The 72,089-nt window shown below is 48.2% G+C and overlaps 1 protein-coding gene across 2 annotated transcripts; it reads right to left on the reverse strand.

Annotated features, from left to right (window-relative positions):
- Positions 1-34,060: 34,060 nt before the first annotated feature.
- LOC147123731 (N-acetyllactosaminide beta-1,3-N-acetylglucosaminyltransferase 4-like) lies at positions 34,061-58,924 on the reverse strand. Of its 2 annotated transcripts, XM_085975556.1 has the most exons (3): positions 57,482-58,924; positions 55,182-55,223; positions 34,061-41,885 (listed from the first exon to the last, which is right to left on the reverse strand). In XM_085975556.1, exons 2-3 carry the CDS (start codon positions 55,201-55,203, stop codon positions 40,741-40,743), a joined length of 1,167 nt encoding a protein of 388 aa, XP_085831682.1. In that variant the 5' UTR covers positions 55,204-55,223; positions 57,482-58,924; the 3' UTR covers positions 34,061-40,740. The 2 variants fall into 2 exon arrangements, with proteins under 2 accessions (XP_085831682.1, XP_085831679.1); XM_085975553.1 differs by lacking the exon at positions 57,482-58,924 and having other exon boundaries at positions 55,182-56,103.
- Positions 58,925-72,089: the final 13,165 nt, after the last annotated feature.

Genomic DNA, 72,089 nt, shown 5'->3' on the forward strand with positions numbered 1-72,089 from the left:
GGGGATTCAGTGATGGTAACGCTGTTGAATGTCAAGGGGAGGTGGTTAGACTCTCACTTGTTGGAGATAAGTTGCCTGCCACTTATCAGCCCAAGCCTGAACATCATCCAGGTCTTGTTGCATGCAGGCATGGACTGCTTCATTATCTGAGGAGTTGCGAATGGCACTGAACACTGTGCAGTCATCAGCGAACATCCCCATTTCTGACCTTATGTTGGAGGGAAGGTCATTGATGAAGCAGCTGAAGATGGTTGGGCCTAGGACACTGCCCTGAGGAACTCCTGCAGCGATGTCCTGGGGCTGAGATGATTGACCTTCACCTACGGCCAGGGCTGTTTCCGGCTCATGTGTGTGACAGCTGCCACAAAGCTGAAGGGTGTAAGTGATTTCTTTGGCACTGATGAAAATAGTCTTCAGTCGACACTTTGACAAATGCCTCCAAGAGGTGGTTTTGCCATGTTCCATGTTTGACTTTCGAGAGGCATTGGAAAGAAAAGATTCATTTTGCCAAAGTCAGCAAGCAGTATAAATTAGATAGCCGGACGGTAAGATCTTACGTAGTGAGTGATACGTTTACTCACAGGGCGAGAAGTAGAAAGTTCAGTCTAACTTTAGGCAAATTAACTTTAATGCAAAACGGATGCTTTTGGGAGTATTAGGGAAATAGGAATCAATAGGCAATGGACAGCAGGCCATGGCAGAAGAGATTAGATGATGTGACTAAAAGATTGAAAAGACGAGTGTTGAGAAGGTTTCCAAAGAGAAGACGGAAGGCAGAGGAAGTCCAGAGGATACGGCTGAGGCACCCGAAGGCTCTGCCACCAATGGTAGGGCAAGGGGGTGTCCATGCAGTGATGCATCACGGATGATCATTGCAGTATAATGGTTAAAAACTCATTAAAGTTGAACTGCAAGTCTGCTGGGTATCATGTGATCAAGCTTGCCATGTATGGACGCAATGCACCACAAGTACAACCCTTGACCTTTCCTATCTCCTGACACGTTCAACTCAGAATGCAAACAAGATCAAACTGAGTGCAACAGCAATGATAACAAATACAACAACTTGTATTTATATAGCGCCTTTAACGTCCCAGGGCGCTTCACAGGATTACTATGAGAAAAAAATTTGACACCGATCCACATAAGGAGTTTTTAACCATTATACTGCAACGATCATCCGTGATGCATCACTGCATGGACACCCCCTTGCCCCACCATTGGTGGCAGAGCCTTCGGGTGCCTCAGCCGTATCCTCTGGACTTCCTCTGCCTTCCGTCTTCTCTTTGGAAACCTTCTCAACACTCGTCTTTTCAATCTTTTAGTCACATCATCTAATCTCTTCCGCCATGGCCTGCTGTCCATTGCCTATTGATTCCTATTTCCCTAATACTCCCAAAAGCATCTGTTTTTGCATTAAAGTTAATTTGCCTAAAGTTAGACTGAACTTTCTACTTCTCGCCCTGTGAGTAAACGTATCACTCACTACGTAAGATCTTACCGTCCGGCTATCTAATTTATACTGCTTGCTGACTTTGGCGAAATGAATCTTTTCTTTCCAATGCCTCTCGAAAGTCAAACATGGAACATGGAACATGGCAAAACCACCTCTTGGAGGCATTTGTCAAAGTGTCGACTGAAGACTATTTTCATCAGTGCCAAAGAAATCACTTACACCCTTCAGCTTTGTGGCAGCTGTCACACACATGAGCCGGAAACAGCCCTGGCCGTAGGTGAAGTGGCCTACTGGTTGCTGTTGGCGCCAAGGCCCAAAGGTCGTGCGGGGCGGGGGAAGGCAGCATCTAAAATACATTCTTCTTTCATCGAAATGCTGACCGGACATCTGCCGACCCTCTGGTCTGCGGAGGGTCCTGTCACAAGACCCACCGTCGGGGGATTTTGGGTCCTTTGAGCTCCCCCGTGGTTGCAGAGGAAAATGAGGTAAGAGGGTCGGAATGCCCCCCTCTCACCTAATTTACATTGTTACACCGAGCCTGCACCTACAGGCCCAGTTACATCACCTTGAGAAAGCCATGGAGCAGTGTCGTGGGGGTGGGGGCCTAACATAATGTGTCGCCATTTCCCCTTTCCACAATGAAGAGGAAGATCCAGCCAGTAAAGTTTGTGATCATTTGGCTGGACGTCCTGAATATACCTCTTGACAAAGCTTTTGCTTCCGCCCAGAGAAGTAGGGTGAAGGAGCGTCGGACTAATAATTTAAGTTGTCTACTCCAGTGCCTGCAGAACTTGTTGCTTCTTCAAACACCAACGTGGGATGATATTTTCCTGATCCCTGCACCTGCTCTCGTGGAAACATTGTGCATTTCCATGTTTGAGCAGTTAACTGAAAAAAATTCTCCATGTGACTCTGAGCAAACTCTAGGACAACAATAACACCGGCAAGTATTGCACCTGCGACAAGAGTTTAGCAGAAACAGAAACACCATCACTCGGGCAACAGTTTTAGATGACAGTAAAAGGCTCCTGTTTCATAGTCACCTACCTCTGGAGGCCATTCGGCCCACCGTGCCTCTGCCGGCTCTTTGAAAGAGCGATCCAATTAGCCCCACTTTCCTCCCATCGCCCTGCAATATTTTTCCCCTTCAAGTATTTATCCAAATCCCTTTTTGAAAGTTACTATTGAATCTTTTCCACCGCCCTTTCAGGCAGTGCGTTCCAGGTCATAACAATAGTAACGCTAATCTTAGCATCCCGGAGAGTTGCCTCTACTGCCACCATGAATTGCTGCAAGTAGGGCCCAGCTGCAGTGCCCATTAAGATGACGAGGCACTCCATTGTTAACAGCAGAGGAGTTGACGCCATGCACCAGAACTCCACCTACAAGTTGATCGAGGGCTCCCCCACCATTCAAACAGGCGGCTGTAGCTCCCTGCTGGGCTATCCAGCACATTGAAGCACTGTAGGATTTACTTGTGGCTTCCACACCTCCCACATTAAGTATCAGAGTGGGGTTTGTAGACCTGAATCCACCTTAACAGAAGTCACGCACAGATACACTATCTCTCACAGAGATCTTTCATTTAACCACTAACAGATTAAGTAAGAACCCACCTTACCTGTCCTGGAGTCTTCAAGAGCCCGGTGGCCAAACCGGTGATCACTTCAATCTGTTGAAATCTTTAGACATCTTCTTCCCGTTAGACCAGGACATGTTTGTCCTGGCTGACTGCAGTTAAAAACTAGGTATTATGTGCGTTCTTCTATTTTTTGTGTTCAGACTCCTCTCCTGGCTCTCTCATGCACATCCCAATGATTGGTTCCTTCAAGCATGGCTTTTCCCCTTGTTGTCCATGGTTGGTTCAAAGTTTAGTGGGGTTACTTCATCATGTGTGTCACTTGTTGCAGTTTAATGAGGGTTTTATCTCGAGACAGTGCTGGTCCCATAGCAACGCCAGATTTGTCCTTGGTTACAACTGGTTTTGTCTGAATAATGTCTGTTAAAAATGTTCCGCCATATTCCTGTTCTCAACTTGCATTTTAATATGGTTTAGCCATCATTAAAGGTCTTACTCCATGGACTTGAGCACAAAAATCTAGGCTGACACTCCAGTGCAGTGCCGAGGGAGTGCTGCACTGTCGGAGTGTGCTGTCTTTCAGATGAAACGTTAAACCGAGGCCCCGTCTGCTCCCTCAGGTGGAAGTAAAAGATCCCATGGCACTATTTGAAAGAAGAGCGGGGGGGGGGGGCGGTTATCCCCGGTGTCCTGGCCAATATTTATCCCTCAGTCAACATCACTAAAAACAGATTATCTGGTCATTATCACATTGCTGTTTGTGGGAGCTTGCTGTGCGCAAATTGGCTGCCGCGTTTCCTACATTGCAACAGTGATGACACTTTAAAAAGTACTTCAGTGACTGTAAAGCGCTTTGGGACGTTCGGTAGTTGTGAAAGGCGCTATATAAATGCAAATCTTTCTTTCTTTTGTATTAAAGTTCTTCCTGTTGTTAGGGATGTTTAAAACAGATATTCCTTCAGCACCAATGATCTTCAGGCAAGGGTATAGCAAACGGCTTGAGATACTGGGACTATTTCCTCTGGAGCAGAGAAGGCTGAGAGGAGAATTAACGGAGGTTTTTTAAAAAATTATGAGTGATTTTTAGAAAGTGATTGGGAAAAGACGGGTTGGGGGGGTCAGTGACAGAAAGGTCATCCATTTAAAACTTTCACCAAGAGAGTGAGGTAAGCGGTTGCTTCAACCAGGAGCAGTAGAATAGAGGAGAATTGAACAAATAATTTAAGCAGCTGCAGAACTGAGAAGTCACTTCATCAATGCCTTTGTGTTCACGTCTTCTGGTATTTTTGGTTCGACAAGGGTATCAAGTTGTTCTGGAACCAAGGCGGTTGATGGAGATTAGATGCAGATCAGCCATGATCTAATTGAATGACGGAACCATCTCGAGGGGCTGAATGGCCTCCTCCTGTTCAAATGACATCCTAATTGACTGTGACAAAGGTAATCCATCCCATCTCATCCTTCTGGACCTGTCTGCAGCCTTTGACATGGTTGACCACAAAATTCTGCTCCAACGCCTCTCTGCCGTCATCCAGCTGGATGGGACTGCACTCGCCTGGTTTCATTCCTATCTTTCCAGTCGTAACCATAGAATCACCTGCAATGGGGAGTGGGCCTTTGGCGTAGCGGTGAGCATCCCCGCCACTGGGCCAGAAGGTGTAGGGTTTCGAACCGCGCTCCAGACAGTCCCGGCAAGTAGAGTCGGAGCTCCGGCTCTAAATTCTGGGTTGACATCCAGCGGGATACTTGCGTCCGTGGGTGTGGGTGGCCCCCCCCCCGCTCGTATGGGTTGTGGGAGCCTGTAAAACCCTCCCGCCATAGGACTAACCACCCTAATGGCTGGTATGAAGATGGTTACGGTCACGGAAGGAGCGTTTAACGCGGCCAGAAATCCTTCCACTACTTCATACTGTTCCCCAAAGGGAACAGTGTGTAGACACGATAAGAAGAAGACCTGCAATGGCCTCTCTTCCCAATCCCGCACTGTCACCCCTTGGCGTCCCCAAAGGATCTATCCCTGGCCCACTCTTATTTCTCACCTACCTGCTGCCCCTCGGTGACATCATCCGGCAACACAGCGTGAGTTTTCACATGTACACTGATGACACCCAGCTCTACCTCTCCTCCACTGTCTCTGTACTATCAGACAGCTTGTCCAACATCGAGCACTGGATGAGTAGAAATTTCCTCCAATGAAATATCGGGAAGATCAAAGCCAGTGGCTGGAATTTTCTGTACCTGGGCGGGTTGGGAGCGGGCAGTCGGCGTGGCGGGTTGCGACCCCGTTGTTGCTTCCATCCCGCTGCAGAAATCAACTTTGCGCTAATGGGGCCTATTAAGCCCATCCTGCGCGTTACCCGGCCCTATTAAATGGTGCAGGTCTGATGACGTCATCGATGTATCGCTGGTATATTTAAAGGAGCCATGGCCACATTGCATTTGCAGGTTCATCTAGGAGTGTGCAGGCAGCACACTGGAGGTTTTCATTGCTCCAAACAGTTGGAGAGATGGGCGCACAGAGGCAGAGGGCTGCACCCAGGTTCTCCAATGACTCCCTCCATATTCTTATGGAGGGAGTCAGAGCACGCAGGGAGGGCCTGTTCCCTTCCAATGGGTGGAAGAGACCTCCCCAGGAGACAAAAAGAGCCTGGCTCCCAATTGCAGGGGAGGTCAATAGCAGGGATGTGTTCAGGAGGACCTGGGTGCAATGCCGCAAACGTCTCCTTAGATCAGGAAAGGTGAGTACAAAGCCACACTCAACTTCATCCTGCTGTGCCTCTCATCACATCCCCATCACTCTGCCTTCCCAACCCTCCTCCTGCACATCACTACTCACACCAACATAACTTGCACATCCACCCATCCCTCGCTTTCTATCTACATTATCATATCCCCATCTGACTAGCTGCCCCTTACACTCACCCTCATCCTAATGCAATCATACCAACTAACAACACACGATGAGACCACTTGGTATTAGCACCCCAATCCATCATAGTCTCCCTCTAAAGATGTAACCCATCCATTCGTTACACTCATTCCATCAATCTCACTCAACCTTCTCTACTTTTCCTCCTTGCAGGAGAAGAGAGCGCACAATAAGAGGGAGAAGGAGAGAACTGGAGGTGGCCCTCCATCATTTGCCACCCTCACAACAGCAGAGGAGACTCCATTGGAAGTCTCGGGAGTGGTCGAGCTGCTGGAGGTAGGAGACAGAGAGAGGGGGTACATCTCAGCAATCTGGTGGCAGAATTACATCTCATACAGCTACATGGCATATATCAGTCACTCATATGGGGACTGATGTCATCAGCCACTGAATGGTCATCATGTGCATAATGATATGTGTACCCATTCTTGATATGACATATCTAACTCATCTCTTTACTCTCCCACAGGCCCATCAAGAGCTGCCCCCCCCTCTAATGTCCAAGAGGAAGAGCGTGACAACTCCTCAGAGGAGCCTCCAGCCTCTGAGGGCACAGCGTCACCAGACATGAGCGCACCCAGCACCAGTGCAGAGACGCACCCCTTGGTGGGTCCTACGTGAGATACAGTAGTGTTGTCACCTGGGGTCTCACAAGTCACAAGTGAGCATGAGCAGATGGTGTTGACAGGGACAGCAGTGGAGACTCCTCGTCAGAGGGCGCAGGATGCTCCAAGCTATGCTCAGCTGCATGCAGAAGCTGAGCCTCGGTAGCCATCCAGAAAGAGGGCAGTCCTGGAGGTGCAGGAACAAGTGCAGGAGGCTCTGACAGGTTTTGCAAGCACAATGTCTGCAAATGTTCAGAGAATGGAGGAGTCCATCCCCAACTTGAGCACCACCGTGTCGCAAGTGATGGCGACTGTATGTTCTTCCATGGAAAGGATGGCCACCTGCATGGAGCAGCTAATGCGCCACTCACAGGAGCACATGGCCTCTATGGAGAATAGATGGCAGTGGCTCATATACCTCCTCTCTAGGAGGGATGTCAGCATAGACGTGGGTCCTCATGGCCCCACTGATGTGCAGCAAGGTGCTCTCCGGCTCCTTGCTAGCAGGGAAGTGTGGGAGGCCCATGAGAGGGATGTCAGTAAGAGTGGAGAGGACAGTGAGGACAGCGGTTACACTCCTCCTCCATTGCCACCCCTCAGTCAGAGCCCCGGGTGCCTCCTCAGATTGCGATGGCCGAGTCTGCCCCTGCACAGTCGCAGGAGGGGCAGGCTTTGGCGGGGCCATCAGAGGCTCCAAAACCCAGAGGACGTCCGCCAAGAGTGTCTAAGCAGTCGCAGCAGGGAAGTGAGCAGGCTGCCTCTACCCCTGCTGAAGCCACGGGGGTAGCACCTCGTAGAAGCATGCAGAAGAGAAAGGTGACACACAAGTAGATTCACAAGGGTAGCCACATGTTTTAGTCAATGTTAATGGCAAGTTTCCATTAATGTATTGTCAACCATTAAAATCTTTATTTTCAACACTTTCCTGTCTTGGACACATTTGTGTGCACCTTTGGAAGCAGGTTAATGAGTTGCAGTGAATGGTGAGACATAACGGAACCTCCAGAAATGGTGGTCAGTGTGAAAGGAATGGCTTGGTTATTGCAGGGATCCTTTATGGTGTTGGTATGGGGTGGTGCCATCCTGGGTGTACTGCGTAAAGTTAAGTAAATCTGGACATGTTAAGGCCATCCCTGGCCTCCCAGGCAGCAATGTGCTCGGGTGCTGATGCCCTCTGTCCTGTGCAGCATCAGGTGTTTGCGGAGAAGGTTGCTGGTGTTGTTGGTGCTATTGGTGTGCCTGGTGCTGCTGGTGTTGGGGCTCATCGTGGTTATATTCTGAGGACCAAGGTGAGACAGTATAAACGGAACCCATGCTGACGGAATAGATGGCAGGTCAAGTGGAGTTGACTGAAGCAATCTGTCAATGGTGAAGGATAGCAAACTGAGAAAAACCTTGACAATGTACAGACTTAGTGAACATAGCCTGGCGATCGAAAAAGGTAGACACAGGCAGACCCGGCTACCAAGAGAGGACAGGATATGCTCTCACTGCAGTCAGGGAGTGGTGGAGACAGAGATGCACTTCCTCACAGCTTGTAGAAAATATCAGGGCATAAGGGAGAATTTCTACCCAAAATTCACAAAAATATGCCCAGAATTCAGAAATTTGAATGACAACCAAAAACTCCCATACCTACTAGGGGAAGAGAGAAATTGTGTAACCTTAGCGGCACACTATGTTACAGCTTGCCATAAACAGAGGGACAACCTCTAAATATAAGAAAAGGGTATATACAAATTATATGAATGTATATTTATACACTCAGGGATATATCTGTTTATACACTGTATGGATAGATCTGTATTTATGTGTTCAACCATGAATGTTTTTCGATGCTTTGGCAACATAAGATGTACCTTGTCATGCCAATAAAGCGATTTGAATTGAATTGAATTGAATTGAGAGAGGTTCTTCCAATGAGGTGACACTGAATGGAGACTTTGCTGGAAACACTTGTAGCCTGCAGAAAGTTAAATCTGTGCTGGCAATGTAGTCAGCAACAGCTTCTGTCTGAGGAAAGTGATCAGCTGTGAGGTCGGAGCTTTTATAGTACATTTGATGCTGTCAAATAATCAGCTAAATTAATGGCCGCTCAACTCCCGCCTCAGATTGACAGACTTGGTTCCTGAGCTGCGTGAATCCCGTGGCCTTGCAGGGAAATTTTGAAAGGAAGGGGGAGAAAGGCTCTTAAGTGTCTGACAATAAGCTGTTAATGATTTCAGTTAGGTCGCCCGCCTCTGCCGGTCAGGTCGCAGCCGCACCGACAAACGCGCCCGAGGGAAAGGCGTGTGGGGGCGAGATGACGGCGGGTTCCCGACCCACTCCGACTTTTTTCAAACTTCCCACCCGAGCCGCCTCCGATCGCGCCTGCACGGACCCCAGAAAATTCCAGCTTTTGTCTGGTTCACGTCACAAACTCCGTTCCCTTTCCACTGATTCGATTTCTCTCCCCGGCAACTGTCAAAGGCTGGCCAAGTCTGTTCGCAACCTTGGTGTCATGTTTCATCACGAATTGAGCTTCCTACCTCAGATCCATTCTATCACTAAGACCACCCATTTCCACCTTCGTAATATCGCCCGTCTCCACCCTTACCTCAACTTATCTGCTGCCGAAACCCTCATCCATGCCTTTATCACCTCTAGACTTGACTATTCCAACGCACTCCTGACTGGCCTCCCTAGTTCTACCCACCATAAGCTTGAGGTCATCCAAAACTCTTCCCACCCATGTGCTAACTTGTACCAAGTCCCGCTCACCCATCTCCCCTGTGCTCGCTGACCTACATTGGTTCACGATTAAGCAATGATTCGATTTCAAAATTCTCATCCTTGTTTTCAAATCCTTCCATGGCCTCGCCCCCCCCCCTTCCCTATCCTTGTAATCTCCTCCAGCCCTACAATCCCTCTAGACCTCTGCGCTCCGCCTATTCTGGCCTTTTGAACATCCCCGATTTTAAATGCTCCACCATTGGCGGCCGTGCCTTCAGCTACCTAGCTCCTAAGCTCTGGAATTCCATCCCTAAATCTCTCTGCCTCTCTACTTCTCTTTCCTCTTTTAAGATACTCCTTAAAACATACCACTTCGTCCAAGCTTTTGGTCACCTGCCCTAACTTCTCCTTATATGGCTCGGTGTCAAATTTTAATTTTTTGACAACACTCCTGTGAAGCGCCTTGGGATGTTTCATGATGTTGAAAGCGCTGTATAAATATAAGTTGTTGTTGTTCCTATGTAACCACCTTTCAAAGCAAGTGTCTGTTTCTCAAAGGGTTTATGAGTAGGAACAAACAGTGCATTTTATGTGCTGGCAGTTGATTTTTGTCACGGTGCCAAGTAGGGACAAGTCACATTCTGTTGACTCATTACACTATTCAAAAAGGGGGGTAGGGAAAAAGCAGGTAATTACAGACCTGTAAGCCTTACATCAGTTGTGGGCAAAATGCTGGAGTCCATCATTAAGGATGAAATAGCGGAGCACTTAGCAAATGGGGACAGGATAGGACAGAGTCAACATGGATTTACAAAGGGTAAATCGTGCTTGACTAATCTATTGGAATTTTTTGAGGGAGTAACTGGTAGAATAGATGGGGGAGAGCCAGTAGATGTGGTGTACCTGGACTTCCAAAAGGCCTTCGATAAGGTCCCACATAAAAGATTAGCATGGAAAATTGAGGCTCATGGGATAAAGGGGAAAGTTTTGGCGTGGATAGGGAACTGGCTGTCAGATAGAAAACAGAGAGTTGGAATAAACGGCTCATTTTCTGAATGGCAGGCAGTAACAAGTGGGGTACCACAGGGATCTGTCCTGGGCCCCCAGCTGTTCACAATTTACATTAATGACCTGGATCAGGGAGTCGGATGCAGCATTTCCAAATTTGCAGACGACACTAAACTAGGAGGGGGGGTGGGCTCAGAGGAAGAGACCAGGAAGCTCCAGAGCGATTTGGACAGACTGGGCGATTGGGCGGATAAATGGCAGATGCACTATAATGTGGACAAGTGCGAAGTTATCCACCTTGGGTGCAGGAACGGGAGGGCAAATTATTATTTAAATGGCAATAGATTGGGAGAGGGGGAAGTACAGAGAGACCTGGGTGTTCTTGTACACCAGTCACTGAAGGCGAGCATGCAGGTGCAACAGGCGGTCAAGAAGGCAAACGGTATGCTGGCCTTCATAGCAAAAGGGTTAGAATACAGGAACAGGGATACCTTGCTGCAGCTGTACAGGGCACTGGTGAGACCACACCTCGAGTACTGTGTACAGTTTTGGTCGCCTCATCTGAGGAAGGATGTTCTTGCCATGGAGGGGGTGCAGCGGCGATTCACCAGGCTGATACCAGGAATGGCGGGAATGACCTATGAGGAGAGACTATGTAGTTTAGGGATGTACACACTGGAGTTTAGAAGATTGAGAGGGGACCTCATAGAAGTGTATAAAATTCTGACAGGTCTAGACAGACTGGATGCAGAAGGAATGTTTCCCTTGGCGGGTGAGAACAGAACTAGAGGACATAATTTAAGGATAAGGGCTAAACCATTTAGGACAGAGATGAGGGGGAATTTCTTCACTCAGAGAGTGGTGAACCTGTGGAACTCATTGCCACAGAGGGCAGTGTACGCCAGCTCATTAAATATATTTAAGAGGGAATTAGATATATTTCTACGGGCAAAAGGGGTTAAGGGTTACGGAGAGAAGGCGGGGACGGGATACTGAATTAAAGGATCAGCCATGATCTCATCGAATGGCGGAGCAGGCACGAAGGGCCGAATGGCCTACTCCTGCTCCTATCTTCTATGTATCTATGTATCTATGTATAATATTTGCAGAATGTAAAGATTTCTATTTCCTTAGAAAATTGCTTTATCAGGTTCCCCAAGTAGCATTCAAAAGATCTCAGCTGGCTAGTTTGTTTGATTACCCCCTTGGGACTCACTGCAGACTGCTGTACTGTGCAGATCATTATTTTATCATAGTGCTTGCCCCTGTAAATAACTCTGCTCATTTTCCAGACTGCTTGTCCGATATCCAGCCTTGATGAGCCGTAACTTCCCTCAGCTAAACATCAGCAAGACCGAAACCTTTGTCTTCAGCCCTCATCATAAACTCTGTACCCTTACCATCGATTCCATCCTCACTCACTGCACTCACTGTCTCAGGTTGAACCAGACTGTTCGCAAATTGGTGTCCTATTTGACCCCAAGTTCAGCTTCCAATTCCATATCCTCTCCAGCACAGAGCACAGAGACCTTCGCGGGGAGGGGGGGGGATTTTGGCCGAATACTTCAGGCGCTAAAGAGGTGGGCAAGATGGGGTCTTAAGCTGCAACACCGGTTTAGCCTGCGTTTAGCGCAATACGCCATCTTGGTAAAGGAATTGAAGCCAGCGCTAGGGACGGCCACCCGGAGGATCGTTAAGAGTCTGATTGACATTTAAATTGCCTGCCAGCGCTCATTAAGGAGGCTGCATGCCATTTTGGTGGACAATGCTTCACTTAATGACCTCTCCTGACCAGCTGACAGTGACCAGCTGAACAGGAGTAAACAAGTTATTGCTGAGAACTTCGAACGCTACTTAAAGCCATGCTCAGCTTCCAATGTTCACTTGCTGATTGAGAACTACTGACTACACGGAGTCATAGAGTCATAGAGTAATACAGCACGGATAGAGGCCCTTCGGCCCATCGTGTCCGCGCCGGCCATCAAGCCCTGTCTAATCTAATCCCATATTCCAGCATTTGGTCCGTAGCCTTGTATGCTATGGCATTTCAAGTGCTCATCCAAATGCTTCTTAAATGTTGTGAGGGTTTCTGCCTCCACAACCCTTTCAGGCAGTGAGTTCCAGACTCCAACCACCCTCTGGGTGAAAAAGTTCTTTCTCAAATCCCCTCTAAACCTCCCGCCCTTTACCTTGAATCTATGCCCCCTAGTTATTGACCCCTCTACTAAGGGAAAAAGCTCCTCAGCATCCATCCTATCTATGCCCCTCATAATTTTGTACACCTCAATCATGTCCCCCCTCAGCCTCCTCTGCTCCAAGGAAAACAAACCCAATCTGCCCAGTCTCTCTTCATAGCTGAAGCGCTCCAGCCCTGGTAACATCCTGGTGAACCTCCTCTGCACCCTCTCTAACGCGATCACATCCTTCCTGTAGTGTGGCGACCAGAACTGCACACAGTATTCCAGCTGTGGCCTAACCAGTGTTTTATACAGCTCCATCATAACCTCCTTGCTCTTATATTCAATGCCTCGGCTAATGAAGGCAGTTTGAAGAGGACTTTTCAGATACATGGGGGAGGCTTTCTGGGAAAGTTTGTCAAGACTTCAACTTTTTCCCGGATATTCTCTCAGGACTTCACCTAAAAAGAGAGAGTGCTGTGCTACTCTACCTTATTGGGCACCTTACAGGAGTCAGCGGGAGAAAGGGAGTGCTTGGTCATGGTCATGGGCATCTTGCTAGGGGTCGCCCTTGCACTGCATGATGAATTGGAGGAGACGAGGCTAGGAAGAGCAGCACCAGCTGCTGCAGGAGAGAGGGACAGGAGGGTGAGGAGGGCTCTCAGCGGGAGACTCGATCCAGCCAGGGTGTGTGGAGAGCAGTATTCCTTCATTCAGGTGACCCAAGACCAGTGCATGAGGAGGGTGCGCTTTACCAAGGAGGTCATTACAGAAGTCTGAAGCCTTGTGGAAGGAAGGCTCTGACATCGCAGCACAGCCAGGACTGCATTGCCTGTGGCAGTCAAGGTCATGGTAGCACTTAATTTTTATGCTACTAGAACCGTCCAGGCTGCAACAGGTGATATAAGTCACATCTCACAACCCTCTGTGCACTTCTGCATAAGGGAGGTGTTATAAATCTCATCATTCATCAAGTAACTACTCGTGAAATAACACTGGACGGCCAGCTGGTGGCGCCGTCCAAGGATTATAAATACTCGGGCATCGGCCCCAGCTTTTGTCTTTGGTTCACGTCACAAACTCCGTTCCCCTTCCACTGATTCGATTTCTCTCCCCAGCAACTGTCAAAGGCTGTCCAAGTCTGTTCGCAACCTTGGTGTCATGTTTCATCACGAATTGAGCTTCCTATCTTAGATCCATTCTATCACTAAGACCACCCATTTCCACCTTCGTAATATCGACCGTCTCTGCCCTTACCTCAACTTATCTGCTGCCGAAACCCTCATCTGCTGCCGAATGCCTTTATCATCTTTAGACTTGACTATTCCAACGCACTCCTGGCTGGCCTCCCTAGTTCTACCCACCATAAGCTTGAGGTCATCCAAAACTCTTCCCACCCATGTGCTAACTTGTACCAAGTCCCGCTCACCCATCTCCTCTGTGCTCGCTGACCTACATTGGTTCATGATTAAGCAACGCCTCGATTTCAAAATTCTCATCCTTGTTTTCAAATTCCTCCATGGTCTTGCCCCCCTCCCTATCCCTGTAATCTCCTCCAGCCCTACAATCCCCCTAGGTCACTTTGCTCCACCTATTCTGGCCTTTTGAACATCCCCGATTTTAAATGCTCCACCATTGGCAGTCGTGCCTTCAGCTACCTAGCTCCTAACTAAGCTCTGGAATTCCATCCCTGAATCTCTCTGCCTCTCTACTTCTCTTTCCTCCTTTATCTCATTGAAACTTATAAAATTCTAACAGGACTGGACAGACTGGATGCAGGAAGGATGTTCCCGATGGCCGGAGGGTCCAGAACCAGGGGTCACAGTCTAAGGATAAGGGGTAAGACATTTAGAACAGAGATGAGGAGGAATTTCTTCACCCAGAGAGTGGTGAACCTGTGGAATTCTCTACCACAGAAGACAGTTGAGGCCAATTCATTAAATATATTCAAGAAGGAGTTGGATATATTTCTTCAGGCTAAAGGGATCAAGGGATATGGGGAGAAGGCAGGGACAGGGTACTGAATTTGGATGATCAGCCATGATCTCATTGAATGGCGGAGCAGGCTCGAGGGGCTGAATGGCCTACTCCTGCTCCTATCTTCTATGTTTAAGATACTCCTTAAAACCTACCACTTCATCCAAGCTTTTGGTCACCTGCCCTAACTCCTCCTTATATGGCTCGGTGTCAAACACTCCTGTGAAGTGCCTTGGGATGTTTCCTGATGTTGAAAGCGCTGTATCAATATAAGTTGTTGTTCCTATGTAACCACCTTTCAAAGCAAGTGTCTGTTTCTCAAAGGGTTTATGAGTAGGAACAAACTGTGCATTTTATGTGCTGGCAGTTGACCTTTGTCACGGTGACACGTAGGGACAAGTCACATTCTGTTGACTCATCACATAATATTTGCAAAGACTGTAAAGATTTCTGTAGTGTATGTACCTTGAAGAAGGAACTATATTCTGCAGCCCCTGTATACTGCAGTACCAGTAGTGACCACCCCTGTATATAAGCCTGTGAAGTAACTTTGTATAGTAGTTCCAGTTTTGTCTCCATTCAGTAAACAACTGTTATAACCAACTCCTGCAGTCCGTGTCTCAATTACACACGGACGTTACACTGGCGACGAACAGATCCGAACTTACCTGCAGTTCTGCACCACCTCACGGGGATGCATCCCTGAAGCGACGTTGTTAGAGTTCGAAGCCAGAAGGAAGAAATCCAAAAAGAAAAAAAAAAAAAAAGAAACAGGCATCGACCATGGGCAACTGCCCTCTGATTCATCGAATTCGAAGATTTGCAGGAGAGGCTGTCGAGAGCTGGGCTTGGTTATCCAGTCTATGGTGTTACAGCTAATCGGGCTGGTGGCAGGTAGTACACTGATCCTTCCTGGGCTGCGGCGGGCTAGAGCTCGATCGGGTGGCTTTTCAACGGGGCCGAGCAGCGTTGTCAGGAAGAGGAGAGAAAGAGGGTGGAGCACACAGGGCGCGGCCGGTGCTACGAAGCCGGGCAGCGTACAGACCCGAGAAGAGGGAGGGAAGTGTCCCATAGGGTCTGCTCTGATGACGGGAACAGTAACTAAAATAAAAGAAAAAGAAATTAGAAGCGCAGAAAGCCGCGAGGAGCTGCAGTTTGCCACTGGGACCGTGGAGAGCGGCGTTGGCAGCAGCGCGGGGGGAAGCGCACAAAGACCATAGGGCGTCACCATCAAGGCATAAAAACGCCAGCAACAGCGCTGGCAGCAGCGGAAAAGACAGAAAGCGCGGGAGGCGCCATCTTAATCCAGCGAGGAAGAAGGCAAAGCGCGGGAGGCGCCATTTTGTTCAATCGGGGAAGAAGGCAAAGTGCGGGAGGCGCCATCTTAGATCTCCAAGATGCCGAAGACTGGCAATATCACTGCCTTCGATAATGCAATAGAAGACTGGACCACGTATGTGGAAAGAGTCAAAGTATATTGCAAGGCAAATGAAGTAGCCGATGAGAAAAAGGCATCGGTACTACTAAACTTAATGGGCGCAAGAACGTACGGCCTACTGCGGAACCTGATCACTCCAGTCAAACCAATGGAGAAGAGTTTTAACGAAATTGTTCATATCCTACAGGAACACCTAAATCCTACACCGCCGCTGATAGCAGAAAGATTTAAATTCCACAAGAGAAATCAGCATAAAGATGAGAGCAATGCTGATTACCTTACGGAACTACGCAAGCTATCAAAGCACTGCCAGTTCGGAGCAGGACTGGCAGATACCCTACGGGACAAATTTGTCTGTGGACTCCTGAGTGAAGGAACCCAGAAGAAGTTACTCTCAGAGAAAGAGCTGACGCTAGATAAGGCTTTCAGCGTGGCAGTATCGTACGAAGCAGCAGCAAGGGGAGCTGCGGAAATACAGCAAAAGACACAGGAATACGGCACCCATGAAATGACACGGGGATTTGAAAAATGTTATCGCTGCGGCAGAACAACCCATGACCAGAAGGACTGCTGGTCTAAGGACAAAACATGCAGGCAATGCGGAAAGATGGGACACATTGCACGAGTTTGCAGGTCCGGGAAGAAGACTAACGACAACAAAAAGACTACTAAAGAAAAGTACAGGAAAGTACAAAAGATGACGGACAGTAGTTCCGAAGACCAGAAGAGCGATAGTGAATCCGGGAACAAGAGACTAAGCTGTCTCAAACTACACAACGTAATCACAAAAGAGGATCACCGAACCATTTGGGTCACCCTCACGATAGCAGGGTCCCAAGTCAAAATGGAATTGGATACAGGATCAGCCCTGACCGTCATGAATCGACGAGACTATGAGCGGCTATTCTCACACATACCCTTGAAAGACACATCCATTGCCTTGAAGACATATACGGGGCAGAAAGTATACCCCAGAGGGAAAATAAGGGTGCCTGTCGAATGCAACGGTAAGGAAATACAGAAATTGTATCTGTACATACTGCAAGATGGTGGACCACCATTATTGGGACGTGAATGGATCAGAAAGATAAGTTTAGACTGGCACTCCATTCAGGCACTGACTGTGGCTGGTAAAAAGGATGACGACGTCACACCTGGTCGATTGTCAAAAATCTTGGCTAACGCTAAAGAGGTATTTCAACAAGAACTAGGAACTCTTAAAGGCGTAACCGCCGCGATAAAAATAGAAGAGAATGCAATTCCCAAGTTTTTCAAAGCAAGGCCAGTACCGTATGCAATTTGCCCAGCCGTCGAGGCAGATTGAGAATCTGGAGAATGCAGGCGTGTTAACTAAGGTAGACTGGAGCGAGTGGGCGACACCCATCATTCCTGTCATGAAGAAAACGTTAAACAATAAGTCTGAGGAGCCGAGGATGGTTCGCATCTGTGGGGACTTCAAGGTGACTGTGAACCCAGTCCTTCACACAGTACAGTATCCTCTTCGGAGGATAGAAGATATTTTCGCCTCACTATCTGGAGGGAAACGTTTTACAAAAATTGACCTAGCGCAAGCATATTTGCAGATGGAGGTTGAAGAATCCTCTAGGAAATATCTCACGATAAACACTCACAAAGGTCTTTACCAGTATAATCGACTGGTATTGGAGTTGCATCAGCTCCGGCTATATGGCAAAGAGCGATGGAACAAGTCCTGCAAGGGATTCCGGGGACTCAGTGTTACTTGGACGACATCCTAGTTACAGGTGAAAATGAAAGTGAACACCTTGCCAACCTAGAGCAGGTGCTCACTAGACTAAGAGAACATGGGCTACGAGCCAATAGCCCCAAGTGTGAGTTTTTTAAGAAACAAATATCATATTGTGGCCATGTGGTAAACCACTGTTGTTAGTATTGTTGTTCACTGTTGTTCACTCTTGCACATTGTTGTACTTGTCTGTGCATGCCTCAGCTGACTCCGCCCCTGGCTCCACCCTCATGGCTGGGTATAAAGGTGACTGCTCGGCAGCCCCCTGCCCTTTTGGATACCAGGCAACCACGAGAGGCATGCTCTGTTCTTTGGTAATAAAAGCCTGTTTGTTACACTCTCAACTTCCAGTCTTTTGTAGTAATTGATAGCGCATCAATTTTATTACCAAAGTTAAATGTTGGCTCCGAATGCTGATCAACCGATGGCGCAAAACGCTGAGCAGCAGGCGCTGCTGCGAGCCCTCAGACCAACATGCCTGGACCTAGACCCCCAAGAAGCGAGTTCATCGACTAAATTCGCACAATGGCTGCATTGCTTTGAGGCGTATCTGGAAGCCTCAACCGTGACTCTCGATGAAAATAAACTGAAAATCCTGGCCTCGAAGGTGAGCCACCAAGTCTATACTTTAATCCAAGATGCGACGACCTACGCGACGGCTATCGACCTACTGAAAGGGCAGTATGCACGCCCGGTTAACATGGTCTATGCCAGGCACCTTTTAAGATCTCGCAGACAGCAGCCCGGGGAATCGGTGGAGGCCTTCCTACGGGCACTGCGGGTACTCGGATGCGGCTGCGACTGCAAGGAAGTATCGGCCGCGGCACATGCGGAGGGACTGATACGAGACGCTTTCGTTGCGGGTCTAAGGTCCGACTACTCCCGGCAGAGGTTGCTGGAGAAGGGTGAAATAGACCTGACAAAGGCAGTGTCCCTCGTGCTCTCGCTCGACGCGGCCCACAGAAATATGGACGCTTTCTCCCCTAATCGCCCCGCGCCGTGGACGCCGCAATCTTGGGCCATGTGACCACCACCTCCGACTGCTGCAGCGATGTCCAAGGCACAAAAATGCTATTTTTGTGGCCAAGCTAAACACCCTACAGCACGCTGCCCCGCGAAGAATGCTACCTGCTCCGGCTGCGGGAAGAAAGGTCACTACATTAGCGCCTGCAAAGGGAAGACCGCTAACGCCAGCAGCGCCGCGTGCGAACCGTGGGCGCAGCCATCTTGTCCGCCATCTTGGGCTCCCCCAGCCGCGTGGGGATCGGGACCGTGGGCGCCGCCATTTTGTACGCCTCCGACTTCGGTTACGGGGGACCCAGACTCCACCACCGCCTCATCGGACGACCGCATCGACGCGCTTGAACATACGCTGGCTTCCGTGACGCTGGATCAATCTCTCCCGCATCAACTGTCCAGGTCCATGATGGACATTACGGTAAACGGCCACGCCACTACCTGCCTTTTTGACAGCGGGAGCACGGAGAGTTTTATACACCCCGACACGGTGCGCAGTTACTCTCTCCCGGTCCTGCCGACGCGTCATCGCATCTCTATGGCTTCCAAAGCCCAGTCAGCGGACGTCGGTGGCTACTGTATGGTGACTCTTTCAGTGCGGGGTACTGAATACAAAAATTTTAAACTTCTGGTCCTGCCCCATCTCTGCGCTGCCGTCCTACTGGGGTTGGATTTTCAGTGCCACCTTAAGAGTGTCACTTTAGCGTACGGTGGACCCCTCCCCCCTCTCACAGTCTGCAGCCAGCAGTTTTTAAATCGCCCGCCGCACGCCATTTGCAGCCTCTCCACCCTTAAAGTCTCCCCCCCCCTCCTTGTTCGCTAACCTCACCCGCGACTGTAAGCCCATCGCTACCAAAAGTAGGCGTTACAGTGCCGGGGATAGGGGTTTCATTAAATCCGAGGTGGCGAGACTCCTGAAGGAAGGGATTATCGAGAGCAGCAATAGCCCATGGCAAGCACAAGTGGTGGTGGTGAAGGCTGGCGGCAAACAGCGCCTAGTTATTGACTACAGCCAGACGATCAACCGCTACACCCAGCTGGATGCATATCCACTCCCCCGCATATCTGACATGGTCAATCAGATAGCACAATACCGGGTGTTCTCGACGATTGATCTGAAGTCGGCATACCACCAGCTCCCCATCAGGGCTGAGGACCGCCAGTACACAGCTTTTGAAGCTGACGGTCGGCTCTATCACTTTCTCAGAGTTCCCTTCGGCATCACCAACGGAGTTTCTGTCTTCCAACGGGAGATGGACCGGATGGTTGACCAGAACGCGCTCCAGGCCACTTTCCCATATCTAGACAATGTCACCATCTGCGGCCACGACCAGCAGGACCACGACGTTAACCTAGAGAAATTCCTCTGGACGGCCCAGCGGCTGAATCTCACATACAACAAAGACAAATGTATGTTTCGTACTACGCGCCTTGCTATTCTTGGCTGCGTAGTGGAGAACGGAGTCATCGGCCCAGACCCCGATAGAATGCGCCCCCTTATGGAGCTCCCCCTCCCCCACTGCCAGAAAGCACTGAAGAGATGCCTGGGGTTTTTCTCTTCAAGTCCGCCTCCTTCCCCCTGACAGCAGAGGCCTGTGCAGCCTTCACTCTCATAAAAGGAGACATTGCGAAGGCCACAATGCACGCTGTGGATGAGTCCCTCCCTTTTCAAGTGGAGAGCGACGCATCCGACTTTGCCCTAGCTGCAACCCTTAACCAGGCGGGGAGACCCGTGGCCTTTTTCTCAAGGACCCTCCAGGGCCCCGAGAGTCGACACTCCTCTGTCGAAAAGGAGGCCCAGGCCATTGTGGAAGCCGTGCGACATTGGCGGCATTACCTGGCCGGAAAACGATTTACCCTGCTCACTGACCAGCGTTCAGTGGCTTTTATGTTTCATAATAAGCAGCGGGGCAAAATCAAGAATGACAAGATCTTAAGGTGGAGAATCGAACTCTCCACCTACAATTACGATACCTTGTACCGGCCCGGGAAACTCAATGAGCCCCCAGATGCCCTATCACGTGGTACGTGCGCCAACGCGCAGGTTGATAGACTACAGACCCTCCACAATGACCTCTGCCACCCGGGGGTCACCAGGTTCTTCCATTTTATCAAATCCCGTAACCTGCCCTACTCCATCGAGGAGGTCAGGACCATGACCAGGAACTGCCAGATCTGTGCCGAGTGCAAGCCGCATTTTTATAGGCCAGACAGAGCGAGCCTGATCAAAGCCACGCGCCCCTTCGAGCGGCTGAGCATCGATTTTAAAGGGCCCCTCCCCTCCTCTGACCGCAATGTGTACTTCCTCAATATAATTGATGAGTACTCCTGTTTCCCGTTTGCCATCCCTTGCTCGGACATGGCCAGTACCACGGTCATTAAATGTCTGAATGACCTCTTCGCCTTGTTCAGTTTCCCTAGCTATATCCATAGCGACAGGGGCTCATCCTTTATGAGCGACGAACTTCGGCAGTACCTGCTCGCGAGAGGCATTGCTACAAGCAGGACCACCAGCTACAACCCCCGGGGGAACGGCCAGGTGGAAAGGGAGAATGCGACGGTCTGGAAGGCAGTCCTTTTAAACTTAAAATCTAAGGGCCTTCCGACCTCCCGCTGGCAGGAGGTCCTCCCTGCGGCGCTCCATTCCATTCGGTCGCTGCTCTGTACAGCCACCAATGCCACTCCTCATGAGAGAATGTTCTCCTTCCCCAGGAAGTCCACTTCGGGGATTTCGCTACCAACATGGCTGACTTCTCCAGGACCCGTCCTACTGCGGAAGCACGTGAGGACCCATAAGGCAGACCCCCTGGTCGAGAGGGTGAGCCTTCTCCACGCCAACCCGCAGTATGCTTACGTGGTGTACCCGGACGGGCGGGAGGACACAGTCTCCATTCGAGACCTCGCACCTGCGGGTGCTCCTGAAACACCCTCTTCGCCACCCACCGCTACTCATGCCTACCCCCAGGACACAGTCCCCACATGAGACCTCGCACCTTCGGGTGCCTCTGAGAGACCACCATCGCTACCTCCCATTACCCGTGCTCCAACCCCTGTAGACGGCATGCAGCAGCCCCAGGGCCCGCCACCGGCTACACCTCCTCTGAACGAGACACCGGGTTCAACGTTGGATGCTGCACCATCACCGCCACTGCTGCGACGCTCAGGACGGCTTACAAGGCCTCCTGATAGACTTCAGTACACGAACTTTTAGTGCACTTCACCCCGCCGGACTCAATTCTAAACAAGGGGTGAATGTGGTAAACCACTGTTGTTAGTATTGTTGTTCACTGTTGTTCACTCTTGCACATTGTTGTACTTGTCTGTGCATGCCTCAGCTGGCTCCGCCCCTGGCTCCACCCTCATGGCCAGGTATAAAGGTGACTGCTCGGCAGCCCCCTGCCCTTTTGGATACCAGGCAACCACGAGAGGCATGCTCTGTTCTTTGGTAATAAAAGCCTGTTTGTTACACTCTCAACTTCCAGTCTTTTGTAGTAATTGATAGCGCATCAGGCCACGTGATTGATGAAGAGGGGTTACATAAGTCCCCTGACAAAATTGAAGCGGTAGTTAAGGCTCCAGCGCCTGAAAATGTGTCACAACTGAGGTCATTCCTCAGATTGGTGAATTACTACCATAAGTTTTTGCCGAATTTGTCCACAATTCTGCACCCACTGAACGCCCTGCTACAAACTGGAGTAGCATGGAAATGGAGCGATGAATGTAAGCGGGCCTTTCAGAAGTGTAAAGGCCTGATCACTTCAAGAGAAGTATTGGCTCACTACAACCCATCACTACCGATAAGACTGGCGTGTGATGCGTCTCCCTACGGCGTTGGAGCGGTACTGTCACATAAATCACTTGATGGTTCAGAGAGGCCGATAGCTTTTGCGTCACGCTCGTTAACTGCAGCCGAGCGTAACTACGCCCAGATTGACAGAGAGGCCCTCAGCCTGGTGTGGGGGGTGAAGAAGTTCAATCACTACCTGCACAGACAGAAATTTACTCTACTAACTGATCATCAACCTCTTGTCTCCATTTTCAACCCTAAGAAGGGCGTACCATAGTGACAGCACAACGGCTGCAGAGGTGGTCCCTTTTCCTAGGGGCACACCAATATGACATCGAGTACAAAGGAACTAAACAGCATGGGAATGCTGATGGATTGTCGCGCCTACCGTTGCTGACGGTGGAAGAAGCACCTGCAGTGGATCCTGTGGAGATATTCCACTCGACCATAGTCGAATGTCTACCTGTGACGAATGCAAACATAGAAAAGGAAACACGAAATGACCCGACACTCTCCAGGGTCTATGATTTAACGGTGAAGGGATGGCCAGCACATGGTGAACCACTGTTGCCAGCATTCTCGCCGAGAAGAGAACAGCTGTCAGTGTGCCGAGAAACCTTGATGTGCGGATCCAGAGTAGTAATTCCACCCAAATTGAAGGATAGAGTGCTCAATGAGCTTCATGAGGGTCATCTGGGAGGGGTAAAAATGAAGAACTTAGCCAGAGCGTTTGTGTGGTGGCCGGGAATCGATAGAGAAATCAAAGAGATGACCAAGAGCTGTACAGGATGCCCGAAGGTCCAAAACGCCCCACCACAAGCCCCTCTACATCCATGGGAGTGGCCCTCATCTCCATGGCAAAGGGTACACATTGATTTTGCTGGTCCATTTATGGACTCGATGTTTTTAATTGCGGTGGATGCACATTCAAAGTGGTCAGAGGCAATAAAAATGTCCTCAACCACCACAGAAAAAACTATCACAGTCTTACGAACCATATTCGCCAGAAATGGGCTACCTGAACAGATTTGCTCTGACAATGGACCACAGTTTGTGTCTGAAGAGTTCCGGAGGTTCTTAAAGAACAATGGTGTTAAGCATTACACATCCGCCCCATATCATCCAGCCACCAATGGATTGGCTGAGAGGTTCGTTCAAACATTCAAGAAGGCTATCAAGGCAATGTGTAATGAAGACATACCCCTACAACACAAGGTGGATAACTTCTTGTTTGCCTACCGGAATGCGACACATGCGGTTACCAACCAAACTCCAGCCATGATGTTCTTCAATCGAAGACTAAGATGCCGCTTGGATTTGGTTAAGCCAAACATCAGAAGAGATGTGGAGAACAGGCAGTTTCAGGATATGAATGAAAGGCCAACCAGGAGTTTCAAGATAGGTCAACCAGTTTTGGCCCGGGACTACCGCACAGAGAAATGGCAGCCAGGAATGATCTGCACACGGCAAGGACCTCTAATGTATACCGTGGACGTTGGAGAGAGCATTGTAAGACGCCATGCTGACCAGATTCTAGAGTCACTGGAAAACATCAAATCTACACCACGATCCTATACACCTGGTGATGAAACCGAAGCACCAATTGCATCTACCTCAGAATCGGCGATATTGGAAGCAGACGAACCAAACAACGACGTTGATCCCAAATCAACTTTGCCAGAAGAACCTGATACCCCAAAGAGGCGTTATCCGGACAGAATCAGGAAGCCTCCTCAAAGACTGAATTTATAATTGATTAACTTCAGCTAATGTATATAGCAACTGTAATTGTAAATATGTTATTTAATTATTAATCGAATGTTATGTACTGTTTAGCTAAAAAGGGGAGGAATTGTAGTGTATGTACCTTGAAGAAGGAACTATATTCTGCAGCCCCTGTATACTGCAGTACCAGTAGTGACCACCCCTGTATATAAGCCTGTGCAGTAACTTTGTATAGTAGTTCCAGTTTTGTCTCCATTCAGTAAACACCTGTTATAACCAACTTCTGCAGTCCGTGTCTCAATTACACACGGACATTACAATTTCTATTTCCTTAGAAAATTTCTTTATCAGGTTCCCCAAATAGCATTCAAAAGATCTCAGCTGGCTAGTTTGTTTGATTACCCCCTTGGGACTCACTGCAGACTGCTGTACTGTGCAGATCATTATTTTATCATAGTGCTTGCCTCTGTAAATAACTCTGCTCATTTTCCAGACTGCTTGTCCGATGTCCAGCCTTGATGAGCCGTAACTTCCCTCAGCTAAACATCAGCAAGACCGAAACCTTTGTCTTCAGCCCTCGTCATAAACTCCTTACCCTTACCATCGATTCCATCCTCACTCACTGCACTCACTGTCTCAGGTTGAACCAGACTGTTCGCAAATTGGTGTCCTATTTGACCCCAAGTTCAGCTTCCAATTCCATATCCTCTCCGGCACAGAGAACCTCGGGGGGGTTTGGCCGAATACTTTAGGCGCTAAAGAGGTGGGCAGGATGGGGTCATAAGCTGCAACACTGGTTTAGCCCGCGTTTAGCGCAATACGCCATCTTGTTTAAAGGAATTGAAGCCAGCGCAAGGGACGGCCACCCGGAGGATCGTTAAGAGTCTGATTGACATTTGAATTGCTGCCAGCGCTCATTAAGGAGGCTACATGCCATTTTGGTGGACAATGCTTCACTTAATGACCTCTCCTAACAGTGAAAAAAAGTGACCAGCTGAACAGGAGTAAACAAGTTATTGCTGAGAACTTCGAACGCTACTCAAAGCTATGCTCAGCTTCCAATGTTCACTTGCTGATTGAGAACAACTGACTACACGGAGTTTGAAGAGGACTTTTCAGACACATGGGGGAGACTTTCTGGGAAAGTTTGTCAAGACTTCATCAACTTTTTCCCGGACATTCTCTCAGGACTTCACCTAAAAAGAGAGAGTGCTGTGCTACTCTACTTTTTTGGGCACCTTACAGGAGTCAGCGGGAGAAAGGGAGTGCTTGGTCATGGTCATGGGCATCTTGCTAGGGGTCGCCCTTGCACTGCATGACGAATTGGAGGAGACGAGGCTAGGAAGAGCAGCACCAGCTGCTGCAGGAGAGAGGGACAGGAGGGTGAGGAGGGCTCTCAGCGGGAGACTCGATCTAGCCAGGGTATGTAGAGAGCAGTACTCCTTCATTCAGGTGACCCAAGACCAGTGCATGAGGAGGGTGCGCTTTACCAAGGAGGTCATTACAGAAGTCTGAAGCCTGTGGAAGGAAGGCTCTGACATCGCAGCACAGCCAGGACTGCATTGCCTGTGGCAGCCAAGGTCATGGTAGCACTTAATTTTTATGCTACTAGAACCTTCCAGGCTGCAACAGGCGATATAAGTCACATCTCACAATCCTCTGTGCACTTCTGCATAAGGGAGGTGTTATAAATCTCATCATTCATCAAGTAACTACTCGTAAAATAACACTGGATGGCCAGCTGGTGGCACCGTCCAAGGAGTATAAATACTCGGGCATCGGCCCCAGCTCTCCATGGACATTTTGTAAGACAAGGAACTAGTGAAGTACAACTAGACCTCCATGTTCTGAAACAATTTGATTAAAGCCTTGCTTTTTGCTCAAACCAAGTGCGTAGTGAGTTTTATTACGTCAGGAGGTCTCTGCGGCTCTATACGCTCTGAGGAATGACTGTATCATTGCTTATTGCCAAAGAAGACCAGATGCAGAGAGCTATAGGATTGTGGGATTCCCCCTGGTCCAGGGAGCCATTGACTGTACACGTGGCCATGCGAGCCCCTCATTTAAACTCGGAGGTGTTCAGGAACAGGAAGGGATTCCATTCCCTCAATGTGCATCTTGTCTGCGACCACCGGCAGCGCATTATGCAGGTGAATGCCTGCTATGCAGGGAGCTGCCATGAAGCATTTATAATGAGACACTCATCCATCCCATAGATCTTTGAGCCCCAAAGCAATGTGCTTGGCTGGCTATTAGGTGGCAAGGGATACCCTCTAATGCCATGGTTCATGATTCCCCCGAGAAACCCCCAGACACTAGCTGAGCACTCAAACACCCTCAAAGCCTCCTTGAAAAAGCGTAACATCCCCACCGACACCTGGGAATCCCTAGCCCAAGACCGCACAAAGTGGAGGAGAAGCATCTGGGAAGGCGCCGAACACCTCGAGTCTCTTTGCCGGGAGCAAGCGGAAACCAAATGCAGGCAGCGCAAGGAGCGCACGTCAACTCAAGCACCCCACCCACCCGCCCCTTCAACCACCGTCTGCCCCACCTGTGACAGAGACTGTAGGTCCTGCATTGGACTCATAAGTCACCTGCAAACTCATTTTTAACGTGGAAGCAAGTCATCCTCGGTTCCGAGGGACTGCCTTAGAAGAAGAAGAACTCATACAATGAGTGCCTCTCAACCACCAGGAAGATCATTGAGTAGACCATTGGGGTCCTGAAACAGAGGTTTAGATGCCTTGACCAGGAACCTTCCAGGTTGCCACAGATGATACAAGTCAATCCTCTGTGCACTTCTGCATAAAAGGAGGACACTCTACAATGGAGGTGCCCTCCAGTACTCAGCCGAGGTGTTCAGATTCGTGGTGATTTGCTGCATGCTCCACAATCTGGTGATCATGAGAGACCAGCCGTTAGTACAACAACAACAATTTGTATTTATATTGGGCCTATAACGTAGTAAAATCTCCCAAGGTGTTTCACAGGAGCGTTATAAAATAAAATTTGACACCAAGTCACATATGGAGATATTAAGGAGGTAGGTTTTAAGGAGCATCTTAAAAGGAGGTAAGACGGGAGAACAGGTTTAGGGAGGGAATTACATAGCTTATGCCTTGGCAGCTGAAGACACAGCCACCAATGGTGGAGCGATTAAAATCGGGGATGCTCAAGAGGCCAGAATTAGTGGAACGCAGATATCTTGGGCGGGGCGGGGCGGGCTGGAGGAGATTACAGAGATAGGGAAGCTCGAGACATTAACCAGGAGCCAATGTAGGTCAGCGAGCACAGGGGTGATGGGTGGACCAGACTTGGTGTGCGTTAGGACAGGGCAGCAGAGTTTTGGATGAGCTGAAGTTTACGGAGGGTAGAACGTGGGAGGCCGGCCAGGTGTGCATTGAAATAGTCGAGTCTAGAGGTAACAAAGGCATGGATGAGGGTTTCAGCAGCGGACGAGCTGAGGCAAGGGCGGAGCTGGGCGATGTTCCGGAGATGGAAATAAGCGGTCTTAGTGATGGCACAGATATGTGGTGTAAAGCTCAACTTGGGTCAAATGTGACACCAAGGTTGCAAACAGGCTTGGTCAGCCTCAGACAGAGGAGAGGGATGGAGGCGGTGGCAAGGGAATGGAGCTTGTGGCGTGAACCAAAGACAATGGCTTCAGTCTTCCCAATATTTATTTGGAGGAAATTTCTGCTCATCCAGTGCTGGTTGTCGGACAAGCAGTCTGATAGTACAGAGATGGTGGAGGGCTCGAGAGAGAGAGAGAGAGAGGTGGAGGAGAGGTAAAGCTGGGTATTGTCAGTGTACATGTGAAAACTCACGCTGTGTCGCCGGATGATGTCACCGAGAGGCAGCATGTAGGTGAGAAATAGGAAGGGGCCAAGGATAGATTCTTGGGGGACACCAGAGTTGACAGTGCGGGATTGGGAAGAGAGGCCATTGCAGGTGATTCTATGGCTACGACTGGATAGATAAGAATGAAAACAGGCGAGTGCAGTCCCACCCAGCTGGACGATGCCGGAGAGGCGTTGGAGCAGACTTTTGTGATCAGTGGTGTCAAAGGCTGTAGACAGGTTGAGAAGGACAAGGAGGAATAGTTTTCCTTTGTCAGAGTCAATTAGGATGTCATTTGTGGCCTTGGCAAGAGCCGTTTTGGTACAGTGGCGGCGGTGGAAACCTGATTGGAGGGATTCAAACAAGGAGTTCCGGGAAAGATGGGCACAGATTAGGGAGGCGACAACACGTTCAAGGACTTTGGAGAGGAAAGGGAGGCGATGGGGCGATAATTTGCAAGGATGGAAGGATCAAGGGTTGGTTTTTTGAGGAGAGGTGTGATGGCAGGAGACTTGAAGGAGAGGGGGACAATACCTGAGGGGAGAGAGAGGTCGGTCTCATTGACAAGATGTGCTTTGAGAGGGCATGAGGGGAGATAGGAGAGAAGTTAGAGAAATATACAAATTCGGGGTGAGGGCAGAGGGGAAACTGAGAGGAATAAGCCTGGTGGGTTAGAGGAAGGGAAAGAAGTAGCAGAGGCAGTTGCATGCATGTTCTCTATCTTTTTAACAAAAAAGTCCATGAGCTCCTCACAGTTATTGTTGGAGGTAAGGGAGGAGGAAGCAGGGAAGGGTGGTTTGAGGAGAGAAGCCTGGTGTTATCTTTGCCTTCCTAGATGCCTTCTTAGAATAGTGGATCGTTTTAGCGATGAAGAGCAGGGCCCGATAATGCTTTATATGATCCAGCCATATTGGTGATGGATGGTTAGACCAGTTGTCTGTCAAAGACGTTCAAGTCTGCCTCCCTTGGACTTCAGGGAGTGGAGATGAGGGGTATACCAGGGGAACAACTAGGGCAAGAGAGTGTAATGATTTTAGTGGGGACAAGGGCATCAAAGGAGGTGGAGAGAGTGTGATCAGTAGCTGCATAAATGTCATGAAGAATTTGTTATGTCTGACATTGGAGATAGGTACTCGATTGTCTTGGCCTGAGCACATGGAGTTTGATAGTGCTGTTATCGTTGTATTGTGTCTGACATTGGATATAGGTATTCGATTGCTTTTGCCTGTAAGAGTGTGTTTGGATCAGCCATTAAAAGCAACATGTATTGAGCTCTGCATACGGCCTCTGGATTATCTTTGCAAACGCAACAGAATTGTAGGCCAAAGGCTAGATACTTGGAAATTAGAAAATGCAGTGGTAAGGGACTTAAGGGAAAATTTTTCCAGGGGCGGACACAGAAAAAGCAGGGCTGGGAGGGGAATATGGGTAGAGAGCGATATAAGGAAGGAATGATATAATGGTCAGAGATTGCCTTATCAATGATAGTTACGGTATGGGGAGCGAGGCCACATGAGATGACAAGATCGAGGGGGTGGCCATCTATATGGGTAGGAGAGTTTAAATCGAGGGAGAGATTAAGGGAGGAAAGGAGGGCAGTGAACTCGGAGGAGAGAGAACCAAAAGAGTTGAGGTGGAGGTTGAAATCACCGAGGATGAGAAGTCGCTCAGTGCAGAGGCCAAGGGAGGAAAGCAGAGAAGATATCTCAGTGACAAAATTGGTGTGATACTTGGGTGGATGATACAAAACAAGGATTTTAAAAAGGAGACGAGGGGTGGAACAAGGCGAGATGCTCAAAAGGAGGAAAAGTTGCCAGAGGAGGGAGCAGACTCGAAGAGCCAAATGGCCAACTCCTGCTCCCAATTCTAATGTTCTTATGAGACAGACCAAAGTGTGATTTAGAGATAAGGGCTACAACACCACCGTGGCCGTTTGTGCGGGGCAAATGGTGGAAAGTATAGCCAGGTGAGGAAGCTTCATTACGGGAAAGGTGTCATCACCCCTCAACCATGTCTCCGTCAATGCCATGATGCCAATGTGATCATCCACAATAAGCTGGTGGATGGCAGGGCCCTTATTTACCTGAACGTACATTTTGAAAGGAAATGCGGGGAGGGGCGATGCTACCCAATTTACTGACAGACTCCAAAGTGGCAGAGCAGGGAGGGACTGGAAGGAGGTTACATAGGATATACAGCACAGAAACAGGCCATTCGGCCCAACCAGTCCATGCCGGCGTTTATGCTCCACTCAAGCCTCCTCCCGTCTTTCCTCATCTAACTCTATCAGCGTAACCCTCTATTCCCTTCCCCCTCATATGCTTGTCTAGCCTCCCCTTAAATGCATCTATACTATTCACTTCAACCACTCCCTGTGGTAGCGAGTTCCACATTCTCACCACTCTCTGGGAAAGAAGTTTCTTCTGAATTCCCTATTGGATTTATTGGTGACTATCTTATATTGATGGCCTCTAGTTTTGCTCTTCCCCACAAGTGGAAACATTCTCTCTCTATCAAAACCTTTCATAAGTTTAAAGACCACTTATCAGGTCACCCCTCAGCCTTCTTGTTTTAAGAGAAAAGAGACCCAGCCTGTTCATCCTTTCCTGATATGTAACCCTCGCATTTCTGGTATCATCCTTGTAAATTTTCTCTGCACCCTCTCCAGTGCCTGTATATCCTTTCTTTAATATGGCGACCAGAACTGTACGCAGTACTCTAAAGTGTGGTCTAACCAAGGTTCGATAGAGGTTTAGCATAACTTCCCCACTTTTCAATTCTATACTTCTAGAAATAAATCCTAGTGCGTGGTTTGCTTTTGTTATGACATTGTTAACCTGTGTCGCAACTTTTAGTGATTTGTGTATTTGTACTCTGAGATCCCTTTGTTCCTCTACCTCACCCAAACTCGCACCCGCCAAGTGATAAGTGACCTCCCTATTCTTCCTACCAAAATGTAATACCTTACATTTATCTGTGTTGAACTTCATTTGCCAAATATTTGCCCATTCTGCAAGTTTATTAATGTCCTCCTGTAATTTGTTGCAGTCCTCCTCAGTATTGACTATCCCCCCCAATTTGGTGTCATCCGCAATTTAGAAATTGTGTTTTTGATTCCAAAGTCTAAATCGTTAATGTAAATTGTGAACAGCAGTGGTCCCAGCACTGATCCTTGTGGAACACCACTACCCACCTTCTGCCACATTGAATTTACCCCTACTCTGCTTTCTGTCCTGAAGCCAGCCAGCAATCCATTCTGCTACTTGCCCCCTGACTCCGCATTCTCTGACCTTGTTCATCAATTATGGGGTACCTTATCGAAGGCCTTTTGAAAATCTAGATAAATTACATCTACTGCACTACCCTTGTCTACTCTCTCTGTTAGTTGGCGAGATTAACCCGAAGCAGGCGCATAGGGCAGGGAGAGAGTAAGGTGGGGCAATTGGATGATTATTATTACTATTACAATTAGCAAATCTAGTGCTTGTACAAAGTGCTACCCCAGTAGCAGCAGCAGCAGGATGGCTGCTAGGAAGCTGAAGAGGGCAGTTCAGATGTCCTCTTGGGCTGCCCTCGCCAGGCTGTGGGCCATGATGGCCCCGCCTCAGACTGCACCACCTCAGCATGGGCTTGAGCAGTCTGGGCTGCCTGGCTGGCAGGCAACGGCAAGGGCAATGGTGGAGTGGCAGGGGAGGGAACAGCAGTGCTGGTATCCGGAGAGCGGCCAGTAGGTCCCTGCTCCGTGATTCCCACGCCTGTTCAGCCCACCCAGTGATCTGGTGGAGGACTGGTCTGTGGGCAACGGAGACATTCTGCAAGCCCCTTTCAACCGAGGAAACCCAGAGCCACGGACCAAGCTGGAGGCAAACTCCTCCATTTCCCCCTAGCCATGACCTTTAAGCTTTCAGGCAGGCTGTCCATCGCACCCATCAGTTGGCTTAACGTACCCATCAGTTGGTTTATCGCACCCATCAGCCTTCTTCTGAAGCTTGCTCCTACGAGGTCCTCATCTGACTCCTCTGCAGCAGAAATAGTATGTGACCTTGCCCGCCCAGAAAGGTAGCACCTGTGGTGTTCCTTCCACCGTGTGGCTGGTGCCCACTAGTGCCCAGTGCGTCCCACTGTGAGGAACCCCCTTCTAACCTAGCCTCTAAGTTCCGCGTGGTGCCTGTCTCTGAGCTGGTGCATGCAACAGTGGTACCCACTCATGCAGTGCATTACCCTCACTCTCCTCCTCCTCTTCTTCCAGGGGTACAGGAGGCTGTTGCTCAACTTGAACTTGTTCCGTGGGGCGAGGAGGATCTTGCTCCTGAGACCCTGCAACGATAAACCTGAAAGGGTTAGGGTGCAGCGTGTGGCCACTATAAGAGGATGTGACGAGACCATAGGGAGCTTGGGAGTGAGGATAGCTTTGGGTCATTTGGGATCAGGAATAATTGTGCGTCTGTAAGGAAGCTGGAGTGGCCACATACTTCTAAGCGAGATGCCCCTTGCTCTGCCCCTGGCCGCAGCGTCTCCCACTCCCCTCCCGATCACGGCCAGCACTGCCTCCTCAAGGGGAGTGATGTCATGCAGACGTGGTTGACTTCCCCCGGTCAGGTCCTGTTGGCATCTGTTGTGCGCTGTTTTTTTCCTAGAAGAGAGTGGTGATTGGCAATGAGTGTGTTGGCAGGTGTATTTGTGTGATGCCTCACATAGTTGAAGAACTGAGAGATATGTCTGAGGTGGGAGTAACGCCTGTGAAGGATGAAATAAAGATGTGATTGCACTAGAGAGGGTACAGAGGAGATTGACGAGGATGTTGCCAGATGGAGAATTTTAGCTATGAGGAAAGATTGCATAGGCTTGGTTTGATTTCTTTGGAACAGAGGAGGTCGAGGGGAGACTTAAATGAGGTGTATAAAATTAAAAGGGGCCTGGATAGAGTGGATAGGAAGGGCCTATTTCCAGGGGGCATAGATTTAAACTAATCGGTCGAAGGATTAGAGGGGAGTTGAGGAGAACTTTTTTCACCCAGAGGGTGGTGGGGGTCTGGAACTCACTGCCTGAAAGGGTGGTAGAGGCAGAAACACTTATCACATTTAAAAAGTACTGGGATATGCACTTGAAGTGTTTTAACCTACAAGGATACGGACCTGCAGGCATGTTCAAATCATAATAACCATCAATTAGCTCAAAACTTGTATGCTAAATCCAGGCTTTCAAAACAGGCGTTTCTTATTAGCACAGCACCCATTTAGCCGCTCTTTTCACCCTTTGCCCAAAATAACCCTCCATATACTTCCAGAGCTGGGCAATACAGGAGGGTGACTGCGTCGAAAACTACAGAGGACAAGGAGTAAGAGAGGATGACAAGGGTAAACGTGTATGCTCAGTATGTGAGTAATTTGAGACCTGACGTGGTGGGAGGTAAGGTGACTTTGGACCGATGGTTCCCAAAGCTCTCTAGACTCACTGTTAGAGATTGATTGCTCTGATTAGTCAACAACTCCATTATCGTTGTATCCTGTGAGTACCAGGATGGTAGAAGGCAAACTAGATGGGGTTGTTCTCTTCTCCTTAGAGCAGAGAAGGCTAAGAGGAGATTTGATAGAGGTGTTCATGAAGTCATGATGGATTTAGATAGAGTGAATAAAGAGAAACTATTTCCAGTGGCTGAGGCCAGTCCAGAGGGCACAGGTGATTGGCAAAAGAACCAGAGGCGACATGAGGGAAAACGTTTTTTTTACACAATGAGTGGTTAGCATTTGGAATCCGCTGCCTGATAAGGCGATGGATAGGGTCAATAGCAGCCTTCAAAAAGGGAATTGGATAAATACTTGAAGGAGAAAAAATTGCAGGGATCTGGGGAAAGAGCGGGGGAGTGGGACTAACTGGATTGCTCTTCGAAAGAGCCGGCACAGACCCGATGGGCCGAATGGCCTCTTGCTGTGCTGTACTATTCTATGATTCTATGAAATGGACTTTGGCCTTTGACCCCACCAAAGGACAGTGACACACACACACGGTTATGAAAAAAATATGAATGTCAAAATACCAGTTAAATTAAAATAATAAAATCTTTAATCAGATAATTACAACCCTTTATTACATAGGCCGTGGCCTGGCACAATCCAGCACAGTGAAATCACAATGCCTTGAATCCATATGATAAACAAAAACTAGAATTCAATTCACCTTTCAAACTATAAATAATCAGTATCATTTAAATACACTTTATTTCTTCATTGGCTAGGTTTTAAAACTAATCTGTCAAAAGAAAGAAAGTGTGTTCCACTGGTGTAATGCTATTCCACCTACAAAGATTCAACCAGAGATTTACTATTCCGAAGGAACTCCGAACTTCAAAGGACACCTGTGCATGAAGAGTTTTTCTAGCTGTCAGCCATGGCTCAATTGGGAGCACCCTTGCCTCGGAGTCCAAAGATCAGGGGGTGCATGAACAGAGAGACCCGGGGGGGGGGGTTATATGTTAACAAATTGTTGAAGGTGGCAGGGCAGGTTGAGAAAGCGGTTAAAAAAGCTTACGGGATCCTGGGCTTCATAAATAAAGGCATAGGGTTGGAGTTTGTCAATGGGGAGCTTTTGGAGGCGGGACTCCCACTTGTCGGGTTTTAGTCCCGCCTCCATCGACTTGTGGCCAACCCACGCTATTTTCCCTTGATTGACCTTGTTAAGCCTGCCCAGCGGGCTTAGGCCAATTAAGGGAAAGCCAGTTACAGTTGACGTCAGCGAGTGACATTTCATTTGTCAAGAGCTTTTGACAGATGAAATGTCATCGTTTGACAGCTCTGTGAAGCTGTCAAACTCTGACAATCTGTCTTCTAAGTTGTGTCTTTACTCAAGACTCAATTAGAAAGCCTTCCTGACCAGAAAGCAGAAGGCTGCAGCTTTTGACAGTTCAGCAGCCATTCTGCTTTCTGTGCCGGTGAGCTGAGGGACTCCCGAGACCTGATGGGAGGCCTGCAGGAAGAAGTAAAGGTAAGTAAAACTTATTAAAACACTTTACACACACCTCGCACACTTATCTCTGCACACATGCACCCACTACTCACCTGCACACCGGACATCTCGGGCCCTTCGACCCCCGCAGACCGACGGCCCGCCTCGCTGACCCTGGCGAGGTTCGGAGCCGTCGGGAAGACCACACTTCAGGGCTCAAAATAGGGATTAGCCGAAAAAACTGCCTGTTAACTACCTGTTAACAGGCAGTTAATTGGCATTAATCCCCTTCCCGCCTCGAGGAGGCGGAACCCGGCACGGGTCGGCTACCCGCCTCCTGGCAAGATGGCATGGGGGAGGGTTGGGCACCCGCCCCCAAATTCTGCCATTTTCCTGGCAGTCTCGCCTCCAAACCCGTCTCCCCAGGGCTGGCAAAATCCAGCCCATACAGTACAAAGGCAAGGAAGTTATGATGAACCTTTATAAAACACTGGTGCGGCCTCAGTTGGGAGTATTGTGTCCAATATCCCACACCCCAGCTTTTACTCCATAACCCTGCAGGTGAGTCCGTTTCAAGTACATCTCCAATTGCCTTTTGAAAGTTCCTATGGAATTGGATTCCACCACCCTTTCAGGTAATGTGTTCCAGCTCTTAACAACCCTCTAGAAAAAAAAATCATTTCCCCTCTAGTTCTTTAGTCAATTATTTTAAATCTACGACCTCTGGTTACCAACCCACTTGACAGGGGAAACAGTTTCTCCCTACTTGCTCTATCAAAATCCCTGATAATTCTGAATAACTCGATTAGGTCTCCCTTTAACCTTCTCTGCTCCAAAGGAGAACAATAAGAACTTATCCAATCTCTTCACATAACGAAAGTGCCGCATTCCTGGTATCATCCCGGTAAACCTCCTCTGTACCCTCTCAAAGGCCTCGACATCCTTCCTAAAGTGTGGTGCCCAGAACTTTACAAATCTCTAGTTAGGCCTCAGCTGGAGTATTATGCAAAGGTTTAGCATGACTTTGGTTTTTGTATTCACTGCACCTGTTTATGAAGCCAAATATTCCATATGCCTTCTTAACCGATACAAAAGCAAAATACTGCGGATGCTGGAAGTCTGAAATAAAAACAGAAAATGCTGGAAACACACAGCAGGTCAGGCAGCATCTGTGGAGAAAGAGTTAACATTTCAGGTCGATGACCCTTCGTCAGAACTCCTTCTTAACCGCCTCATCAACCTGCCTTGCCACATTCAAAGATTTGTGAATATGTACCCCAGGTCCCTCTGCTCTTGCACACTTCCCTCAAAATAGTACCATTTAGATTATGTTGTCCCTCCATTTTTTTCTCCCAAAGTGCATCACCTCACACTTATCTGCATTAAATTGCTTCTGCCATGTGTCTGTCCATGTCACCAGTCAGTCTACATCCACCTGAAGTCTGCTACTATCCTCATCACCGTTTACTATGTTGCCAAGTTTTGTATCAAGCACAAACTTCAAAATTGTAATCCCTCTACCCAAATCCAGGTCATTTATATATAACAAGAAAAGCAGTGGTCCGATCACCGAGGGACCCCACTGCATGCTTCTCACCAGAAAGAAAATCATCCATTCACCATTAGTCTGCCGCCTATCCCTTAGCCAATTATGTACCCAAATTAACACCATCCCTTTAATCCAGTGTGCATATACTTTCAGAATACGTCTTGTTACGTGGTACTTCGCTGTAGGAGTTTCTCAGGGCAGTGTCCTAGGCCCAACCATCGTCAGCTGCTTCATCAATGACCTTCCCTCCAACATAAGGTCAGAAATGGGGATGTTCGCTGATGACTGCACAGTGTTCAGTGCCCATTCACAACTCCTCAGATAATGAAGCAGTCCATGCCCACTTGCGTGGATGAGTGCAGCTCCAACATTTAAGAAGCTTGACACCATCCAGGACAAAGTAGCCTGCTTGACTGGCACCCCATGAACCCCCGCCCCGCCGACCATCCATTCCCTTCTCAGGTGGATGGAAAAGATCCCAAGGCACTATTTCGAAGAAGAGCAAGGGGAATTCTCCCTGGTGTCCTGGCCAATATATAGCACTCAACCAACACCATTAAAAAAGATGATCTAGTCATTATCTCATTGCTGTTTGTGGGAGCTTGCTGTGCGCAAATTAGCTGCCGCGTTTCCTACATTACAACAGTGACTACACTTTAAAAGTACTTCATTGGCTGTAAAGCACTTTTGGACTACCTGAGGAAATGAAAAGCGCTGTATAAATGCAAGTTCACCACCGGCGCACCGTGGCTGCAGTGTGTACCATCTACAAGATGCACTGCAGCAACTCGCCAAGGCTTCTTTGGCAGCATCTCCCAAACCCGCGACCTCTACCACCTAGAAGGACAAGGGCAGCAGGTGCATGGGAACACCACCATCTTGAAGTTCCACATCATCCTGACTTGGGAAGTGTATTGCCGATCCTTCATCGTCGCTGGGTCAAAATCCTGGAACTCCCTACCAAACAGCACTGTGGGAGTACCTTCACCACACGGACTGCAGAAGTTCAAGAATAAGGTTAGAGAATGCGGAGTCAGGGGACAAGCAGCAGAATGGATAACTAGCTGGCTTCAAGACAGAAAGCAGAGAGTAGGTGTAAAGGGTAGCTATTCACAGTGGCAGAAGGTGGATAGTGGTGTTCTGCAAGAATCAGTGCTGGGACCACTGTTATTCACAATTTATATTAACGATTTAGACGTTGGAATCAAAAGCACAATTTCTACATTTGTGGATGACACCAGATTTGGGGGGATAATGAATACTGAGGAGAATTGCAACAAATTACAGGAAGACTTAATAAACTTGCAGAATGGGCATTCAATTGGCAAATGAAGTTCAACACAAATAAATGTGAGATATTACATTTTGGTAGGAAGAATAGGGAGGTCACTTATGACCTGGAAGGTGCGAGTCTGGGTGGGGTAGCGGAGCAAAGGGATCTCGGAGTACAAATACACAAATCAATAAAAGTAGCGACACAGGTTAACAAGGCCATAAAAAAATAGCAAACCAGGCACTAGGGTTTATTTCTCGAGGGATGGAATTGAAAAGTAGTGAAGTTACGCTAAACATACATCGAACATTGGTTTGACCACACGTGGGGTACTGCATACAATTCTGGTCACCCGATTACAAAAAGGAGAGAGGGGGGCACTGGAGAGGGTGCAAAGAAGATTTACAAGGAGGGTATACTTATCAGGAAAGGATGAACAGGCTGGGTCGTTTCCTCTTGCAAAAAGGCTCAGGGGTGACCTAATTGAGGTCTTTTAAAATTATGAAAGGTTTTGATACAGAGAGTGTTACCACTTGTGGGGAAGAGCAAAACTAGAGGCCATCAATATAAGATAGTCAAAAATAAATCAAAATCGGGAATTCAGAAGAAACTTCTTTACCCAGAGAGTGGTGAGAATGTGGAACTCGCTACCACAGGGAGCGGTTGAGTTAAATAGTATAGATGCATTTATGGGAAGGCTGGAGAAGCATATGAGGGAGAAGGGAATAGAGGGTTATGCTGATAGAGTTAGATGAGGAAAGACTGGAGGAGGCTCGAGTGGAGCGTAAACACCGGCATGGACTGGTTGGGCCGAATGGCCTGTTTCTGTGCTGTATATCCTATGTAATCCTATGTAAGAAGGCGGCTCACCACCACCTTCTCAAGGGAAATTAGGGATGGGCAATAAATGCCGGCCTTGCCAGCAATGCCCACATCCCATGAATGATTAAATAAAAAAATAAAAAGCTCTTTCTTGCTTCTGCTTCTGCTTCCTACAAGACCTCCAACCCACAAGAATTCAATTATCCTTCATTTCATATTAGCTGGTACTTTTCTTCAATAAGATAATAAATGGAAAATGAAAAATGACTCAGTGCTGCTCGGAAGGGATACTCTTGAGGTTGGAGTTAAGCTAGGAAAGATGTGATTGCACTAGAGAGGGTACAGAGGAGATTTACGAGGATGTTGCCAGGACTGGGGAATTTTAGCTATGAGGAAAGATCGGATAGGCTGGGGTGGTTTTCTCTGGAACAGAGGAGGCTGAGAGGAGACTTGATTGAGGTGTATAAAATTATGAGGGGCCCAGATAGAGTGGATAGGAAGGACCTATTTCCCTTAGCAGAGAGGTCAATAACCAGGGAACATAGATTTAAAGTAATTGGGAGGAGGATTAGGAGAGTTGAGGAGAACTTTTTCCACCCAGAGGGTGGTGGGGTCTGGAACTCACTGCCTGAAAGGGTGGTAGAGGCAGAAATCCTCATTGCATTTAAAAAGTACTTGGATGTGCACTTGACGTGACGTAACCTACAAGACTACGGACCAAGAGCTGGAAAGTGGGATTAGGGGGGACAGCTCTTCGGCCAGGCACGGACACGATGGGCCGAAGGGCCTCCGACTGTGCTGTAAATTTCTATGATCCTAGGTCAGGGAGAATTTAACCTTCCACCAGACCCTGGGAGAACCTAAATTGGGGTGGTCGACAACGTAGGGAACTGGATGCAAGACACACCCAGACGCCCAAACCCCACTGCGTCCGCAGCTCAAGATGGGGCTGCAGTGCGTTCGTTCCACTCTGCCTCACGGGCAGTGGCGGAGCCGGCCTAGGCCATTGGAATGTTAACCCTGTTACGAGGAGAGAGAAAAATAAATGAATTTGTGAATGGAGGATTGTTGAGAATAAATACAAATCATCCCATTCAGAAATATCCACAGTAATCCCATTCAGAAAAAGAAGTCATTCCCAATGGGCAAAAAGCCAAGGCCTAGACATTGGCGCAAAACGGGCAATATCGGATCGGCCACCCGTCAAACCCAGCGCCTGATATTCAGTTCCATTGCAGTCAAGCGCAGAGTATAACGGGCGGCAGATCACCGCTTTGCCCCAGTGCCCGAGACTAATTTCTATGCCTAACTGTTTAAACAATGCAAATCAAGATTTCAATGCGACAGTGCAATTTCATTATTTTATAAATTATAGCATTAGCTAATGGGCTAATGCAATCTCTCTTCGCTTCCCTTCCCCCCCCGTTGCTGGCAAATCCCAAGAGTCAACGCCTCAACTGACTGAGGGGGATATAAAATTATAAAAGTGCACAGCATCAAGCAGGATCCGAATGAGAAAAGTTGCTTTAACATTTAGGGTTATAAGGCAATTGAAAAAAAAACTTCCCTTCACATAGAGCACCTTTCGCAAATCTCAGGACGACCCAAAGTGCTTACAACCAATGAAGTGCATTGGAAGTGGAGTCACGGTTGTAATGTTGGGAAATGCGGCAGCCAATTTGCGCACAGCTAGCTCCCACAAACAGCAATGGCCGGATAATCGGTTTCGGGCGGTGCTGGTTGAGGGATAAATGTTGGCCTAGACTCCTGGAGAGCTCCCTTGCTCTCCTACAAATTAGTACCACAAAATCTTTTACGTCCCACCCGACAGGGCAGCCGGAGCTTCAGGTTAAAATCTCGTCCCAAACGCCAGGTTAAGTCTCAGACTCCGGGCCATATAGGCCAGGCTATTCCCAGGGCTCTTGATCCGTGCTCAGTTGGTTGATCTCAGCTGGTTTGGCAGGCTGGGTGCTTCAACTATCATCAGTGTTGCCAGGGTGGGGGGGGGGAAAGGAGCGCAGGGAGATAAAGTGCACAGTTCCCACTTCTTGTATCGTACAAAGTAGTTCCCGCTTGAAACCAGGAAGTATTGCTGTCACATGTTTATGGCACAACGCAACTGTTTTTTGACAGTTTAAATTAGATTCTTTTAAAATGGCCACATGCCTTAGTGTTATCCTTGAGCAAGCTCCAAATCAGCCACAATTCATTTGGGGTCACTCGGTGAACAAGCATTAGCCCTTTGTAAATGCATGGGTCATAAGGAACATTTCCATACGTGCGGAAGCCCGTGTGAGACACCGCTTCAATTTTGGCCCTCCGAGCGCATATTCCCACAAAAGCGTCATCAATGGGAAAGAGCTCCTCGAACTTGGAGGCGTTGTACAGTTTCTGGATTGATGTTCCAGACAACAGGTAGCCACCCCCACCGGCATACGGAGGGTAATACTCGTTCCCATACAGAAAGAGAGGGATGTAGTATTTACTGTTCTCAGCCCTCATCGGGTACGTGTCTCTGAAAACATCTCCGACGTAAAGATCTTGGGAAGCACTGAAGTCCTTCAAGTATTCCACAACGTTTTCCACGTTGACAAAGACGTCATCGTCGCCCTTTAGGACAAACTTCACGGCCTGGCAGTCCTCGGAGAACCACTTCCAGAAAAGGGTCTCCTTCAGCGTGACGTTGAAGAAGGACTCGCGGAAGTCCCACTGGACCACGTCGCCGTGCTCCGCGCTCTCGCGGTCCACCAAGGCCTGCACGGTCTGCGAGCGGATCCGGTTGTCCGTCAGCCCCAGCAGGAAGACACGGCGAACCCACACCCCGTCGACCAGCCCCTCCTTCCCCCACGTGCTGCGGACCGAGGCGCGCCGGTCGGCGTTCTCTGCCAGAGACTTGATCACCAGCAGCAAGAAGGTGTCTTTCGCCAGGCAGCTGTGGGCCTTGTGCAACAGTGGGAAATCCCTGCAATGTCGGTACATCATGAATTCCTTATAGATTGGCTTGAGTTTGGCAGTTAGGACATTAAAACTCATGTTTGGAAGGCAGGCAACTGGAGCCTGCTCCACTCTGGACTGAGGAGTGACCATCTCCTCAGTCGCGTTGCTAAAATTAATTTGGGTCGGCAGAACTTTGGAATTCCCAATAAGCTTGTTGAGATACGATAAAACGATCACTTTCTTCTTCGTGACGTTAACTGGGTTATAGATGCCGAAACAAACTATTAGCACAATCGAAAATATCACGAGGCCTTTCACTCCACGGTTTAAAATGACGACGTTGATATCTGCACATTGAGAGGGGGAGAAAAAGTTACACCGTGAAAATTTATTTGCAAGGAAAGATTACATTTAATTGCAGAAAGTATGAAACGCAATGGGTTGTTATTTCTGAATTATGAGGGCATAATATTCTTCTTCAAAAAGTGAGGCTGGGGTCAAGTGAAAACTTCAAAACCAAGTTCAATTGATTTTTATTCAGTAAGGGTATTAAGTGATATGGAACCAAGGCAGGTAGATAATCAGCCATGATCTAATAGAATGGCAGAACAGTCTTGAGGGGCTGAATGGCCTATTCCAGTTCCTAAATTGTAGAAATTTCAGCTCATCCTGGTGCTACCTCCGCATTGGAGCAATCTACTCAAACCCCCATTTATAACGAGCAAAGCCGGGGTTAGAAAAGGCCATTCCACCCATTAAGCCACGTATGATTAATTATTCATGAGCCCGCCCCAACTCAAAAGAAAACTACATTTCCTTTCTTGACCTCTACTGTGTGGAGGATGGCGCGGGGGGTGTGGGGAGGAAGAGGAAAATCTATATTACCTTCAAGTCTAATTCAGTTTAACTCATTTCTATAATATTTTTATTGTTTATAATTTTCGAATTCTCTCAAATGTCATGATTGACTGTGCTGCATAGCCACCTATAGATAATATACTCCATGTTCGAATAATGTGGTGAAGAAAAACTTCCACCTTCCCTTTCTGCTTCTAGTACTAATCCCAAGTCTATGCCTCCATTACCAATTCACCGACCAGAAGCAAGCCTTCACTATTTCCCTCTCAAACCTTTACAGACTTCGAGATCAAGTAGTGGAGGCAAAAATACAAACGCTTAAGAAACAATTGAATGGTGAAAAAGGAATACTTCAGAACCTCTCTGGACTGATAAATTAAAATGGGCTGAATGACCTTCCTCATCCGTAATTATCTTGTGAAAAATGTGAATGCTCTCTCCTTAACCTTCGCTAGTGCATATAGTTCAATTTTCCCACAAGTCTCCCATCCCTGGTATTATCCTAGTAAATCTATGCTGCATCTTTACATAAGAACATAAGAAATAGGAGCACGTGTAGGCCATTTGGCCCTTCGAGCCTGCTCCGCCATTCAATAAGATCATGGCTGATTTTCTACCTCATCCCCATATCCCTTGATTCCCTTAATATTCAAAAATCTATCGACCTGTCTTGAATATACTCAATGACTGAGCCTCCACAGCCCTCTGGGGTAGAGAATTCCAAAGATTTACCACCCTCTGAGTGAAGAAATTTCTCCTCATCTCAGTCCTAAATGGCCGACCCCTTATTCTGAGACTGTGACTCCTGGTTCTAGACTCCCCAGCCAGGGGAAACATCCTCCCTGCATCTACCTTGTCAATCCCTGTAAGAATTTTGTATGTTTCAATGAGATCACCTCTCATTCTTCTAAACTCTAGAGAATATAAGCCTAGTCTACTCAATCTCTCCTCATAGGGCAATTCACCCATCCCAGGAATCAGTCTGGTGAACCTTCGCTGCACTCCCTCTATGGCAAGTATATCCTTCCTTAGGTAAGGAGACCAAAACTGTACACAATACTCCAGGTGTGATCTCACCAGGGACCTATATAATTGCAGTAAGATGTCTTTACTCTTATACTCAAATCATCTTGTAATAAAGGCTAACATTCCATCTGCTTTCCTAATTGCTGTACCTGCATGTTAACTTTCAGTGATTCATGTACAAGGACACCCAGATCCCTCTGAACACCAACATTTCCCAATCTCTCACCATTTAAAAAATACTCTGCTTCTCTATTTTCCCTACCAAAGTGGATAACTTCACATTGGCTTTTAGTCCCATTAATTTCTCCAGTACCACTTTTTTACTAATTCTAATTTCTTTCAGTTCCTCATTCTCGCTAGACCCTTGGTTCTCCACTATTTCCGGGAAGTTTGTTGCATCTTCTTCTATGAAGAAAGATACAAAGTATTTGTTTAATTTCTCTGCCATTTCCTTATTCCCCATTATAATTTCTCCTGTCTCAGCCTGTAAGGGACCCACATTTCTCGCTACTCTTTCCTTTTTACAGTCCGTTTTATGTCTCTCGCTAGGTTTACTCTCATATTCTATTTTCCCTTTCTTTATCAATTTCTTGGTCCTCCTTTGCTGACTTCTAAAATCCTCCCAATCCTCAGGCTTACTACTCTTTCTGGCAGCATTATAAGCCTCTTCCTTTCATCTAATACTATCTTTAACTTCTCTTGTTAGCCACAGTTGGACCACTTTTCCGGTGGAGTTTTTATGCCTTAAAGGAATGTATATTTGTTGTAAATTATGTATTCATTCTTTAAATGCTAGCCATTGCTCGTCCACTATCATACCTTTTAATGTAGTTTCCCAATCTACCTTAGCCAACTCACCCCTCATACCTACATAGTTTGCTTTGTTTAGTTTTAAGACACTAGTTTTGGATTTAACTAAGTCACTTTCAAACTCAATACAAAATTCTTCCATATTATGGTCACTCTTCCCTAAAGGCCCCTTTGCTACAAGGTTATTAATTAACCCTTTCTCATTGCACAATGTTAGATCTAAAATAACCTGTTCCCTAGTTGGTTCAACAACATACTGATCTAGAAAACTATCTTGCATACATTCCATGAATTCATCCGCCATACTTTTACATAGAAAATAGGAGTAGGCCGTTCAGCCCCCTCGAGCCTGCTCCACCATTCAATGAGATCATGGCTGATCATCCAAACTCAGTACCCTGTCCCTGCCTTCTCCCCATATCCCTTGATCCCTTTAGCCTTAAGAAATATATCTAACTCCTTCTTGAATATATTTAATGAATTGGCCTCAACTGTCTTCTGTGGTAGAGAATTCCACAGGTTCACCACTCTCTGGGTGAAGAAATTCCTCCTCATCTCTGTCCAAATTTATTGCAAATTTGGTTTGCCCAGTCTATGTGGATTAAAGTCCCCCATGATTACTGTATTACCCTTGTTGCATGCGCCTCTAATTTCCTGATTTATACGCTGCCCTACATTACAACTACTGTTTGGGGGCCTATAAATAACTCCCAGCAATGTTTTCTGCCCCTTGCTGTTTCTTAGCTCCACCCAAACTGATTCTAGTACTTGATTTTCAGAGAAGATTCTTTTCACTACTGTCTTTATCCCATCCTTTATTATCAGGGCTACCCCTCCTTTTCCATTTTGCCTATCCCTTCTAAAGGTTATGTATCCTGGAATATTTAGTATCCAACCTTGGCCACTTTGCAACCACGTCTCCGTCATGGCTTAGATCAAACCTGTTCATTTCTATCTGCACTATTAATTCATCTATTTTGTTGTGAATGCTTCGCGCACAGATATAGTGCCTTTAGCTTTGACTTTTCGCTTTTTCCCTGATGTCACCTTAGTCACTGATGCCTTATTTCCTTTGTTACTCTCTCTGTCCCTTCCAGACCCACTCAGCTTATTTTTACCCAAACTCTACTCTGCTCTAGAGCCTTGACATTTCTCTCGCTGCTTTTAAATTTTCTCTTTCCTGAATCCTCCCTTCATTAGTTTAAAGCCCTGTCTACTGCCCTAATTATCCAGTTCGCCAGGACACTGCTCCTAGCCCAGTTTAAAGTGGAACCCGTCCCAACGGAACAGCTCCATCTTTCCCCAGTACTGGTGCCAGTGCCCCATGAACTGAAACCCCTTCCTCCCACACCATAGATTTTTTTGATTTTTTTTATTCATTCAGGGCCAGAATTTATTACCCACTCCTAATTGCTCTCGAGAAGGTGGTAGTGAGCCGCCTTCTTGAACCACTGCAGTCCATGTGGTGAAGGTGCTCCCACAGTGCTGTTAGGGAGGGAGTTCCAGGATTTTGACACAGCGATGATGAAGGAACAATGATACATTGCCAAGTCAGGGTGGTGCGTGACTTGGAAGGGAACTTGGAGGTGGTGGTGTCTCCATGCGCCTGCTGCCCTTGTCCTTCTAGGTGGTAGAGATCGGGGGTTTGGGAGATGCTGTCGAAGAAGCCTTGGCGAGCTGCTGCAGTGCACCTTGTGGATGGTACACACTGCCACCACGGTACACTAGTGGTGGAGGGAGTGAATGTTTAAGGTGGTGGATGAGGTGTCAATCAAGCAGGCTGCTTTGTCCTGGATGGTGTTGAGCATCTTGAGTGTTGTTGGAGCTGCACTCATCCAGGCAAGTGGAGAGTATTCTATCACACTCCTGACTTGTGCCTTATAGATGGTGGAAAGACTTTGGGGAGTCAGGAGGCGAGACACTCGCCGCAGAATACTTAGCCTCTGACCTGCTCTTGTAGCCACAGTATTTATGTGGCTGGTTCAGTTAAGTTTCTGATCAATGGTGACCCCAGGATGTTGATGGTGGGGGATTCAATGATGGTAATGGCAGTGAATGTCAAGGGGCGGTAGTTAGACTCTCTCTTGTTGGAAAAGGTAATTTATGTTCTTAAGTTCTTATGGACAATGCCCTGAGGGACTCCTGCAGCCATGTCCTGGGGCCGAGATGATTGACCTCCAACAACCACAACCATCTTCCTTTGTGCTAGGTATGACTCCAGCCACTGGGGAGTTTTCCCCAATTCCCCGATTCCCATTGACTTCAGTTTTATTAGGGCTCCTTGGTGCCACACTCGGTCAAATGCTGCCTTGATGTCAAGCGCAGTCACTTTCACCTCCCGTCTGAAATTCAGCTTTTTTGTCCTTGCTTTGGGCCAAGGATGTAATGAGGTCTGGAACGGAGTGGGCCTGGTGGTACCCAAACTGGGCATCAGTGAGCAGGTTATTAGTGAGTAAGTGCCACTTGATAGCACTGTCAACAGCACCTTCCATCACTTTGCTGATGATTGAGAGTAGACTGATGGGGTGGTAATTTGCCGGATTGGATTTGTCCTGCTTTTTGTGGACAGGACATACCTGGGCAATTTTTTTTAATTTTTTCAGTTAGATGCCAATGTTGTAGCTGTACTAGAACAGCTTGGCTAGAGGCGCAGCTAGTTCTGGAGCACAAGTCTTCAGCACGACAGCCTTTGCTGTATCCAGTGCGCTCAGCCATTTTTTGATATCACGTGGGAGTAAATCGAATTGGTTGAAGACTGGCTTCTGTAATGGTGCGGAGCTCTGGACGAGGCCGAGATGGATTATGCACTCGCCACTTCTGGCTAAAGATGGTTGCAAACACTTCAGCTTTGTCTTTTGCACTCAGGCACTGGGCTATTGTGGTGATTATTCTTTATGTTTAGTAAGAAGTATTGTGATTGGTTGTTTGTTTCCTGCCTTGGGATATATGCTGTAATCTCATTGGTAGCTGATGTCATGTGATTTGTGGTGGCCATCTTAAATTCAGTTCTTTCCAGCCTTTAGTTGGGACTGGGTGTTGAAAGATGTGCTACAGGATTTTTAAGTTAATAAAGCCTAGATTAGAAAGGCAAATCTATTCTTTATTTCAATTTATTAACTTAAAAATCCTGTAGCACATCTTTCAAGTTAATAAATTGAAATAAAGAATAGATTTGCCTTTCTAATCTAGGCTTTATTAACTTAAAAATCCTGTAGCACATCTTTCAACACCCAGTCCCAACTAAAGGCTGGAAAGAACTGAATTTAAGATGGCCACCACAAATCACATGACATCAACTACCAATGAGATTACAGCATATATCCCAAGGCAGGAAACAAACAACCAATCACAATACTTCTTACTAAACATAAAGAATAATCACCACAGCTATAATTTCTAATACCCTCCCACCTGCAGCACAGGCTGAATGGCTGCCTTCTGTGCTATGATACTGTAAACAGCACGGTAAAATATTCTTTTTCTTTTAAATTCCGAGCACCCACCCTTTCCACACCCCCAATTCTCCTCCTCCTCTTCTGAAGGCGCAGATTTAAGCTGCACTATTCTTCAGTGGGTGCTGGGCATCTTCCAGTAGTTCACCCAACTGTGCCTATTCTCATATGGGGAGCCAAGGTATTGAATCTGATGCGCCTATTCAATTGAATTAAATATCTGGGCCTAGAAATTGGGTTGGGGCGCCAAAGTGGCGCAAAAGTCGCCTGAGCGCAGGATTTAGCGCAGCGGTCGGAGTAATTCCGATCGCCAGAAATTCAGTTTCAGTGCCGCTCGAGGGACACGGGGCGAGGCTCAAGGCGCTCCACGTCCCTCTTAGGGCGCTGAAACTGATTATCGCAGCGCAACGTGCCGCAGTGCCACACGCTGCGGCACGGCACGCTGCGTACTGCAGGCCTTCCTCCCACTGTTAAGGGGGAGGTGCCTGCAACAGCGCAATCCCCGATCGCGAGTGCCGGCAAATGAGCCCGGCACCAAGGAGAAGTGCCTGGCTCGCGGGAAACAGCCGGCAATGCTGTTAGGAAGGGGGTTAGGAGGCCGGGGACGGAGGTGCTGGCAGGCGGCCGCCGAAAAAGCGGCCGCCCCGCACCTCCACCTTAACTTGCGCCGCTGCCGGCACAGTAAGGCCCCGTGAACCGGGCGCAGGTAGCGAGCGGCGCAACTGCGGCGTTCGCTACCAAATATTGCGAACGGGGCACTGTGCACACCGATGACATCATCGGTGGCGGCGCAGCGCAAAAGCCTAACGCCACCATTAGCGCCCCTACTGAATATCGCGGGAGACGCAGCCAGTGGCGCTACAGCCACTGACTGCCTCTTTAGGCACTAACAGGTGGCGCTACTCACCCAATTTCTCCCCCCTGGAGTGCTGTTTGTGGGATCTTGCTGTGCATAATTTGGCTGTTGTATTTCACTACATTATAATAGTGACTACACTTCAAAAGTACTTTGTCAATGAAGCGCTTTGGTACGTCCTAACTTAACATAAGAAATAGGAGCAGGAGTAGGCCATTCGGCCCATCAAGTCTGCTCCACCATTCAATAAGTTTATGGCTGAACCTCTACCTCAAATCCACCTTCCTGCACTTTCCCAATAACCCTCGATTCCCTTAGTATCCCAAGGTCATGAAAGGCAATATGATAATAACAATGACAATAACAATTTGCATTAATATAGAGCTTTTAATATATATAAATGTCCCAAGGCACTTCACTTGGGAAATGCAATCAGGGAAAAATAGATGCGGTACCAAAGAAGGAGGTATTAGGAGGGGTGGCTAAAAGCTTGGTCAAAGAGGTGGGTTTTAACAAAGGTCTTAAAAGGGTGAGAGGTGGAGAGCTTTAGGAAGGGAATTCTAGAGCTTAGGGTCTAGATGGATGAAGATACAGCCACCAATGGCAGGCGAAGGAAGTTGAGGATGCACCAGAGGCCAGCATCAGGGGAATGGTGAATTCTAGATGGCTGTAGGGCTGGAGGAGATGACAGGAATTCCTGGAGTGTATACGAGATGGTTTCCTGGAACAATATGTCGAGGAACCAACTAGAGATCAGGCCATCTTAGACTGGGTATTATGTAATGAGAAAGGATTAATTAGCAATCTTGTTGTGCGAGGCCCCTTGGGGCGGAGCGATCATAATATGATCGAATTCTTCATTAAGATGGAGAGTGAAGGAGTTGACTCGGAGACTAGGGTCCTGAATTTAAATAAAGGAAATTACGATGGTATGAGGTGCGAGTTGGGTAGGATTGATTGGGGAATGTTACTCAAAGGGTTGACGGTGGATAGGCAATAGCAAACATTCAAAGATCGCATGGATGAACTACAGAATTTGTCCATCCCAGTTTGGCATAAAAATAAAACAAAAAAGGTGACTCAACCGTGGCTAACAAGGGAAATTAGGGATAGCATAAGATCCAAGGAGAAGACATATAAATTGGCCAGAAAAAGCAGTAAACCCGAGGATTGGGAGCAGTTTAGGATTCAACAAAGGAGGACAAAGGGATTAATTAAGAGGGGGGAAATAGAGTATGAGAGTAAGCTTGCAGGGAACATAAAAACTGACTGTAAAAGCTTTTATAGATATGTGAAGAGAAAAAGATTGGTGAAGTCAAGCGTAGGTCCCTTACAGTCAGAATCAGGGGAATTTATAATGGGGAACAAAGAAATGGCAGACCAACTAAATACATACTTTGGTTCTGTCTTCACAAAGGAGGACACAAATAACCTCCCAGAGATGTCGGGGAACATAGGGTCTAATGAGAGGGAGGAACTGAAAGAAATCAGTATTTGTAGGGAAATGGTGTTAGGGAAATTGACGGGATTGAAGGTCGATAAATCCCCAAGGCCTGGTAATCTACATCCTAGGGTACTTAAGGAAGTGGCCCTAGAAATAGTAGATGCATTGCTGGTCATCTTCCAAAATTCGATAGACTCTGGAACAGTTCCCATGGATTGGATGGTAGCTAATGTTACCCCACTATTCAAAAAAGGTGGTAGAGAGAAAACAGGGAATTATAGACCGGTAAGCCTGACATTGGTAGTGGGGAAAATGCTAGAGTCCATTATAAAAGATGTAATAGCAGAGCACTTGGAAAACAGTGACAGGATGAAAGTCAACATGGATTTATAGAATAGATAAGGGCGAACCAGTGGTGTATTTGGACTTTCAGACGGCTTTCAATAAGGTCCCGCATAAGAGATTAGCGTGTAAAGTTAAGGCACATGGGATTGGGGGCAAGGTACTGGCTTGGATAAAGAACTGGTTGGCAGACAGGAGGCAAAGAGTTGGAATAAACGGCTCTTTTTCCGAGTGGCAGGCAGTGACTAGATGGGGTACCGCAGGGATCGGTCCTTGGACCCCAGCTTTTCATATATGATTTGGACAGGTTGGGTGATTATACTGCATCTGCCATGCTTCTGCCCAATGTGGATAAATGCGAGATTATCCACTTTGGTGGCAAAAACAGGAAGGCAGATTATTATCTGAACGGCAATAGATTGGGAGAAGGGGAAGTGCAATGAGACCTGGGTGTCCTTGTGCACCAGTCGCTGAAGGTAAGCATGCAGGTGCAGCAGGCGGTTAAGAAGGCAAATGGTATGTTGGCCTTCGTAGCGAGAGGGTTCGAGTACAAGAACAAGGATGTCTTGCTGCAGTTGTACAGGGCCTTGGTGAGACCACACCTTGAGTATTGTGTGCAGTTTTGGTCGCCTTATCTCTGAGGAAGGATGTTCTTGCCATGGAGGGAGTGCAGCGAAGATTCACCAGACTGATACCTGGGATGGCAGGAATGACGTATGAGGAGAGATTGGGTCGATTAGGCTTATATTCGCTAGAGTTTAGAAGAATGAGAGGGGATCTCATTGAAACTTATAAAATTCTAACAGGACTAGACAGACTATATGCAGGAAGGCTGTTCCCAATGGCGGGGGAGTCCAGAACCAGGGGTCACAGTCTAAGGATAAGGGGTAAGCCATTTAGGACTGAGATGAGGAGGAATTTCTTCACCCAGAGAGTGGTGAACCTGTGGAATTCTCTACCACAGAAGGCAGTGGAGGCCAATTCATTAAATATATTCAAGAAGGAGTTGGATATATTTCTTAAGGCTAAAGGGATCAAGGGATATGGGGAGAAAGCAGGGACAGGGTACTGAATTTGGATGATCAGCCATGATCTCATTGAATGGCGGAGCAGGCTCGAGGGGCCGAATGGCCTACTCCTGCTCCTATCTTCTATGCTTCTATGTAGATAGGGAGGGGCAAGTCCATAACTCACAAGGACGAGAATTTTAAGTTGGAGATGCCGGGAGTCAATGTAGGTGAGTGAGGGGCAAGCGAGACTTGGTGCACAATAGGATACTGGCAGCAGAACCTTGGATGAGCTGAAGTTTCTAAAGTGTGAAGAGCAGGAGACCGGCCAGGATAGCTTTAGAATATTTAAGAGCGGAGGTGACTACGGCTTGGGTGAAAGTTTCAGCAGCAGGTGGGCTGAGGCAAAGGCGGAGGTGGGTGATGATATGGAGATTCCACCCCCTGAAGGACATTAGTGAACCAGTTGGGTTTTTAACTACATTCTCACTGCTTTCGGGCTCATCTTTTCTGGCGTTGGCCACAGGTTACTGTTTTTTTTTTCCCCTTAACAAATCCAATTTCACACATTGCCAAGTTGAGACCTCTACATTGCTAGTCCAGTGCCATAACAACAACTTGCACTTCACAGGAGTGATTATCAAACAAAATGTGACACCGAGCCACAGAAGGAGATATTAGGGCAGGTGACCAAAAGTTTGGTCAAAGGGGCAGGTTTTATGGAGCCCCTTAAAAAAGGAGAGAGAGGCGGAGAGGTTTAGGGAGGGAATTCCAGAGCTTAGGGCCTTGGCAAGGTCGGCAATAGTGGAGTGATGAAAATCGGGGATTAAATAGAAAGGACAGCAGAGGCCAAAATTGGAGGTGCGCAGGGATCTCGAAGGGTTGTGGGGTTTGAGTAGTTTATAGAGATAGGGAGGCGCGAGGCCATGGAGGGATTTGAAAACAAGGGTGTGAATTTTAAATTACCAAGTACACATTGAACCCATTCATTCGTTATATATTTTTTAAAGTTTATTATGGGTAGGCCCAGTCAAGATACACTTCCAGGTAATGGGGAAACATGTCTTGAATTTTACAAATAAAAGATTAGCTCTCCTTATAAAAGGACCTCAGGCGTCCCAAAGCGCTTTGCAGCCAATGAAGTACCTTTGAAGTGTAGTCGCTGTTATAAAAGTGGGAAACGCAGCTGCCAATTTTTGCACAGCAAGCTCCCACAAATAGCAATGCGATAATAACCAAATAATGTTTTTATGATGGCTGAAGGATAAAGTTGGTCAAGACTATCCTGCTCTTAGAAACATAGAAGCAGGAGTAGGCCATTCGGCCCTTCGAGCCTGCTCCGCCATTCAACGAGATCATGGCTGATCATCCAAACCCTAGCACCCGGTCCCTACACCGACAGCCATCCCACCCAAGCCCTATCCCCGTAACCCCACGTATTTAATCCCCCCTAACACTAAGGGTCAATTTTTTTATCATGGCCAATCAACCTAACCCGCACATCTTTGGACTGTGGGAGGAAACCGGAGCACCCGGAGAAAACCCACGCAAACACGGGGAGAATGTGCAAACTCCACACAGACAGTCACCCGAGGCCGGATTTGAACCCGGGTCCCTGGCGCTGTGAGGCAACAGTGCTAACCACTATGCCACCGTGCTTCTTTGAAATAGTCCCATAAAATCTTTTTGTGTCGATCCAAGAGGGCAGATGGGGGGCCTTGGTTTTATGTCTCATCTGAAAGACCGCACCTCGGATAGTGCAGGGCTCCCTCAGTACTGCAGTGGCGTGCCAGGCTAGAATTTGTGCTCCAAACTCTGGAGTGGGAATTTAACCCAGAACCTTCTGAATACAGGAGGCGAGAGTGCTACCCACCGAGCTACATCTGACACCTGATAGAATCATACAGCACAGGAGGCCATTCGACTCATCGTGCCTGTGCTTTGAAAGAGCTGTCCAAGTAGTCTCACTCCCCTGCTCTTTTCCCATAGCCCTCCAAATTTTTCCTCATGAACTATTTACCCAATTCCCTTCTGAAAGTTACCACTGAACCTGCTTCCACCACCCTTTCAGACAGGGCACTCCAGACCATAACTTGTTGTGACAAAAAAAAATGTTTCTGCATGTCACCTCTAGAACGTGCAGCAAAAGGTGCAATTAAAATGGAAATCAGGAAAGCAAAGAGAGGACATGAAAAAGTATCAAGGAAAACCCAAAGATGTTTTATTAATACATAAAGACCAAGACGATAAATAAAAGACAATAGCAAAATACTGCGGATGCTGGAAATCTGAAATAACAACAGCAAATGCTGGAAACACTCAGGGTCATCGACCCGAAACGTTAACTCTGTTTCTCTCTCCACGGATGCTGCCTGGCCTGCTGAGTGTTTTCAGCATTTTCTGTTGTTATTTCAGAGTAGGGCATATTACAGACCAAAAAGGAAGCACGTGTGTGGAGACGGAAGGTGGGGGGGCATGGTTCTTAATGAATACTTTGCGTCTGTTTCGGATTGTCATAAAAACCCACCTGGTTCACTAATGTCCTTTAGGGAAGGAAATCTGCCGTCCTTACCCGGTCTGGCCTATATGTGACTCCAGACCCACAGCAATGTGGTTGACTCTTAACAGCCCTCTGAAATGGCCTAGCAAGTCACTCAGTTGTAAAAAAACCGCTCCAAAAAATAATAAAACTGGACGGGCCACCCGGCATCGACCTGAAACGTTAACTCTGTTTCTCTCTCCACGGATGCTGCCTGACCTGCTGAGTATGTCCAGCATTTTCTGTTTTTATTTCAGATTTCCAGCATCCGCAGTATTTTGCTTTTGTATTTTTACCACTGGAAACAGTCTTATTTACTCTATCAAAACCCTTCAAGATTTTGAACACCTCCATCAAATCCTCCCCATAGCGTTTGCTGCCCCCAAGGAAAACAACCTTAAAAGTCTAAAAATTAGAGCCAGGTCTTTAAGGAGTGAAGTTAGGAAACACTTCTACATGCGAAGGATGGTAGAAGCTGGTAATTCTCTTCCGCAAACAGCAATTGATGCTAGGTCAATTTTAAATGTGAGCTTTTTGTTAAGCAAAGGTATTAAGGGATATGGGGCGGGTATACGGAGTTAGGTCCCAGATCAGCCATGATATTGAATGGCGGAACAGGCTCGAGGGGCTAAATGGCCTCCTCCTGTTCCTAACTCAAGTTTTTCCAGTATCTCCATGTGACTGAAATCTTTCATCCCTAGTACCATTCTAGTAAAAAATGATGGCACAATTTGTAAATGTACTAATTGGTTAATATTAAGCTATGCTACAGCACAGAAACAGGCCATTCGGACCAGTTATGCCAGTTTTTATACTCCGCACAAGCTTCCTCCCACTCTATTTACCTCTTCCCACCCTGCTCCCACCCCCCTCTATCCCTTTCTCCCTCATGTCTGCATCAATCCTCCTCTTAAACACGTCAATGCTGCCTGCTTCAACCAGTCCACATTCTCACCACTCTCCTAAAAGTGAAATTCCTCCTAAATTCTTTATTTGATCTGTTAGTGACTACCGTTAATGTTTGCTACATTACAACAGTGACTACACTTCAAAAGTACTTCATTGGCTGTAAAGCGTTTTTGGGACATCCTGAGGTCGTGAAAGGCGCTATATAAATGCAAGTTCTTACTATGTTATAGTTCTACCCCACTTGTTCTGGATTCACGCACAAGTGGAAATAGTTCCTCCACATCCACCCTATCAATCCCCATCTTCATTTTAAAAGACCGCTTATCAGATCTCCGCTTAGACCGATCTTCGAGAGTCCACATAAGTAACCCGGCAAATGCCTCGAGATAAAAGGGCTTACCAAATTTGTTCCAAGAAGCCATGTTGCCAAACTTTCAAAGGCCTAGGAGGAAAGAAAAGAGTTGATATTTGGAATACCAGGTTTTTTTTTAAACCAGAAAGGTGTCGACTCAAAGAATCCCCCATCACCATGGCTAAAAGTCCCCAAAACAAAACTACTGAGAACTCTACATGGGCCGTGTTCGCTGTTTGCTGTATAGGGAGTGACCACTCTTTAGATACAATGGCTCGGATCTTGCGGTGGTAGTGACGGCAAAATTGTCAGCGGTGGCCGTCATTACCCCTCTGAAACTGACAGTAATTTCAGGATTTAGTGCCCGCGCAGATAAACGCGGGAATCCTGAACTTGCGGTAAGTCATTCCCTGCTCCGCCACAGGCGGCAGTGTGCACCACCCCCTCCAATAGGCGGCAACCAGTGAAATCACTTGAACGGACAAAAAAAACTTCGATTCGATTCTATTCATGGGGCACTGGCACCAGTACCGGGGAAAAGAGGGAGCTGTTCCGTTAAACTTAACCTTGCCGTTCCACTTAAACTGGGCCGAGACCAGTGTCCTGACGAATCGACTAACTAGGGCTGTAGATAGGGCATATCCACAGCATAACCAAGACCACCTATTGCCACCTCCGTAACATCGCCCGTCTCCACCCCTGCCTCAGCTCATCCGCTGCTGAAACCCTTATCCATGCCTTTGTTACCTCGAGACTTGACTATTCCCACGCACTCCTGGCTGGCCTCCCACATTCCACCCAACGTAAACTTGAGGTCATCCAAAACTCTGCTGTCCGTGTCCTAACTCGCACCAAGTCCCATTCGCCCATCATCTCTGTGCTCACTGACCTACACTGGCTCCCGGTTAAGCAACGCCTCGATTTCAAAATTCTCATCCTCGTTTTTAAATCCCTCCATGGCCTCGCCCCTCCCTATCTCTAATCTCCTCCAGCCCCACAAGGCCCCCCATTGCACAATACCCAATTTAGGATAGCCTGTTTCCTAATTGACTCCTCAATGTACTGGTCTACAAAACCATCTCGTACACACGCCAGGAATTCATCCTCCACAGTATTATTGCTAATTTGGTTTGGCCAGTCTATATGTAGATTAAAGTCACCCATGATTACTGTAGTACCCTTGTTACATGCATCTCTAGTTTCCTGTTTGATGCCATCCCCTACATTACCACTACTGTTTGGAGGCCTATAGACAACTCCCACCAATGTTTTCTGCCCCTTGGTGCTTCTTAGCTCCACCCAGACTGATTCTACATCTTGATTTTCTGAGCCGATATCCTCTCACTATTGCTCTGATTTCATCCTTTACTAACAAGGCCACCCCACCTCCTTTTCCTTTTTGCCTGTCCTTCCTAAATATCGAATATCCTTGGATATTCAGCTCCCAGCCTTGGTCACCCTGCAGCCATGTCTCCGTAATCGCAATTAGATCGTATCCGTTTACATCTATTTGCGCTGTTAATTCGTCTACCTTATTACGAATGCTTCGTGCATTCAGATACAGTGCCTTTAGATTTGTCTTAACATTTTATAGACATTTTTTTTGTACAATGACCCTATTTGTCTCACCATTTTTCTCTGATCCGGAACCTGTTTGTTAGTGCATTCTTTTGTTTGTACGCTCTGTCCCTTCCTGACGCAATCTGGTTATCCTTACCCCAATCCCTTTCCTGCACTGCTTCCTTGTCTTTTCTCTTTAGCATTCTAGATTTCTCTCCACCGGGACCCTCCCCCCTATCTAGTTTAAAGCCCTATCTACCTCCCTAGTTATTCGATTCGCTAGAACTCTGGTCCCAGCATGGTTCAGGTGTAGTCCATCCCAATGGAATAGCTCTCTCTTTCCTCAGTACTGGTGCCAGTGCCCCACGAATCGCAACCCACTTCTCCCACACCAATCTTTGAGCCACGCATTCATCTCCCTGATCCTATTGACCCTATGCCAATTTGCTCGTGGCTCCGGTAATAATCCAGAGATTATGACCTTTGTGGTTCTGCTTTTTAATTTAATCCCTAGCTGCTCAAACTTTCTCAGCAGAACCTCTTTCTTTGTCCTATCTATGTCGTTGTTGTGGTGTATGTACCTTTAAGAGGAACTATGTTTTTTTTGAAGCCCCTGTGTACTGTAGTACCGGTAGTGACCACTCGGGTATATAAGCCTGTATAGCGTCTTGTATAGTTAGTTCACCTCCAGACTTTGTTCAGTAAACACTTGTTAAATCAACTCCTGCTTTCCGTGTCTCCATTAACACACGGATACAACAGTGGCGACGAGTTAGAAACGAACTTACCTGCAATTCGGCAGCACCTCAAGGAGATCAATTCCTCAGACGAAGGTCGAAGAAAAAAAAAAGTGGTTTCACCAGCTAAACAAATCAAAATCAAATCAAATCAACTTTTGTCATTGTTAGTGCACAAGTGCAGTACAACGAAATGTAGGCTTGCGGCTCCCGAGAGTGTACATTTGGATTAAGACATTTAAACATTCAACATACATTTGGCTCGTAGTATATTAACATAAATATGACCATAATAAAGTGCATTGGCAGATGTGCAGGCTTTAGAGTTTATTTGTGGAGTTCAGTAGGATGACAGCCCTGGGAAAGAAGCTGTTCCTAAATCGGGTCGTACGGATGCGAATGCATCTGTAGCGTCTCCCAGATGGTAGGAGGGCGAACAGACTGTGGCTGGGGTGGGTAGGGTCTTTGATGATGGACCGTGACCTCCGCAGACAGCGTTTCTGGTATATGTGCTCTATGGTCGGTAGCCGGGTGCCGGTAATGCGTTGGGCAGTTTTGACTACCCGCTGCAGGGTTTTCCGGTCATAGTAGCTACAGCTGCCATACCATACTGTGATACAGTTTGTCAGGATGCTCTCTATAGTGCAGCGGTAAAAGTTAGAGAGGATCAGGGGTGACAGATTACATCCCTTCAGCCTCCTTAAGAAATATAGGCGCTGGTGGCAGGTAGTGCACTGATCCTTCCTGGGCGGCGGGCTGGGGCTCGATCGGGTAGCTCTGCAGCGCGGCCGGGCAGCGAGTTGGAAGGCAGAAGCAAACAGAGACGGAGGGTGGAGCACTCAGGAGACGGCCGGCGCTGCAAAGCAGGTCGACGTTCGGACCAAACAGAGGGAGGGGAAAGTCCCAGAGAGTCCGACGGGAACGATTCTCCAAGTAACGGAGAAACTGTTTAAAATATATGTGTAAATAAATACCGCGGAGAATAGCGTTGGCAGCAGCGGCAGCGGCGGGAAAGCGCGGGAGGCGCCATCTTGACTCGGCAGGGAAGAAGGAAAAGCGCGGGAGGCGCCATTTTTGATTTTCAGGATGCCTAAGACTGGCAATATTACTGCTTTCGATAGTGATATAGAGGATTGGACCACATATGTGGAAAGAGTGGAGGTATATTGCAAGGCGAATGAAGTAGCGGATGATAAAAAGGCATCGGTACTTCTAAATCTGATGGGCGCAAGGACATACGGGCTGTTACGAAACTTGATAACTCCAGCCAAACCGATGGACAAGAATTTTAAGGAGATTGTTGATACCCTACAGGAGCACTTAAACCCAACACCGCTGCTGATAGCGGAACGATTCAAATGCTTCAGGAGGAATCAGCACAAGAATGAAAGTAACGCTGATTACCTCACCGAATTACGAAAGCTGTCAAAGCACTGCCAATTCGGGGCAGGACTGGCAGATTCTCTACGAGACAAATTCGTCTGCGGTCTCCTAAGTGAAGGAACACAGAAAAGACTACTTTCTGAGAAAGATTTGACACTGGACAAGGCTTTCAGTGTGGCTGTATCATACAAAGCAGCAGCAAGAGGAGCTGCAGAGATACAGCAAAAGCCACAGGACTTCAGCACCCATGAAATGACACGGGGTTTTGAGAGATGTTATCGCTGCGGCAGATCCACCCATGACCAGAGGGACTGCTGGTTCAAGGACAAAGCATGCAGGCAATGCGGAAAGATGGGACACATTGCACGTGTATGCCGATCTGGAAAAAAATCCGCTGGCAGTAAAAAGGTCAATAAGGAAAAGTACAGAAAGGTACAAATGATGACGGACAGTAGCTCCGAAGACCAGAAGAGCGATAGCGACTCCGGAAACAAGAGACTAAGCTGTCTCAAATTACATAATGTAATTGCTAAAGAAGATTACCAGACCATTTGGGTTACCCTCACAATAGCGGGGTCCCCAGTTAAAATGGAGCTAGATACAGGATCAGCTCTGACCGTCATAAGTCGACGGGATTACGAGCGGCTATTTCCGCATATACCTTTGAAAGACACATCCATTATCTTGAAGACATATACGGGGCAGAAAGTATACCCCAGAGGGAAAATAAGGGTGCCTGTTGTATACAACGGCAAGGAAATACAGAAGTTGTATTTATACGTTCTGCAAGATGGTGGTCCACCGTTGTTGGAACATGAATGGATCAGAAAGATACGTTTAGACTGGCACTCCATTCAGGCACTGACGGTGACCAGTAAGAAAAAAAATGATGATGACGTCATACCTGGACGATTAAAAGAAATCTTGGCTAACGCCAAAGAAGTGTTTCAACAGGAACTAGGAACCCTGAAAGGCGCCACCGCCTCAATAAAAGTGGAAGATGCGGCAATTCCCAAGTTTTTTAAGGCAAGGCCGGTGCCATACGCAATTCGTCCAGCAGTCGAGGCAGAGCTGGAGAATTTGGAAAAAGCAGGCGTGTTATCCAAGTTAGATTGGAGTGAATGGGCAACACCCATCGTCCCGGTCATGAAGAAAACGTTGAATAATGATAAATCTGAAGAACAGAGAAAAATTCGCATCTGTGGTGACTTCAAGGTGACTGTAAACCCGGTCCTTCACACAGTACAGTATCCTCTTCCGAGGATAGAAGATATTTTCACCTCACTATCCGGAAGGAAACGTTTCACCAAAATTGACTTGGCACAGGCATATCTACAGATGGAGGTTGAGGAGGCCTCTAAAAAGTATCTCACGATAAACACACACAAAGGCCTGTACCAGTACAATCGACTGGTTTTTGGAGTAGCATCAGCTCCAGCTATCTGGCAATGAGCTATGGAGCAAGTCCTGGAAGGGATTCCGGGGACTCAATGCTACCTAGACGACATCCTTGTAACAGGAGAAAATGACAACGAGCACCTTGCCAATTTGGAGCAGGTGCTCACGAGGCTGAGAGAACGAGGCCTACGAGCAAATCGCCCCAAGTGCGAATTTTTCCAGAAACAAATATCATATTGTGGCCATGTCATTAACGAAGAAGGGTTGCATAAATCACCTGAAAAAATTGAAGCGGTTGTAAAAGCCCCAGCGCCTGAAAATGTCTCACAATTAAGGTCGTTCCTGGGATTAATAAATTACTATCATAAATTTTTACCAAACTTGTCAACGGTTCTGCACCCTCTTAACGCACTGCTACAAACGGGAGTAATTTGGAAATGGAGCGAAGACTGTAAACGTGCCTTCCATAAATGCAAAGGCTTGATCACATCCAAGGAAGTGTTGGCTCATTACAACCCATCACTGCCAATCAGACTGGCGTGCGATGCATCCCCTTATGGCGTGGGAGCGGTATTATCGCATAAATTCCCTGATGGCTCGGAGCGGCCGATAGCTTTTGCGTCACGCTCACTGAACTCAGCTGAGCGTAACTATGCCCAGATCGACAGGGAGGCACTCAGCCTGGTGTGGGGGGGATGAAGAAATTCAACCATTACCTACACGGACAAAAATTTACCTTGTTGACTGACCATCAACCCCTCGTCTCCATATTCAACCCTAAAAAGGGCGTTCCCATTATGACAGCGCAAAGGCTACAGAGGTGGTCCCTTTTCCTAGGGGCACACCAATATGACATAGAATACAAAGGAACAAAACAGCATGGGAATGCTGACGGTTTATCGCGCCTACCATTGCCAACGGTAGAAGAGGCACCTACAGTGGACCCAGTGGAGATGTTCCACTCGACCATAGTGGAATGTCTACCAGTGACCAACTCTACCATTGAAAAGGAAACGAGAAATGACCCGACTCTCTCACGAGTCTACGATTTAACGGTGAAGGGATGGCCAGCACATGGCGAACCACTGTTGCCAGCATTCTCGCAAAGAGAACAGCTGTCAGTGTGCCGAGGAACCTTGATGTGTGGATCCAGAATGGTGATTCCACCCAAACTCCAGGATAAAGTGCTAAAGGAGCTTCACGAGGGACGTCTGGGTGGAGTGAAAATGAAGAACTTAGCCAGAGCGTTTGTGTGGTGGCCAGGTATCGATGGAGACATCGAAGAAATGACCAAGAGCTGTCTAGGATGCCAGAAGGTCCAAAACGCCCCACCACAAGCCCCTCTACATCCATGGGAGTGGTCCTCATCTCCCTGGCAAAGGGTACATATCGACTTTGCTGGTCCATTTATGGACTCAATGTTCTTAATCGCGGTTGATGCACACTCCAAGTGGCCGGAGGTGATAAAGATGTCCTCCACCACCACGGAAAAAGCCATCACAGTATTAAGGACCATATTCGCCAGGAATGGACTGCCTGAACAGATCTGTTCTGATAATGGACCGCAATTTGTATCCGAAGAATTCAGGAAGTTCTTAAAAAACAATGGGGTTAAGCACTACACGTCCGCCCCATACCATCCCGCCACCAATGGATTAGCTGAAAGGTTTGTCCAGACCTTCAAGAAGGCCATAAAGGCCATGGGTAATGAAGACATAAATCTACAACATAAGGTAGATAACTTCTTGTTTGCGTACAGGAATGCAACACGTGGTTACAAACCAAACCCCCGCCATGATGTTTTTCAATAGAAGACTAAGATGCCGGCTGGATTTGATCAAGCCAAACATCAGAAGGGACGTAGAGAACCGGCAATTTCAAGGCATGAATGAAAGGCCAACTGGAACCTTCCAGATAGGTCAACAAGTTTTGACCCGGGACTACCGTACCGAGAAATGGCAGCCTGGAACTATTTGCACACGACTAGGACCGCTGATGTATACCGTGGACATTGGAGAAAGCATAATAAGGCGCCATGCTGACCAGATCATAGGGTCATCCGAAAAGGGACAACCTACACCACAACTCTATACGCCTAATGATGAAGCAGAGATACCCATAGTGTCTACCTCCGATCCGGTGATACTGGAACCAGATGAACCTGACACTGGCATTGAAGCCGAATCGACCTTGCCAAAAGAACCGACTACACCACCGAGGCGTTATCTAGACCGAGTCAGGAAGCCTCCAGAGAGACTGAATTTGTAATTGATTAACTTCAGCAAATGTGTAGATTATTGTTCTTGTAAAAATGTTAATTAATGATTACTTAAAATGTTATGTACTATTTATCTAAAAGGGGAGGAATTGTGGTGTATGTACCTTTAAGAGGAACTATGTTTTTTTTGAAGCCCCTGGGTACTGTAGTACCGGTAGTGACCACTCGGGTATATAAGCCTGTATAGCGTCTTGTATAGTTAGTTCACCTCCAGACTTTGTTCAGTAAACACTTGTTAAATCAACTCCTGCTTTCCGTGTCTCCATTAACACATGGATACAACAGTTGTGACCAACGTAACCACGACAACAGGATCCTCCCCCTCCCACTTCTTCTCCAGCCCGGAGATGTCCTTTACCCTGGAACTGGGTAGGCAACATAGCCTTAGGGACTCTCGCTCCTGGCTGCAGAGGACAGTGTCTATCCCCCTAACTATACTGTCGCCTACTACAACCACCTTCCTTTTTTACTCAACCACTTGAATGACTTCCTATGCCATGATACCGTGCTCAGTTTGCTCGACCTCCCCGCACTTGTCCACAAGGGTTGCAAGAACCTCGAATCTATTGGACAAGTGCAGGGACTGAGGCTCCTGCAATTCTACCTCCTGGATCCCCGTACCTGCCTCACTCGCAGTCACACCCTCCTTGTGATGAAATGTGCCATTCATCACTCATCGGTATTCTCTGCCTGTGACTGTGGTTTGGTTTCAGTTTCATTTCCCTTACCTCAGTTCCGTTTCCTCACCATTGTATTGTATTGTGTGTAGGGCTCCGCCCATACCTGGCCCCTATGTAAGCAGGCCCAGCCTGCCTCACATCCAGTACAGCAGACCTCTGGATGGAAGATACCTCTCCACTGTGTGTTACCTTCTAAGTTAATAAAAGCCTTGATTTGTTCCACTAACATTGAGTCTCGGGTTTATTGAGGCACATCAATTTTATTAACTTACTTTTCAACACAATGGATCAACTCTTGAAACCCGAACGTTTGGATTTGGACCAGCATGCTTCGGACGCATCGGCACGCTTCGGACACTGGTTTATGTGTATGGAATTCTTCCTGGACAATTCCGCAGCCGTCACAGGCGCTACGGACGCTGCAAGTATGAAACTCAGAATTCTGCGGAATTGGGTAAGCCACCGGGTTTACCCCCTCATCCAAGACGCCGACACGTACCCGGCCGCCTGCGACATCTTAAAGGCGCATTACCAGCAGCCGACGAATGAGGTGTATGCTAGGCATCTGCTCGCTACTCGCCCACAGCGACCTGGGGAATCGCTGGATGAGTTCCTAGGCACCCTGAAAACGCTTGGCAAAGACTGCAAGTGCCAAGATGTAAAAGCCGCAGTGTACACTGACGAGCTTGTTCGCGATGCCTTTATCACAGGCCTCAGCTCCACTTACATCTGGCAGAGACTGCTGGAAAAAACGGGATTGGACCTGAAACAGGCTGTGGACACAGCGCGATCCCTGGATGTGGCCCAGAGAAACTCGGACGCCTACTCTTCAGCCCGCGCCGTCCACGCTGCCACGTGTGCACCAAGGGCGCCGCCATCTTGGAAGGCATCTTCCCCGCCCGGCAGCCCGACACCGTCGGGGCCCCGCTCTCCCCCCAGAAGCCCTACGACAGCCGCGACGCGTCAGGGACCCAACTGCTACTTCTGCGGGCAGCCGAAGCACACCAGAAACCTGTGCCCGGCGAAAGGCACCACCTGCTTTAAGTGCGGTAAGAAGGGGCACTTCGGGAAGGTGTGCAGAGGGAACCCCGCCGGAAAACCCGCCACTGCCGCGTGTGCGCCGTGGGAGCGGCCATCTTGGACGCCATCTTGCCCGACCTCGTGGGGTCCGCCATCTTGTGAGCAGACAGCATGGACGCCATCTTGTCTCGATCAGGGCCCTACAATGGCATCGGTCACAGTGGACCAGACCAGGCCGCACCCGCTATCCAAATCAATGGTGGACATCGAGGTAAACGGGTGCGGGATTAAATGTTTAATTGACAGTGGAAGCACGGAGAGTTTTATCCACCCTGAACTGGCACAACAACTCTCCCTAAAGGTGGTCCCTACTCGGGGTACCATCTCTATGGCTGATAAAACCCAGACATCGACCATTATGGGTTACTGCACGGTACAATTGTCCATTAACGGAACTGTATACGATAATTTTAAAGTACTAATCATGAAGAATCTATGTGCGAGCGTGATCTTGGGCCTGGATATCCAGTGCTACCACCAAAGCATCACGCTCAATTACGGTGGGTCCCAGCCGCCCCTCACAGTGTGCGGTCTGGCTACCCTGAAGGTAAAGCCGCCTTCGCTATTCACGAACCTTACCCCCTAACTGCCGGCCAATAGCGACCAAAAGCAGGAGGTACAGCTGGGAGGACAGGCGGTTTATCGCGACCGAGGTAGACAGGCTCCTGAAGGAGCGCATTATTGAACGCAGCAACAGCCCGTGGCACGCCCAAGTGGTGGTGGTAAGGGGTAGCGAGAAGAAACGGATGGTGATCGACTATAGCCAAACGATCAACAGGTACACCCAACTAGACGCCTACCCGCTACCCCGCATATCAGAAATGGTGAACCAAATCGCCCAATACCGGGTGTTCTCCACCATCGACCTCAAGTCAGCGTACCACCAGCTCCCTATCAGACCAGAGGACTGCCCGTACACTGCCTTCGAGGCGAACAGACGCCTCTACCAATTCCTCAGAGTCCCCATTTGGGTGACGAATGGGGTCTCGGTCTTCCAGAGGGAGATGGACCGCATGGTCGATGACCACCACTTGCAGGCAACCTTCCCCTACCTCGACAACGTCACCATCTGCGGTCACAACCAGCAGGATCACGACTCGAACCTCGAGAGGTTCCTGAAAACCGCACAAAAACTCAACCTCACCTACAACGAGGACTAGTGCGTTTACAACACCACGCGCCTCTGCATACTAGGCAGCGTGGTGGAGAATGGTGAAATTGGACCAGACCCCGACCGATTGCGCCCCCTACGGGAGCTGCCCCTGCCCAACACTCCCAAAGCCCTCAAAAGGTGCCTGGGGTTATTTTCTTATTATTCCCAATGGGTCCCCAACTACTCCGACAAAGCCCGCCCCCTCTTGAAAGCATCCTCTTTTCCGCTCTCTGCTGAGGCCCACGCCGCCTTCAAAAGCATTAAGCGGGATATTGAGCGGGCCACGCTACAGGCAGTGGACGAGAACACTCCCTTTCAAGTGGAAAGTGATGCGTCTGACTTTGCCTTGGCGGCCACCCTCAACCAGGCGGGGCAGCCCATAGCTTTCTTCTCGAGGACCCTCCAAGGGCCCGAGATCAGACACTCCTCCGTGGAAAAGGAGGCCCAAGCCATCGTGGAGGCAGTGCGCCACTGGCACCACTACCTAGCCGGCAAACGCTTCACCCTACTTACCGACCAGCGGTCGGTAGCGTTTATGTTCAATAATAAACAGAGGGGGAAGATTAAAAATGATAAGATTCTTAGGTGGCGGATCGAGCTCTCCACCTTCGATTATGACATCATTTACCGGCCAGGGGCCCTTAACGAATCCCCCGACGCCCTCTCACGAGGGATGTGTGCCAGCGCCACCAGGGATCGGCTACAGACCCTCCACAACGACCTCTGCCACCCAGGGGTCACGCGGTGGTTCCACTTCATAAAGTCCCGCAACTTACCCTACTCGATTGAGGAAGTTCGGTCACTGACCAGGAACTGCCGCACTTGCGCTGAGTGCAAGCCTCGGTTCTACCGCCCAGATAGAGCCCACTTAATCAAAGCTACACGGCCCTTTGAGCGGCTCAGCTTAGATTTCAAGGGCCCCCTCCCGTCCGTCGACCGCAATGTTTACTTCCTGAACATTGTGGACGAATACCCCTGTTTCCCATTCGCCTTCCCCTGCCCAGACATGACCAGCGCCACGGTCATTAAATGCCTCAACAGCCTGTTCTGCCTGTTCGGTATGCCGAGCTACATCCATACGGATAGGGGGGCGTCCTTCATGAGTGAAGAGCTACGCCAGTACATGCTGTCCAGGGGGATCGCCACGAGCCGTACCACCAGCTACAACCCCCGGGGTAATGGTCAAGTGGAGCGAGAGAACGGGACAGTATGGAAAGCAGTCACTCTAGCTCTAAGGACCAAGGGCCTCCCTATCTCCCGCTGGCAGGAAGTCCTCCCAGATGTGCTCCATTCGATACGGTCGCTATTGTGTACTGCCACTAATGCCACGCCTCATGAGCGAATGTTTGTCTTTCCCCGGAAATCCACCTCAGGCGTATCCATGCTGTCATGGCTCTCCACCCCAGGTCCGGTATTCGTGCGAAGGCATGTGAGGGGCCACAAGATGGACCCTCTCGTGGAGTCAGTGCACCTACTCCACGCCAACCCCCAATACGCGTATGTCCGGCACGCCGACGGAAGGGAGGACACCGTGTCCATAAAAGACGTCGCCCCAGCCGGTAACGACAACAACCACGACAACAGCAGCAACAACGATCACAGCAACTCTTACCCGCCCACTACTCTTTCATCACCCCCGGAAGAACATCGACCAACGGTACCCCCACCAACTACCCCTTCAACAACCCTGGCGGCACCCCCGGCAGAGACCCAGGAGGCCACCGGGGACACCCAGCCGACACCCACTGCACCACAACAGCCACGTCGGTCACAGAGGACTATCAAACCCCCGAACAGACTAAATCTATAGAAGGGGTGAATGTGATGAAATATGCCATTCATCACTCATCGGTATTCTCTGCCTGTGACTGTGGTTTGGTTTCAGTTTCATTTCCCTTACCTCAGTTCCGTTTCCTCACCATTGTATTGTATTGTGTGTAGGGCTCCGCCCATACCTGGCCCCTATGTAAGCAGGCCCAGCCTGCCTCACATCCAGTACAGCAGACCTCTGGATGGAAGATACCTCTCCACTGTGTGTTACCTTCTAAGTTAATAAAAGCCTTGATTTGTTCCACTAACATTGAGTCTCGGGTTTATTGAGGCACATCACTCCTATCCCTGACTACGTGTCAATTCTAAAAGTATATAGTCTAAGGGGTGTGCCTGCCTCCTGGAGCAAAAGCTCCAGGTAACTTTCTCCCTCCCTGATGTCTCGCAATGTCTGCAGCTCGGACTCCAGCCCAACTCAGAGCCAAAGTTCCTCGAGCCACAGACACTTACCACAGATGTAGTGGCCCTGGACAAAAATGTCCACAAGTTCTCACATATTGCAGAGCAACACATCTCCTGATCTTCCATTATTTTGTTTATTTAATTAATTAGTTTAGTGTTAATCAAATTGTTTACCTCGTTTAGTTTATTAAATTAACTAAATTACGTTTAGTTTTTAAAATTTAGTTATATGTTACGTTAACTTAAAACCTAGCCCACAGTCACTACCAATCACTTACCTGCCGTACCTGTGACGTCACACTGCCGTACCTGTGACGTCACACTGCCGTGCCTGTGACGTCACACTGCCGTGCCTGTGACGTCACACTGCCGTGCCTGTGACGTCACACTGCCGCTTTCTCTTGTTGATGCAGGTCTGCTGCTGCTTTTATCCCCGCTCTTGGGCCTCGGTCTGCTCCCACTCAGGCCCGCTGCTGCCGGGCTGCGGGAGAAGTTAGGAAAAGCAAGCACCTCCTTCCCCCACGTCACTGAACTCCCACACTTAAACTCCCAGTTGTTCACTCTGTGCTGCTGCACTCACAGGCCCCTGTGTTTATACTGTTTGTAACTCAGGATGAGTCACCACTGCTCGGCTACTGCGTCGGTTTAATCTAGTTAGCTAATTAACTAATTACAGCGGGAGAGCTTGCTTGAAATAACAGAAAATGCTGGAAATACTCAGCAGGCCAGGAAGCCCACCGACTCCCACAGCTACCTGGACTACACTTCCTCCCACCCCACTTCCTGTAAGGACTCTATTCCATTCTCCCAGTTTCTCCGTCGCGTCTGTTCTGACGATACCACCTTCCATACCAGTGCTTCCGACATGTCTTCCTTTCTCCTCAACCGAGGATTCCCCTCTACTGTGGTTGACACGGCCCTTAACCGTGTCCGTTCTATTTCCCACACTTCTGCTTTCATCCCTTCCCCTCCCTCCCAAAACCACAATAGGGTTCCCCTTGTCCTCCCCTTTCACCCTACCAGCCTCCACATTCAACGGATCATCCTCCGCCATTTCCACCACCACCAAACACATCTTCCCCTCACCTCCCCTTTCAGCATTCCAAAGGGACCGCTCCCTCCGCGACACCCTGGTCCACTCCTCAATCACCCCCAACAGCCCTGCTCCTTCACCCGGCACCTTCCCGTGCAAGCGCAGGAGATGCAACACATGCCCTTTTACCTCCCCCCTTCCCACTGTCCAGGGCCCCAAACACCCCTTCCAGGTGAAACAGCGATTTACTTGTACTTCTTGCAATCTAGTATACTGTATTCGCTGCTCACGATGCGGTCTCCTCTACATTGGGGAGACCAAACGCAGATTGGGCGACCGCTTTGCGGAACACCTCCGTTCAGTCCGTAAGGGTGGCCCTGAGTTTCCGGTCGCCTGTCACTTTAATTCACCGCTTCACTCCCGCTCTGATCTCTCTGTCCTCGGGCTATTGCATTGTTCCAATGAAGCTCAACGTAAGCTCGAGGAACAGCACCTCATCTTTCGATTGGGCACTTTGCAGTCTGCTAGACTCAACATTGAGTTCAACAATTTCAGATAATTATCCCTGCCCCCCATTTTTCATGCAGTATGATTTTTGGCACTCCCATTTACAACATTGTATCTTTCCTGCCTCTTACAAAAGTACAGGATGATCTTTCAATTCCTTCCTCCCCTCCTAACCCCCACCCCCCTGTCTCTACATTTCACAGAATCACAGAAACCCCACAGTGCAGATAGAGGCCATTTCGGCCCATCGAGCCTGCACCGACACATATCCCACCCGATCCCCGTAACACCTACACCAACACATATCCAACCCTATCCCCGTAACCCCACGTATTTAATCCCCCTAACACTAAGGGTCAATTTATCATAGCCAATCAACCTAACCCGCACATCTTTGGACTGTGGGAGGAAACCGGAGCACCCGGAGGAAACCCACGCACTTACTTAATATCTGTTACATCTCCAGCTTTTTCTAGTTCTGATGAAGGGTCCCAGACCTGAAACGTTAACTCTGTTTCTCTCTCCACGGATGCTGCCTGGCCTGCTGAGTATTTCCAGCATTTTGTTGTTATTTCAGATTTCCACCATCTCCAGGCGCGAACGTGGCCGCGGAAGAGAGGGGCAGGCAGTCGGGCCAAATGACCGCCCTGCTGCCCGGACCAGTTAATGGCCACTTTGGCCAAGCCCAGGGGCAGTCCTATGAGGAAGTCCTTCACCCCCTGGTTACAAGAGACCAGAAGAGACTAAATAGCTGGCTTCACAGAATGAATTGCATTCTAGTGAGGTGAGGGGAGGTGAGGGAAGCCAGAATAAAGGAACAGACAGCCACTAAACAGCCCACTAAACAGTAGCTTTTTCTCTCTTCTCTCTCTCTTCCGCTTCCTCTTCTCTTTATCTTTTTCTCTCATCTCTCTCTCTCTCTCTCGCACACACTCTCTCTTCTTCCCCCCCCCCCCTCTTCATGGAACATTTGGTTTGCAACCCGATAACATTAACAACAAAAAAATGTAAGCCTGTCTTTTCACCTGAAGAAGGAGCAGCGCTCCGAAAGCTTGTGATTTCAAATAAAGCTGTTGGACTATAACCTGGTGTTGTGTGACTTCTTACATTTGTCTTTTCAATGGAGACATTTCACACACAAAAAGCACAATGCAAGATTTTCGTTGTCTTCCTGCGGCGATGTGTTTTTCACATCTAAACTGTTCGCAAAGTCTCAATTATTTAACAGAGAACAAAAGAACACACTCACCTGGTAGATTATCTCTCTCTCTACTGCGAGCTATGCTGTTGAATTAACATAGCCTGCCGCTCATTCCATGTACAGTATCTAACGCAGCCTGTTTTAAATCTCCCGTGACGCAGGGCCGGCTCTCACACCCAAGGCCCTAGTGCCTGCCTTCTTCACTTCTCTCTGCTCTTCTGGTTAATCAATTAGGATGATCACTCCTCAACCTTACATCATAAGTGCCCCCTTTTTTTTTAAAGGGGTGCGAACAAAAAGCTCCAAATTTTAATAAAACCAACGTTAAAAAAAAAACTTTTCAAATTATAGTTTTGTTCCCCTCCCTTTCTGCTTGAGATTGTTCCGCATACCCAGCTCAAATCTAATTCGGTCCCTCTCAGCTCTGGCTAATTGTAGCATGCTAGCTCTGAGCGCCTTTCAAATTTTAACTTGGGATGGGAAATCCAGGGGTGGTGGGTGGGGGGCGCTGGGTTGCCAGCTTTGGCTGGGCGTATTCCTGAAGATTTCACTGAATGACTTCCCGACTCTCACCGCTCTGCCCCCCAACCAGTCCAACCGCTGGTCACCAGACACGTCCATCCTCCCGGCACACCCTCTTCCCCCGTCAATTGGAAAGCAAACAGTCTCTTCTGTAACCCATTGGATGATCTTTGACTGTCAGTCAAACAGCCAGTTCTCCGCCATCTTCAATATTCGGCATGTCATCATGCCTCTTTCATTTCTCCCCTCTCGGGTACTCTGCCTTCCCAAATCCCTACTGCAATCCTTCAGCACTCCTCGACCTTCGTACTCTCCTGTTGCCGCCCCAGACTTGACTCCCTTTTAGATAAGCCTACAGCTTCCCTCTGTGCCTCTCTTGGCATCCTCCAAAGGGCCCATCGAGGCACTCGTCGCTGCCTCCATATGGGCAGCAACCCCAGCTGCCTCATCCTACTCTCTCATCGACATTCCCGCCCAGCGCACCGGCTGGGGACTAATCTTGCCAATCTCCTTCCTGTCGAACTCACTCCTCATTCATCATGCTCTCTCTTCTCCGAGTTCACTACCCTCCTATCCTCCCTTAATCTCTCCCACCGTATAAACTCCCAGACCCATACTCACGGCCACCCCCTTGACCTTGCCATCCCACGTGGCCTCACTGCTCCCATCATGTCAATCACAGATAAGACCATCTCTGATCACTTCCTTCTTTCGCTTTCCACCCACACCTGGGATGGCAGGAATGACGTATGAGGAGAGATTGTGTCAATTGGGCTTATACTCACTGGAGTTTAGAAGATTGAGAGGGGATCTCATCGAAACCTATAAAATTCTGTCAGGCCTGGACAGACTAGATGCAGGAAGGATGTTCCCGATGGCTGGGGAGTCCAGAACCAGGGGTCATAGTCTAAGGATAAGGGGTAAGCCATTTAGGACTGAAATGAGGAGGAATTTCTTCACCCAGAGAGTGGTGAACCTGTGGAATTCTCTGCCACAGAGGGCGGTGGAGGCCAGTTCATTAAGTATATTCAAGAAAGAGTTGGATATATTTCTTAAGGCTAAAGGGATCAAGGGATATGGGGAGAAGGCAGGGACCGGGTACTGAATTTGGAGGATCAGCCATGATCTCATTGAATGGCGGAGCAGGCTCGAGGGGCCGAATGGCCTACTCCTGCTCCTATCTTCTATGTTT

The sequence above is a fragment of the Somniosus microcephalus genome, chromosome 2, assembly GCF_052327205.1.
Source record: "Somniosus microcephalus isolate GS21.2 chromosome 2, FLI_Smic_1.0, whole genome shotgun sequence".
In the NCBI taxonomy this organism is placed as follows: Eukaryota; Metazoa; Chordata; class Chondrichthyes; order Squaliformes; family Somniosidae; genus Somniosus; species Somniosus microcephalus.

Bases quoted from the DNA above. Each gene is read 5' to 3' on its own strand.
- LOC147123731 (XM_085975556.1), bottom strand. From the start codon at position 55,203: ATGGCTTCTTGGAACAAATTTG. The intron at 41,886-55,181 runs GTAAGCCCTTTT...CTCAATGTGCAG, and splicing joins GGCTTCTTGGAACAAATTTG to ATATCAACGTCGTCATTTTA.